The following is a 72089-nucleotide window of genomic DNA, read 5'->3' as shown; positions in this document are numbered from 1 at the left end:
TTTCACCGGATGTCCAAATTTACTTGCTATAGTCCACGCCTCGGGATGGGCCCGGGCACCGGACCCAGATCGCTTAAAATTTTGTCAGCCATAAAAATGACCTAAGGAACAATAGTCACCGACTCGCCATGACCGTTACTCGTTTTTTGGTGTTTTGGGCCATAAAACTGGAATGGAGACTGATTCCCACATTTTTATATGCTATGGACCACACCTCTTGCATGGGCCCGAGCGTTCAGACCTGAATTGCCTACAATTTTTGCCGGCCCATCAAAAAAGACCTAAGGAACAATAGTCACCTCCTCGCCTTGACCGTTACTTTTTTTGTTTTGTGTTTTAGGGTAATAAGACAGGAATAGCAACCAATTCCCTGATTTTCGTATCCCATGCCCACGCCTCTTGCATAGGCCCAGACTCCCGAACCCGGATTGCCTAAAATTTTGCCATTTCGTCAAAAACAACCTAAGGAATAATAGTCATTGCCTCACCATGATCGTTACTCATTTTTGACGTATTAGGGCCATGGGGACGGGTGGCCAGATTTTTGTGTGATATAGCCTACGCCTCCTGCATGGGCTCGGGCGCCCAGACTATCACCTAAAATTTTGTCGGCCTATCAAAAATGACTTAAGAAAAAATTATCATCACCTCGTTGTGACCGTTACTCATTTTATGCATTTTAGGGCCATAAAATAGAAATTCCGCCCTATTCTCAAATTTTCGTGCGATACGCCTCCTGCTTATGCTTAGGCGCCCGGACCCGGATTACTTAAAATTTTGCAGGACCATAAAAAATGATCTAAGGATTAATAGTCACCACCTCGCCATGACTATTACTCGAGTTTTGGCATTTTAGGGCCATAAACGGGAATTCCGCCCGGTGGCTAGATTTATGTGTGCTATAGCCCACGTCTCCTCCATGGGCCCGTGCGCCAGGACCCGGATCCCCTAAAATTTTGTCAGTCCATCAAAAATGACATAAGAAACAATACTCACCGCCTTTCCATGACCGTTACTCTATTTTGGCATTTTAGGACCATAAAACTGGATTTCCGACGAATGGCCAAATTTACGTGTGCTATAGACCACGCCTCCTGGATAGGCCCGAGCGCCCTGACTTGGATCGCCTAAAATATTTTTAGCCATAAAAAATGACCTAAGGAACAATAGTAACTGCCTCGCCATGACCGTTACTAGTTTTTTGGTGTTTTAAGGCCATAAACTTGAATTCAGAGCACCAAGGTTTAATGACCAATACTATGGATGGTGGAAGACAAGGATGCATGATTTCATCATGGATGAAGATTCTAAGCTTTGGGACGTTATATGCGATGGACTCTTCGTCCCTACAAAGACCATTGGTGACCCAGCAGTAACAGTTCCCAAAATAAGAAAAGAATTCAATGATGATGATCGCAAGGCCATAGAGAAGAACTTTTGAGCAAAAAACATTCTCGTATGTTGTATTGGACCAGATGAATACAACATGATATCAGCATGTTAATCTGCTAAGGAGATCTGGGAAGCTCTCCAAACAGCTCATGAAGGGACAACTCAAGTCAAGCAGTCGAAGATCGGCATGCTTACCACAGAGTACAAGCTCTTCTAGATGAAGGACGATGAGTCCATCTAGGACATGCACACTCGCTTCACCTCCATCATCAATGAGCTCCATCTCTAGGAGAAATTATTCCAAGGAACAAACTAGTTAGGAAAATACTTAGTGTATTACCAGTTCCCGGGAAAGCAAAGTAAACACTATCATGGAGGCAAAGGATCTACAGAAGCTGACCATCGATGAGCTCATTGGAAATCTAAAGACGTACGAAATGATGAAGAAGAAGGATAACGAGAGAAGAGAGCCCAAGAGGGAGAAGAACCTGGTCCTCAAGACAGACAACAATGAATCAAGTAGTGAGGATGTTGATATGGCTTGACAAAGAGATTTCAGAAAATGGTTTGCAAAAATGGAGGTATTCCAAAGCGGGGCAGCTCCAGCAAGCCAAGAGGCTATGACTTATGTCATAAGTGTAGGAAGGCAGGACACCTCATCAAAGATTGTCCCCTCCTCAAGCAAGATCAGTATAAACACAACTCAGACAAAGCAGTTAAGAGGAACCAGGTTCCTGACAAACGATTCAAAAGAAAAGATGCCGCCGACAACGTTGTGAAACAAGCTCTTATTGCATGGGGAGACTCCTCCAGTGAATCCGGCGAAGATGATGACAAGGGTGATAACTCCATGATGGCAGTAAAAAGTGAAGCAACTGAATATGACTCTATATTTGCCCTGATGGCACAATCTGATGATGATGAAGATGATGGCGATGAGGTAAACTTTCTAGATGTTCAAAGAAATCTGAAGTCTTACTCTCCAAAAAAAAAACTTATGTCCTTGGAAAATGTTTTAATTGATGTTTACCATAATCTTATAAATGATAAAAATGCCTTAAGTATGGAACTAGGAGAAGTAGAACATGAGAGAAATGATCTAGTAGTTGTTGTGGTGGACTTAAAAGAAACCATTGAGAGTTTGAAAAAGGAAAAAGATGCCCTAACTGAAATAATTGCAAACATAGAACATGAGAGAGATGACCTAATGGTTGTAGTGATTGATCTAAAAGAGACTATCAAGAGCCTCAAAAAGGAGAAAGAAGCCTTGACCGAGAAAGTAGCTAACGTAGAGCATGAGAGAGATGACCTATTAGTGGTAGTAGTAGACCTAAAGGAAACAATTGATGAGAAAAAAAGAAGAAGGCAGTCATGGGAGTACTCGAAAGGGAAACGAAGTTGCAAGTGAGGAACATCTTAGGATTGGAAATGAGTTAAAATCAGTGAAATCTAGTCTGTATGCTGAGCTTGAGAAAATGACCTAAGGAACAATAGTCACCGCATCACCATGGCTGTTATTCGTTCTTTGGATTATTAAAACTAGAATTCTGCCCCATTCCCATATTTTTCTGTGCTATAACTCACACCTCTTGCATGGGCCCGGGCGCTAGGACCCGAATCACCTAAAATTTTGCCGACCCATAAAAAATGACATAAGGAACAATAGTCACCATCATGCCATAACTGTTACTCATTATTTTCCTTTTTTGTGGCCATAAAACTAGAATTTCGACGGATGGCCAGATTTACGTGTGATTTAGCCACGCCTCCTGGATGGACCCGGGCGCCCGGACCCCGATTGCCTAAAATTTTGCCAGCCATAAAAAATGACCTAAGGAATAATAGTCACCGCCTCACTGATAGGTTATATGTATCCTTGTTATGTTTTGATGATCTAACAAACTTAATGATAAGAACCAGATAAGGAACCTGTTACATATCCTCAAGTACTTAATGAACAACAAGTCTCAGTCTGGGGACGTGGTTCAACTCTTCAGAGTCAAAGGAACAACAGAGGGAATAGATGGCCACCAGTTCCCTTGGTAACTGTACAAGTCAACTCCCCACAGCTGTAAAGTTGCTGCCTGCACACGCAATAGTGCAAAAATAATGCAGCAGTCAACTTTATGGGGAATGCCCTTTACCTAACTTGCTTGCATCATTCAAGTGATGTCACAAATGAGTTATTAACATCAAACAAAGGTAAAACAAAACACTTGCACATTCAAGAATTCATTAAGCATTCTCTCAAGTTTGTGTCAATCTTACAAGTGATTCTCAAGGGCATTAAGAATAAAGAACAACATAACGAAGGATCAGTTTCCTGTATTGAGTCATTACATGTCCTCAGTTGTGTTGCACTTTTGTTAAAGCACTTTACTTGTAATTTCTACTTAGCTTAGTTAGAAGCATTGTGTAGGAAATCTTTGTAAAATCATAAGCCTTGTGTTTGTGTCTTGGCTAGAGTTAGTCGAGTTTTAAGTCTTTATAATAGAACAAAGTGGCTTGTAAAAGAGTTGTTACAAGTTAGTGCGGTATTAAGAGGTTAATTCCTAGGTTACAATAGGTTGTAATCTAAAGTTTGCTCAGTAGTGAAGTTGAAATCCTACAAGAGTAGGTCGTGGTTTTTATTCCCGTGAGCTGGGAGTTTTTCACGTAAAATTCCATTGTGTCATTTATTTACTGCCGTGTGCATGCATTCTGTGGGAACTTATAGAGAACCTGGTTCTCTACATAGTTTGGTGGACCCTTAGTTTTTATCACTCACCATGACCGTTACTCATTTTTTGGCGTTTAGGGCCATAAAACTGGAATAACGACCGATTCCCAGATTTTTGTGTGCTATGGACCACACCTCCTGCATGGGCCCGAGCACTCGAACCCGGATCACCTACAATTTTTCCGGCCCATCAAAAGACCTAAGGAACAATAGTCATCGCCTTGCCTTGACCGTTACTTCTTTTTTTTGCGTTTTAGGGCCATAAGACAGGAATTCCGACAAATGGCCAGATTTACGTTTACCATAAGGAACAATAGTAACCGCCTCACCATGATCGTTACTAGTTTTTTGGTGTTTTAGGGCCATAAACTTGAATTCCGTCCATTGGCTAGATTTTTGTGTGCTATAACCCACGCCTCCTGCATGGGCCCTGACGCCCGGACCCGGATCGCCTAAAATTTTTGCCGATCCATCAAAAATGACATAAGGAATAATAGTCACTATCACGTCAAGTCCGTTACTTATTTTTTGGTATTTTAGGGTCATAAAACTGGAATAGCGACCGATGGCCAAATTTTCGTGTGCTATATAGCCCACGCCACATACATGGCCCCGGGCGCCAGGACCCATATCGCCTAAAATTTTGCCGACCCATCAAAAATGACATATGAAATAATAGTCACCACCACGCCATGACCGTTACTCATTTTTTGGCGTTTTAGGGCCATAAAACTGGAATTCTGCCCGATTCCCAAATTTTCATGTGATATAGCCCACGTCTCTTGCATGGACCCGGGCACCAGGACCTGGATCACCTAAAGCTTTGCCGGTCCATCAATAATGACGTAAGGAACAATAGTCACCCCTTCGCCATGACCGATACTCGTATTTTGGTTTTTGAGGGCCACAAAATTTGAGTTCTACCCAATTTTTAGTTTTTCGTATGCTATTGCCCATGCCTCCTACATGGTCCCGGGACCCGGATCACCTAAACTTTTGTCGGCCCATCAAAAACGACCTTAGGAACAATAGTCACCGCCTTTCCATGACTGTCACTCATTTTTTGGCATTTTAGAGCCATAAAACTGGAATTCCACTTGATTTCTAGATTTTCGTGTGCTATAGCCCACGCCTCCTGCATGGGCCCGCGCGCCGGACTGTGATCACCTAAAAAAATTTCGGCCCATAAAAATGACGAAAGGAACAACAATCACTGCCTCGCCATGACTGTTACTCGTGTTTTGGCATTTTAGGGCCATAAACTGGAATGGCGACCGATTCTTAGATTTTCGTATGTTATAGCCCACACCTCCTAGATGGGTGGGGCGCTAGGACCCGGATCCCCTAAACTTTTATCGGCCCTTCAAAAATGACCTAAGTAACAATAGTCATCGTCTCGCCATGAACGTTACTCGTTGTTTAGCATTTTAAGGCAACAAAACTGGAACGACAACCGATTCCCAGATTTTCACGTGCTATAACACATGCCTCCTGCATGGGACCGGGCGCCCGAACCCGTATCTCCTAAAATTTTACTGGTCCGTCAAATATGACCTAAGGAACAATAGTCACTGCCTCGCCATGATCGTTACTCGCTTTTTTGCATTTTAGGGCCATAAAAGTTGAATGGCGATCGGTGGCCAGATTCTCGTATGCTATAGCTCACGCCTCCTACATGGACCCGGGCGCCCGGACCCAGATCACCTAAAATTTTTCCGGCCCATCAAAAAACAACATAAGGAACATTAATCTCTGCCTCGCCATGACCATTATTCCTTTTTTGGCGTTTTAGGCCATAAAACTTGAATGGCAACCGATTCACAGATTTTCGTGTTCTATATGGGCCTGGACGCCCAGACCCGGATCGCATTAAATTTTGCCGGCCCAAATGACCTAAGGAATAATAGTCACCGCCTCGATATGACTGTTACTCATTTTTGGCGTTTTAGGGCCATAAAACTAGAATGACGACCGATTATTCTATTTTCGTGTGCTATAGCCCAAGTCTCCACCATAAGCCCGGGCGCCCGGACCTAGATCACCTAAAATTTTACTGGTCTATCAAAAACTTCCTAAAGAACAACAATCACCGCCATACCACTACCGTTACTCGTATTTTGGCGTTTTAGGGTCGTAAAACTAGAATTTACCTGATTTCTACATTTTCGTATGATACAGCCCATGACTCATGCATGGGCTTGGGCGCCAGAACCCGGATCACCTAAAATTTTGCTGGCCCATAAAAAATGACCTAAGGAATAATAGTCACCGTCTCACCATGACCGTTACTCGTTTTTTGATGTTTTAGGGCCTTAAAACTAGAATTCCGCTTGGTCTCAGATTTTCGTGTGCTATAGCCCACGCCTCATGTATGGGCCCGGATGCCCGGACTTGAATTGTCTAAGATTATACTAGACAATCAAAACTGACCTAAGGATCAATAGTTATCGACTCACCTTGACCGTTTCTCGACTTTTGGCGTTTTAGGGCCATAAAATTAGAATTTCGCCCGATTCTTAGATTTTCGTGTACTATAGCCCACACCTCCGGCCCATAAAAAATGACCTAAGGAACAATAGACATCACCTTGCCGTGACCGTTACTCGTGTTTTGGCGTTTTAGGGTCATAAAATTAAAAATTTTCTCAATTCCTAGATTTTCGTGTGCCCACACCTCCTGCATAGGCCCGCGTGCTTGGACTCGGATCGCCTGAAATTTTGTCGGCCCATAAAAAATGACCTAAGGAACAATAGTCACCTCCCTGCCATGACTGTTGCTCGATTTTTGGCATTTTAGGGCCATAAAACTAGAATTTTATCTGATTCCCACATTTTCGTGTGCCCACGCCTCCCACATGGGCCCGGGCGCTTAGACCTGTATCGCCTAAAATTTTGCCGACCCATAAAAAATGACCTAAGGAACAATAGTCATCGACTCTCTATGACTGTTACTCATTTTTTGACGTTTTAAGGCCATAAAACTGAAATTTTGCCCAATTCCTAGATTTTTGTGTGTTATAGGCCACGTCTCCTACATTAGCCCGAGCGCCTGGATCCGGATCGTATAAAATTTTTTCAGCCTATCACAAATAACATAAAGAACAATAGTCACCGCCTTGCTATGATCGTTACTCATTTTTTGGTATTTTAGGGCCATAAAATTAGAATTCCGCCTGATTACTAGATTTTCGTTTGCTATAGCTCACGCCTCTTGCACGGGCCCGGGCACCTAGATCCGCATCGCCTTAAATTTTGTCATTCCATAAAAAATAACCTATAGAACAATAGTCGCCGCCTCGCCATGACCGTTACTCATTTTTTGGTATTTTAGGGCCATAAAATTGGAATGGCGACCGGTAGCTAGATTTTCGTGTGCTATATCCCACGCTTCCTGTACAAGCCCGGCGCCCGGACCCGGATCGCCTAAAAAAACCTAAGGAACAATAGTCATCGTCTCTCCATGACCGTTACTCGTTTTTGGCGTTTTAGGGCCATAAAACTGGATTCCCGCCCGATTGGTTTGCCATGACCGTTTCTTGTTATTTGGCACTTTAGGGCCATAAAATAGGAATTCAGGACGATTTTCGATTTTTCGTGTGATAATATCCACGTAATCTTCATGAAGTCAGGCGATCGGCTCCGAATCACCTAAAATTGTTTGGGCCCATAAAAAATGACCTAATGAACAATAGTCATTTGCTTTACCATAACCGTTCCTTTTCTTTGTGTTTTAGGGCCATAAAACAGAAATTCAGGAAGATTTCTAATTTTAGTCTGCTAATGTCCACGCCATGGTTGGCCTGTAATTACGTTGGGTCATAAGAAACAGCTTAGTGACCAATACTCATTGCTTCTCTATGATTTTCGGGTTTATATTTTATGTTTCGGGGTCATGCAACATGAATATATGATGATATTAACTTTTTCATGTGTATTAATACATGTTGTTTTTGTAAAAACATTTACGGACTCTGATTGGCCTGGAATTTTGCATGCCCATAGAAAACGGCTTAGTGACCAATACTCACTACTTTGTCATGACTTCCGAGTTTATTTTCTGGCGTTTTGAGGTCTTGCAACACGAACTTATTCTTATATCTACTTTTCGTGTGTATTAATACATGCTGATTTTGTTATAAAAAAAAATATGGACTCTGATTAGCCTGAAGTTTCGTAGGTCCATAGGAAATGACCTAGTGACCAATACTCATTGCTTCGCCATGTCTAATGTTGCTTTTTGGCCACTTTTTCGTATTTATTAGTACATGTTGATTTTGTAAAAAATATTATCGTACTCTGATTGGCCAAAACTTTTATAGGTTCATAGGAAACGACCTCATTGGTTCACCATGACTTTTGGGTTTATTTTTTGGTATTTTACTGCAACATGAATTTATGACTATATCTACTTTTTTATGTGTATTAGTACATAGTGATTTTGTAGAATTTTTTTCGGCAAACTTTGATTGGCCTGAAATTTTGTAGGTCATTAGAAACAACCTAGTGATCAATACTCATTGCTTTGTCATGACTTTCGAGTTTATTTTCTGGCGTTTCAAGGTCATGCAACACGAATATATGATTATATTCACTTTTTCGTGTATATAAATACATGCTAATTTTGTAGAATTTATTTGACGGACTCTTATTGGCCTGAAATTTTGTAAGTCCACAAGAAACGTGCTAGTGACTGATACTCATTGCTTTTCTATGACTAGTGTTGCTTTTGGATTTGGGTCATGCAACACAAATTTATGACTATGTCTATTTTCGTGTATATTATGTATATTGAACATTCAATATACATAACCCCCATTGTGCCATTATTATGATACTACCATTCAAAAGAAATCATTGAGCTCAAGTACCAGAGATTACTTCAATCTTTATTGCAAGTCAAGCACTTCTGAAAATTCACAAAGATGAAATGCTGTAGGTTTCCACTTAAGGAAACTAATCTGACAAAAGGCAAATAAGGTTCTTCATACTGTTTCTTGTTCACTTACTATACCTGAAATATTTGGAAGATTAAGTGGTGGAGCTCCTTTTAGGATCGATTCTAGCCAACTTAACAAATTTCATTAGATGCTAATATTAGGATTTGGTTTCACAGAAATAGTAGCTTGATATTATGGGTGTATTCCTTTCTAAGTATCCAGGTGAATAGTCATGACGAGGGCACCCAGGGATGTAGCCTAACAATAAATAAAGCGAATTCAAACTTGGAAAATCGAGGTTCATGTCCGATGGAATAGTTATAGTGCGTACAAACCGGCTAGGAGTTATCACCAAAAAGTGTGAGTCGTGACATAGTTCATGAGGGAAACAATTTACTCTTTGTTCAGCATGTATGTTGCAAAATATTATAGAATCCAATGCACTTTTGAAACACTATCAAAACTTACAAATATTTACTTCATTCAAAACTAATCGTTCAAAAAGAAACTTTGAACTACTGCAATGGATCTGAATGGTTCATTACCCGTATACACCTTCGGCTATATGCACCTTCAGCTAAGTCAGTGAGATGTAAATTTTGTCCTTGTTAACCCAACGTATCTAATCTGTACGAAGCAAATCAGTTTGCGGCTTGAATGTCCCGAGCAGCAAGACCTGGATCGCCTAAAGTTTTGTCGGTCCATCAATAATGACCTAAGGAACAATAGTTATCCCTTCGCCATGACCGATACTCGTATTTTGATTTTTGAGGTCCACAAAATTTGAGTTCTGCACGATTTTCAGATTTTCTTGTGCTATTGCCCACGCCTCCTATATGGTCCCGGGACTCGGATCGTCTAAAATTTTGCCGGCCCATCAAAAACGACCTTAGGAACAATAGTCACCGCCTCGCCATGGCCGTCACTCATATTTTGGTGTTAGAGCCATAAAACTGGAATTCTACCTGATTCCTAGATTTTCGTGTGATAGGCCCGCGTGCGGGACTCTGATCACCAAAATTTTTCCCGACCCATAAAAAACGACGTAAGGAATAACAGTTACTGCCTCGCGATGACTGTTACTCATTTTTTGGCATTTTAGGGCTATAAACTGGAATGGCGACCGATTCCTAGATTTTCGTACGCTATAGTCCACACCTCCTAGATGGGCTGGGGCGCTCGGACCCGGATCGCCTAAAATTTTATCAGCCCTTCAAAAATGACCTAAGGAACAATAGTCACCGCCTCGCCATGAACGTTACTCGTTGTTTGGCGTTTTAGGGCAACAAAACTGGAACGACGACCGATTCCAAGATTTTCACGTGCTATAGCCCATGCCTCCTGCATGGGCCTGGGTGCCCGGACCTGTATCTCCTAAAATTATGTTGGCCCATCAAATATGACCTAAGGAACAATAGTCACTGCCTCGCCATGATCGTTACTCGCTTTTTTGTATTTTAGGGCCATAAAACTTGAATGGCTATCGGTGGCCAGATTCTCGTATGCAATAGCTCACGCCTCCTATATTGAGACGGGCGTCCAGACCCGGATCGCCTAAAAAAAATTCGGCCCATCAAAAACGACCTAAGGAACATTAGTCACTACCTCGCCATGACCATTTCTATAGCCCACACCTCCTGCATGGGCCCGGACGCCCAAACCCGGATCGCATTAAATTTTGTCAGCCCAAACGACCTAAGGAACAATAGTCACCGCCTCGACATGATCGTTACTCGTTTTTGGCGTTTTAGGGCTATAAAACTAGAATGACGCCCGATTATTCGATTTTCGTGTGCTATAGCCCAAGTCTACTGCATAGGCCCGGACGCCCAGACCTAGATCACCTAAAATTCACCAGTCTATCAAAAATGTCCTAAAGAACAATATTCACCGCCACACCATTACTGTTACTCATTTTTTTGGCGTTTTAGGGTCATAAAACTAGAATTTGACCGATTTCTAAATTTTCGTATGATATAGAACACGACTCTTGCATGGGCTCGGGCGCCAGAACCCGGATCACCTAAAATTTTGCTGGCCCATAAAAAAATGGCCTAAGGAATAATAGTCACCGTCTCACCATGACCGTTACTCATTTTTTGACGTTTTAGGGTCATAAAATTAGAATTCCGCTTGGTCTCAAATTTTCGTGTGCGATAACCCACGCCTCATGTATGGGCTTGGGCGCTTGTACTTGAATTGTCTAAGATTTTACTAGACCATCAAAACTGACCTAAGGAACAATAATCATCGACTCACCTTGACCATTTCTCGATTTTGGCGTTTTAGGGCCATAAAGCTAGAATTCCTTTAGTGTGCTATAACCCACACCTCCAGCCTATAAAAAAAAAAAACCTAAGGAACAATAGACACTTCCTCGCCATGATCTTTACTCGTTTTTTGGCGATTTAGAGCTATAAAATTAAAATTTTGCTCGATTCCCAGATTTTCGTGTGCCCACGCCTCCTGCATAGGCCCGGGCGTCTAGACTCGGATCGCCTAAAATTTTGCCGGCCCATAAAAAATGACCTAAGGAACAATAGTCACCGCCTTGCCATGACAGTTGCTCGATTTTTGGCATTTTAGGGCCATAAAACTATAATTTTGTCTGATTCCCATATTTTCGTGTGCTATAACCCACGCCTCCTGCATGGGCCCGAGCGCTTAGACCTGTATCGCCTAAAACTTTGCCGACCCATCAAAAATGACCTAAGAAACAATAGTCATCGCCTCTCTATGACTGTTACTCATTCTTTGACGTTTTAAGGCCATAAAACTGAAATTCCGTCCGATTCCTAGATGTTTGTGTGTTATAACCCACGCCTCCTACATTGGCCCGAGCGCTGGACCCGGATCGTCTTAAATTTTACCGGCCTATAACAAATGACATAAGGAACAATAGTTACCGCCTTGCTATGATCGTTACTCGTTTTTTGGCGTTTTAGGGCCATAAAATTAGAATTCCGCGTGATTACTAGATTTTCGTTTGCTATAGCTCACGCCTCCTGCACGGGCCCGGGCGCCTGGATCTGCATCGCCTAAAATTTTGTCGTTCCATCAAAAATGACCTATAGAACAATAGTCGCTGCCTCGCCATGACCGTTACTCATATTTTGGCATTTTAGGGCCACAAAATTGGAATGGCGACCGATAGCTAGATTTTCGTGTGCTATATCCCACGCCTCCTGCATAAGCCCGGGCGCCCGGACTCGGATCGCCTAAAATTTTTCCGACTCATCAAAAATGACCTAAGGAACAATAGTCACCGCCTCTCCATGACCGTTACTCGTTTTTGGCATTTTAGGGCCATAAAACTGGATTCCCGTCCGATTGGTTTGCCATGACCGTTTCTTGTTATTTGGCACTTTAGAGCCATAAAATAGGAATTCGGGACGATGGGCTCCGAATCCCCTAAAATTGTTTGGGCCCATAAAAAATGACCTAATGAACAATAGTCATTTGCTTTGCCATAACCGTTCCTCTTCTTTGCGTTTTAGGGCCATAAAACAGAAATTCAGGAAAATTTCTAATTTTAGTCTGCTAATGTCCACGCCATGGTTGGCCTGTAATTACGTTGGGTCATAAGAAATGGCCTAGTGACTAATACTCATTGTTCTCCATGCTTTTCGGGTTTATATTTTATGTTTCGGGGTCATGCAACATGAATTTATGATGATATTAACGTTTTCGTGTGTATTAATACATGTTGGTTTTGTAAAAATATTTACAGACTCTGATTGGCCTGAAATTTTGCATGTCCATAGAAAACGGCCTAGTGACCAATACTCATTACTTTGTCATGACTTCCGAGTTTATTTTCTGGCGTTTTGAGGTCTTGCAACACGAACTTATTCTTATATCCACTTTTCGTGTGTATTAGTACATGCTGATTTTGTTATAAAAAATATGGACTCTGATTAGCCTGAAATTTCGTAGGTCCGTAGGAAATGACCTAGTGACCAATACTCATCGATTCGCCATGCCTAATGTTGCTTTTTAGCCACTTTTTCGTATGTATTAGCACATGTTGATTTTGTAAAAAAAAATTATCGTACTCTGATTGGCCTAAACTTTTATAGGTTCATAGGAAACGACCTCATTGCTTCGCCATGACTTTCGGGTTCCTTTTCTGGCGTTTCGTGGTCATGCAACACGAATTTATGACTATATCCACTTTTTCGTGTGTATTAGTACTTGTTGATTTTGTAGAATTTTTTTGACGGATTCTAATTAGCCTGAAATTTTTTAGGTGCATAGGAAACGATCTAGTGACCAATATTCATTGCTTTGGCATGACTCCCCAGTTCATTTTTGGTATTTTGGCTTCATTTTTTGGTGCTTTGATACAAATTTATGAGCATATCTACTTTTTCATGTGTTATATACATGTTGATTTTGAAGATTTTTTTACGAACTCCGATTGGCATAAAATTTCGTAGGTCCATAGGAAACGGCCTAGTGACCAATACTCATTGCTTCGCCATGACTTTCGAGTTCATTTTATGACGGTTCGAGGTCACGCAACACGGATTTATGACTATCCACTTTTTCGTGTGTTAGTACATGTTGATTTTGTAAAAAAATTAAAATTTAACACTCTGATTGGCATGAAATTTTGCGGGTCCATTAGAAACGGCCTAGTGACCAATACGCATTGTTTCCTCATGACTTTCGAGTTCAATTTCTGGCATTTCGGGGTCATGCAACACGAATTTATAGTTATATCCACTTTTTCGTGTGTATTAGTACATGTTGATTATGTAGATTTTTTTGACGAACTCTGATTGGTCTGAAATTTCGTAAGTCCATAAGAAACGGCCTAGTGACAAAAACTCTTGCTTCGCCATGACTTTCGTGTTCAATTTTTAGTGTTTCGGGGGTCATGCAACACGAATTTATGACTATATTTACTTTTTCATTTGTATTAATATATGTTGATTTTGTGGAATTTTTTTGATAAACTCTGATTGCGTTATATTGATATATGAATGAGAGCATTCAATCCAAAATTTAAAGGCATAATGCATTAGTTCAAAATTTCTATTAACCAGTTTGAACATTCAATATATATAACCCCATTGTGCCATTATTATGATACTACCATTCAAAAGAAATCATTGAGCTCAAGGTACCAGAGATTGCTTCTATCTTTATTGCAAGTCAAGCACTTCTGAAAATTCACAAAGATTTAAGTGGTGGAGCTCCTTTTAGGATCGATTCTAGCCAACTTAACAAACTTCATTAGAATAAGAGCAAATGCTAATATTAGGATTTGGTTTCACAGAAATAGTAGCTTGATATTATGGGTGTACTCCTTTCCAAGTATCCAAGTGAATAGTCATGACGAGGGCACCAGGGATGTGGCCTAACAGTAAATAAAGCGAATTCAAACTTGGAAAATCGAGGTTCAAATCTCGACAGAGATAAGTGATTTTTCCCATCTGCCTAAGTATTGGTGGATAGAGTTACTGGTACTTGTGCTTGGTGGGAGGTAGCATGTCCGATGGAATAGTTGTGTGTGCAAACCAGCTAGGACACCATTTGTTATCACCAAAAAGTGAGAGTCATGACATAGTTCATGAGGGAAACAATTTACTCTTTGTTCAGCATGTATGTTGCAAAATATTATAGAATCCAATGCACTTTTGAAACACTATCAAAACTTACAAATATTTACTTCATTCAAAACTAATCGTTCAAAAAGAAACTTTGAACTACTGCAATGGATCTGAATGGTTCATTACCGTATACACCTTCCGCTATATGCACCTTCAGCTAAGTCAGTGAGATGTAAAATTCTGTCCTTGTTAACCCAACGTATCTAATCTGTACGAAGCAAATCCGTTTGCGGCTTGAATGTCCCCAGAACCAAATATGGAAGTATAACCATGCAAGCCATGAATAGAGTGAACTGCAAAACATAGAAGTCAAGGCAATAATGTTCAATCAGATGTGAGAAACTGCTAAGACAGACAAGAAACGGAAAGGAAGAGGTAATACTCTAAAATGCAATGATTTTAAAAGTGAAAAGTGCAAAAATGCAACAAGGTCCAGGGGCCTTAAAGCGAGAAGTGAAGCGCGCAATTTACGGAATTAAAAAATATCAAACAACGTTAAATTTAGTACAATAAAAGTTGAATTGCAATTAAAATAACTAATTTTAGCATCTAATATACAATAATGCCAAGATTAATCCAACTCCTTAAAACCGAAATCCAAAGAAGTATCTGATTCTTGTTGAATGTGAACCATTATTTGAAGCACAAACTTCTCTAAAGTACATGGCTTCACCTATGAAGCCATAATCTCTCGCTTTGCAACGCTTCGTCGCCTTAAGTAACGAAGCAATGGCTTTTAATAACATTGCTTGAAAGATATGTTGAATAAACATTTTTAGTTTCTGCCTTTGGTAGGCAATCATTATTTGATTCTCTTACATGATTCATTGAAAACTATTAGTTATTTGAAGTTGGTCAACTGTATACTGGTTAAACATAAAATAAAGGGACAATAATAATCAAAGGAAATAAATAACGTTTAGTTAAGTTCAGGTCATACCACAAGAGGAAGGGTCAACAAGCTCCAAATAGGCCACAGAGCATAACAGAACCTAAAACAAACAACTCGTAAATCTCATTTGATCTAGAAGTTTGAAACTATATCTGTGTATTACTATTTGGATGCACAAATAATTCATTATATCTCTTACAATAGGAAAGATAGGAGCCCAAGCACAGTGATGAAGGGAAGGGCAGCTGTACTGGAAATCTCCCACTTCTCATATGACTTCCGGACACCCAAAGCCAACATACTTGTATATAAGAAAAACATAACATTCAAACCAACACCAAACATCCCAATGTATAGTGGTATTCTGCAACAAAAATGTGAAGAATCGATGAATAAAGCTCCCAATTTATGGCCAAAATGTGCAAGTTTCCTCAAAGCATTATCGGTGAAAAAGTCAAGCAGCTTTAGTAATTCATAGATATCTCATGCATCTTTCTAACAGGCAAACAGCTGCAGTTTGTCAAGTTATAAAAGGATGCTTACATGAAAGAACAGCGTGGATATCTGTATATTTTGGTATCCATTAGTCCAAAAATGATCCTTAAATGGAAGCGAAAATTACATGGTCCAATAGCATTAGCGGTTGAAGAAACTAATTAGGCATTTGGTGAGCTCTATATATGAATCCAAAAAGTTTCCAAACAACAAATATGCTATATTTTTCCTTGTATTCCAACACACATGCTATATTATTTCTTCGATCTAGAGACTAGAGTGAAATAGAAGTTGGAGGAAGAGAGCTTATATATTCATTACCATGGTATATTTCAAATTATCTTACCGTTGCATGCATACTCTTGCTAATAACGACACACCTAATGCAGTGTTTCTCCATCTCTGAATGTAATGAAGCAAAAGAAGAGGTTTCGAAGGTCACCACCTAAATGTCATTATTCAACGCAAGGAGAAAATTGGTACTTAAGACAGGTGCATTTTCAACTCGGTAAAATAGTCTAATGGAGCCAATCCAAAGGACCCATTATCAAGAGAAAAGAAGATGCAAAACAAATGAAAAGATGACTAAAAATTAAAAGTGTACCTAGACATTTCTGACATCTAATAATTGGAGTGTCTCTAACATAAAAGTAAGTTACTTAAAGCACTTGAATTTGCTAATCATTTTCGCTATGCTACAGGATAAAAGCATTATAAACAAGCATATCGTTCCAACCAAAGAAAAAGGTTGTTTGGAAATCTTTCAACTAATAATTCGAAACAATATTTGACATGGTTTACATATGCAAGTGTAAAAACAACCAATCCAATTCAAGAAGCACAGTAGCCAAAACATTAGCTACATCTATTCACATCATGTGAGTTAGCTAAAACATCAAAGATGAGCAATATGCGAACAATTGAGGCAGTAGTATATACTATGTAGACAGCAATTAAACTACACCATTTTTACTAATGCTTGTTTGGAATTGAGATTAGATGTTTTTTTTCTCTTCAAAATTAACCTATCATTCTCTTTTTGCCCTCTTTCCCTTTTAGGAGAGCAAAACATTTATGCTACACCGTCAAACTTCTCTATAACAGTCATCTTTTATAACAACACTTCACTATAACGATCAAGTTTTCTTTGGAACCAATTCTCATGTTATGTTATAATACATGTTCTCTATAATAGCACTTCGCTATAGCAGCCAAAAAATGTCCAGAACTAACGAGTCTGTTATTAAGAGGATTGACTATATATGGAATAGCAAATAGGACTCTAAAGTAATCTAAGTCAAAGGAGAAATTGAACTTGTAGGCTTACCTCCTAATTCGACCATCATGCCACAAAAGGAAAATCAAATTATGATGCCAATCACCATAGTATACAATGAATAATGCAGAAGCAATCCAAAGAAAATTCTCTAAGATCTCAGTCCATGTCCTTGTCCTGGGAACTGGAATTGTCTGTGATTGCGAAACGAACCTAGAACAAGCATCATCCTCAAGATCATCGCCACTCGAACCATACCCTTGACTTAGCCTCTGCCTCACATATCCACCACCACCAACTGGTGTTCCACCAGACATATTAACACAAAATTGTTCTATACCAAAAAAAATCAACAAATTTCCCTTTTTTGTAACTCCTTCAAGTTATCTCATAAGTCAATTTAGCTGAAAAAAGCAATCAAACAAACCAGCTCCCAGCAAAAAAAATCTCTAAATTCTCTATAATACCTAACAAAAATCCAACCCCAATTCACTTGTAAAGAATCAAAAAATGCCAACTATATAACAATAAAAAGTAACTGTATCTCCCACCAGTTACCAAATTGCAGCTCATTCAACTGAACCCTACATGCCCCCACTTGAATCAAGATTCACACAAGACTTAACTAAATGGTCTAATCTCTAAAACCCATATCAAGAATACAAAATTCTCACAAACCCAAATCAAAGATCAAAACTTTTTGACAACCCAATTCATGAAATAGCAAGATTATTACTATAAATCAAGAAACCCCATCAGTACCAGAAAAAAGAGAACTCTTTAGGTCAATTATCGAATACCCAAAACGTAAAAACCCAAAGGTTTTTTCACATTAGAGTAATCAATGAACAATTAATGCATATAAGCACAACAAGTGCTGTTACTAATGACAAGAAAAGAAGACAATAAATGGTTTTTAAGAGACTTCGGTTGGGCTTTTTTGTTTTGTATAGAGAGAGAAAGAGATCTGCGCATGTAAGTTGAGAGTAGTGAAGAGATTGACAGTTGGGGTAATGCCAGATTCGTTTCTTGTACCTTAGGTAGAATGTTTTTGATTGAAACCTTTTTAAATATATACTTCCTTTATTTGATTCACTTTTGGAAAATTTAAGATGTTTAGTTTAAGTTTATTGGCAGTAAATATTAGTAGAAGTTACTTTTCCATATCTAAGTTTTTTCTTTGTTTTGTTTTTTCGCATTATGTTTCGTGACGGGCAACAAATTGTCCTTAATATGAGAAATATATAATTTTTAACCGCTCTCGACAAAATCTATAAGTTTTAAATATACCATATAGGCCCGTTAAATTGTTATTTATTACGATAGGCTTTTCTCTTCTTTTATTTTACAAAATAATCTTATCTATCAACATATGGTAAAAGGGGTAGAGATTATCTTTACATAGTTAGCAAGAAATTAAGAAAGGTCTAATTGGATTGTAGTCACTTTTTTATTATTAAATTTGAACTCGTGACATTATAATTTGAGTTGTAATATCTAGAGATGAATTGTTTCCATCATGACAAAAGAAAAATGAAGTTAAAACTAGCAAATTAATCTCGTGTATGGTAGTTTTATTTCGATAAAAAATTTATTCGTAATATTGTTTGCTCACAATATCAATTATCCGTCGTTGAAAATGTTGATGATTAATCTCACTAGTAAAAAGGGAGTCTCATTGTGAGACATATAAAACTTTATAAGTATTATGCCTATTTATGCATCTTAATAGAGATAACTCCATTATACAAAAGAAAAGTTTAATAAAAATTAACACCTTGGGATTAGCTTAAAATTCAATATAATATGTGACTGCTCCTAACGGAAACTAACTTTATGGTATAAATAAAATAAAGTGGTTTTATGACACTACATCAGAGATGTTTTGAGATATAGTAATATATTTTGGTGGAGACAAGAATTAAAATTTTAAAATAGTAGGACCATATTGCCTTTTGTGCCATGGCAAGAGTAATGTTCAAAGTAAGCATGCTTTGCTTGCCCACAACTCCACTCCTTTATAAAAGTTTATTTTTTAAAAATGTCCACTTTGAGTCCAGAAAACCACATCCCTTATCTAATTTAAAATATTATTGCTAAACAAAGCTTAAATATATGGACTTTTTGAGGACCTACATATGGTAAATAATTATTTGAAAAAAATTAAAGTGAGAATACGTATTACTGAACTATAACTAAATGATATATATATATATATATATATATATATATATGAGAAATATATTTCTTGTATTCTAGTTTGGTATAAATATAGAGTTTGCTTAAAGTCTAACTGGCTATGTAACTTTCTAGAATGAAACTTGGAAGTCAGCTTTTCTCCATATATGGCATTACCTCTTTGGATAATATAATATAATATAATAAAATAATAAAAAGAAAAAAAAACAACTCGATACACAAAATATTCCTCATTCATGCAAGATCCGGGGAAGTATCGCATCCCAAGGGGTGTAATGTAGATAGCGTACCCCTAATGCTACTTCCACGACTCGAATCTATGACCTATAGGTTACACGGAGATAATTTTACCGTTGCTCCAAAAATCTCCTTTAATAATATAATAACAGGTTGAAAAGAAAAAAAAAAAAGATAATATAATAATAGTAACAACTGCAAATGGCTATACTAAATATTGGTTTTAAGATAGATTTGAGTGGAGTTCATGTTGATGAAGCTTCTCTTCTTAGTGGTTTAGAAGTCTTGTCAGAAATTGTTATCTTATTTATTGTGATGAAGTGTTTGGTTTATCTCTAATAAGTATTGATGAATGACGATAAATTGGATATAGACAAATGAAAGAGACCCAATTAAAATGCAAACTCCACTCTTTACAGCCACAAAAGGGAAGGTTTCTTGATTAAGCTTCTCTCTGTATGTTTTGATGACTGAAAACTGCCAAAACTTGACTTGAAAATAGAAACTTGAAAATTTCCTTCTCACCAAATCAGACTAAAAATTGTTTTTAGCTGCAAAATGATGCATGCATTAAGTGGTTTTTGCAAGAATTGTAGGCAGGAGAAAACAATGTATTTACACAAAGGAGAACAAGAAAACACTATATTATATACTAAAGTACCCAAAGTTTCTCCAACCGATGGAAACAACCCAACAAACAATTTACTAGGCAAAATTGAATGCACAATGATTTAGCTATGAGCTATTGGATGAATGATATTGTCAGCTACACAATTTGAACAGTTTATTCTTTTCGCTAAACAGTAGAGCTCTAGTTGCAAAAACACTATATAAAAGGAGACAGTTTTTGGACGCGGGAATTTGAAAATCTGCTAGTCAATTACAAGTACAAAATGTTTCAGACAACTCAATGGCCTGCAGTACTACTTAGGCTAACCATATCCATTAAGGTCGAGTATAACACTTCCAAAGATAAGTAACCTAGAAATTTCCTTGTTTCTGATTCACCATTGTTGATGTCCATATTAAGTTTGCTTTCTTCACAGAATCCGTCGTTCATTACCAACCACCATGAAATACATCCTTGAAGATCTTCAGGGTCCACATGTGCCACCAGACAAAGTGTTTCGCCTTGCTCTAGCTCAAATGACAAGGATAAAAAGTCCCGGTTTGCTTTGATACCAACCATAAGGGCTTCCTCGTGAAGCCACCGTATCACCTGGCTGGCAACCTGTAGCAGAAATTAATAGCTTGAATTAAGGACATGTTGATGACTGCGTTTTTAGGCATTGCCTTCTAATGTAGATCGTATATCGATTTGTTAATAGAAAAGGAAGGGTACAATGTTGGTCTTTTTAGTTTTCATTTTGTCATAACCAAGAGATCTCCGAGCGCCAACTAGGGCACGGTTCCGAACTTGATGGATAATGGGCACCCCTCTATCCTTCTCCAATTAAATACCATTAAATACCAGATTTTTGTCAGAAATAGAGTTCAAACTCGTGATGTGCGCCTAACCCACACATCATGAGCTACGGTTACCAGTTGACCAAAGCTCAAGGACGGAGAGGGGGGGGGAGGGGGGGTAATTGTGGTGTTTTTATGGTTAAAAAAAAACAATATTCCCCCTCTCCCTTATGACCATAGCAATCCACCATAAGTTTGGCCATCAACCACTACATAGCAAATTATCCTAGGCAGGGAGACAAACAATTTGAGAACCTTTTTTGCTATCACCCTCTCGTTGATCCTCGTGTCTCATAAATCTTCCCAAGAAATACAACAGAAAAAGATTCAGAAAACTTGGGTGGTTCAACAGAATCACAGGAAAAGTAAGAGGAGCAAGTTCTAGGAAGAACAGAAGTTTATCAGGCCAGAAAATGAACTCTTTTTCATAGTATGTTACACTTTCAGATATTAAAACACAATAGTAAGAGGAGGACACAGACCTGCTGCAACAGTATCATTGGAAGATCTGACAAGTCACAGTCATATCTGTTCATGGGGCAAGTACTATCAGGCTTTCCTTTGAAGAGGCCAACAAGATTAGGAGCACCTTCCCCTTCCAGACTGATGCAATCGTCACGTACCATGACTTTTGTACGAAAGTGAGATTTCACATTCTTTACATAGTCAGATGAGTGAGACAGGCTTCCTGCATGGAGAATCGAATCAGGTACTATCATGGAAAGCGTCCATGATGATCTTCGAGAATGCCAACTGGGATGCGATATCAACTGGACATATGGTATCCTGCTAACCTACAGATAGAGCAAGAAATTCTTGAGATACATAATGATTACATTGCCTGGCAGCTTATAAGCCCAAAGAGGTAAGATCATACCAGACTTTCAAGCTCTGCAAGGACTTTGTTTGAGAAGATCCTATGAGCTAGAGAGACGCAGAAATGTCCCAAAAGATTAGGGCCATCTTTCGTGGGCGGAGCAGACGTTTGAGTTTTACCCAAAGATGATAATCTCTTTTTGGCTTTTATAAACACATGTTCATGAAAAATTTGTTGCAAATAAATTTCAAAACTAATTCGATTGGGAAACCCCAACTTCTTAAAGTTAAGTTTCCCTTCATCAAGCTTTGAAGCATCAACTGATTCAAGAGGCACAATAGCAGTTTCAGAATGTTCATCACCCACAGCATCAGCAGTCTGATCATCTTCAGTAGATGGCACAAGTGAAATTGACAGAGAAGCTCCTTGACCTATGCTTAAACGTAACAAGTTTTCTTGTATTCCTGTCACGTCAACACCCAAAGCTGGATTAAATGCTTCACGATTAACCAAATCAAACACCTGCAATGAGGGCCATTAAAATAATCAGACATCGAATTAGGTCACAAAAAAATGAAAAAGAAAACTAAAAGAGTACGAGAAAGCAAAAGGAGGGAACCTAGAAGTATACCTGCTCATCAAATATTGCTCGATGAACTTCACGGAGGGTTGAGTGAGTTTCTCTCACATGCTCATCATCACTTTTTTCTCTCTTAGTTTCTCCAGAAGAAACCTCAAAAGAGCCATTTGGTTTTGTTCTGCTTTCTTTTATGATGCCACTAGGTGCGCTTGCACCGAGAAACTCAAATTGAAGAGTGCGGCAGGAATTTGACGGCAAATTCACAGCCAGCATCCCAGCTGGATCATGCTCAACACGCACCACAGATGCAGAAGATGGGCGAAATGCAACTGCCGGATCATATAATGAATTGTCAAATAAATCAATGTAAAACCCTTCATTTCCAGAAGCAGCAGCAACCATCCGATGCCATTTAACCTTCCAATTTTGCTGCAATCTATCCGCTCATCAGGAAATACAAAGACAAAATTTTGAGGAAAGGCATAAAGACACGGTAGTCCAAATGATTGACTAGGTCTGTTCCCCAATGTACTAATACCATTAGTAGCCAAAAAGAACAAACCTGATAAGAGCACCATAGAATCTTGCTTCTCTAGCAACTTGTTGTTCCAATGCTTTGGCAGACTGCTTAAAATATTTCCCCAAATGCTGCAAAAGAAAAACAAAATTATGATACGCATACAGCTTTAATGCTGAAGTGCATAATTCAAATAAGAAAAAAACCACGAATGCTGTCTACCAACCATAAGATTAAAAAATAATTCAGTGGATTATTTGTTTAACTCAATCCTAGAACTATAGATCAACCAAAACACCCTGTAGAAGGGACAAAGAAAAATACACGGAAGCATTGCAGCTTGGTAGCCATGGAGACAGCAAGGTCCGACAGATGCTCGTTAGGCAATTGCTTTGGCCTGGTCATGCCAGCCACTGTCACTGCATCGTTTGCCTCCACCTGTATGCAGAACATCAGAGTCAGTAATGCAATAAATACTCCACACTTTCCCTTTGCACTAATCTATTCAGCTTATTCTGCCTAGAAAAGGTGGGCAGGAAGGGACTGAAGGAGGCAAATGGACTGAACAATCTCATGCCACCTTAAAACTAAGCCAAAAGCTTAAGTCGAATTCTCTAATACTTAGTTGTCTCTATCATTCTGACAATGAAGTGTAAATTGAGATGCCATCCTATCCCTGTTTCTTCTACAAATATTATCTATGAAACTGTATCACATAATTACTAATAAAATCAATGGGGCAGAGTAACCAGGAAATCAAATTCACGGAACTTGGATAAATCAAAAGTTAGTCATGGCTTGTTCTGCTTCTTTTTCTTATATAATACCCAATTTAATTTTTTTAAGAACAGAGTTAAAACCTGTGATTTGGTCAGTGCTTCGTCACAACATAATAATACACTTAAATACTATTTATGTGAAAGGATCACAAAAGAGCCCAAATGACAATTGCTAGTTCAGTAACACATTCAATAAGTTGACTATAAGCAAATTTATGCAAACATAACCTCACTGGACCATAAAGAAATGGAAACCTTCTCAAGACTTATACTCCGAGGCACGTGCACTATCTAGAACCAGTTACCCAAGTAGGTTAATTGACAATGAGGCTTAAAAGGACACTGAGGAGGTGATTTCTTTTGATAAGTACGTCTTATGAACAAAGAGAGGCACTGAGGTGATGCACAACTTTATGAATATCATCAGACGAAGCAAAACAAAGAAATAAATGGAAGAGAAGAAAATAATACATCATTGACTCCCTCAAGTAGCTCGTTTTATAGGAAAAGTTACAATATCCTAGGGAACCCACATTAGCAATATCTCCCTTCAATACAAGTGACTGCTTCAGCTAGATATTTCTGCATTGCATATCTCAATTGGATTTCTGGAGCTTAAATCCACATGGCAATCCTTATTGAATGAGGCATCACCACATTTCAGAAATATAGTTAAGCATATGCTCTACAAACTGAGCTAACTCATTCTGAAGCAAAACTCTTAACAGATAAGTTAGCAGCACTTCGCCAAAGCCTCACTCTCTTTCTGGAAATTCAGAACACAACTTTTCCAATAATTTACATGAGGGTCTAGAGATTAATGACCAGAATTTATGGTTTCCTAATACTTGTTCTGGAAATAATAGTGGTCATGCAAAACAGGAAGGAAATAGCTCAAGCGCTGCCTTGCTGATTTAATTCAAAAAGCCAAAACATCCTTGCTAACGAGTCCCAGAAATGTGGTATATCCAACATTAGACCTTCCCCGAAGGTTTTTATCACGCAGACATGAAATTTCCTATTGAAGCAACTTAGAGGTGGCTTCTCTTTTGAATAAAATAACTACTCCTTTGTTAATACTTAATAGGATGTCTTGAATTTCCTTTCTCTAACCACTTTTTCAAGTACAAACACAATGATATATGCGTGTAGTGTACAGTTTTCTATCTAATATATATCTCAATAATTGTATGTTCTGAACTAGATTCCTACCTTACTAGTATTACAACAACAACAACAGACCCAATATATTCCCAACAGGTGGTGTCTGGGGAGGGTAGTTGATGATAGACTATAATAGCGTATTTTAGTCGCTTATTACACTCTAATTTACTGCACTTTAATTGAGTTTGAGCTTTAATCGCTAGTGTTTTGCACTAAATGTGTGTTTTATGCCTTGTAGGAGTGATTCCGATCTATGTAGATGTTATGGAATGAATTCAAGCTATTCTGGAGCTTTGAAGTCCGAGTAAAAGCCCAAGGATTAAGTTGGGATCGTGTTCGGGGATCAACGGATGATAGTGCACTTTAAGAACGAAACGAAGAATCGAGCAGGCATACTGAGCATTGTCCAGTAAAATGCACATAACTTTTCCCTCAGAAGTCCGTTTGGGCTCCACAATATATCATTGGAAAGTTATTTAAAAAGGCTACAACTTTCATGTTTTACATTTTTCCAAACTGGTGCCCTCAAATTGCATGCTCTCTGAAGTTCCCCACAAGCACACCGCGTGGCGCGTCTCTCCATGCGGCGCGCCTGTTCAAATTTTAGAGAGCCAGAGTCCTATTTCGCGCGGGAGAAGGTATTTTCGTATGGGCCTGAGCCTACTTGGTATAAATACATCTAAAAACGTTATTTTTGTAACTTTTGACAGACTTTTGACCTAGGGAGAGCACAGAGCTGCCGTGGAGACCGGGTTTCATCTTTTCTTCCACCAAACTTAGTATTTTTTATGTTTCTTTGTATGATTTTTTGTTTGGCTACCATGTCTATATGGAGCTAAAAGCCTAAAACTTCACGTTCTAGGGTTGTGGTTCTTTCATGACTATTGTTATTCGAATATTGATTTTGATTTCTTGATTTATCGTATTGGTTTATTTATTCAAATTTTGTACTTAATTATTTGATTGCTTGATCACCAATTGAATACTATCTACGAATCTAGAGTTGAACTCGAAAGTGGGAATTCTAGATTGCATATAGGATTGAGTAGAGCAAGTCCTTGAACCTGGGCATCGGGGAATGGATTCGCGGTTTGGATAGACATATACCTAATTGCTTTGCTTGGTTGATTTACAGGAATTATAAATGCGTTTTTGTTAGTTCTAATTCTATAGACATATAGGCGTTAGGTTAGCTTGAATAGGCGAATAAGAACTCGACAGATTCTTATGAGTAATATTAACCATGTCAACCAATAAACCAGATAAATTAATCAGTCAATTCAATTGAAGAATACAATATGATTGTTAGATAGCTCATAACCCTAGATCGTTTTTCTCGCATTGATAACATAAAAATCTGCTATCCTTTTGTTCAGAGTTCACTATTTGTTTTTCTTTATTTTAATTAGTTTAGAATCAAATACTTCTAGGTTTAATTCTTGTTTAGATAGTTAGGATAGCCTAATTTAGTTAATAGTTAATCACAAGTCCTCGTGGGTTCGACATCCGACTTTTAGTCACTTTATTACTTGACGACCGCGTATACTTGCGTGTGCGTTTGGCCGCAACAGTAGTTTGTACGCAGACCTTACCCCTACCTAATGAAGGTAGAGAGGTTGTTTCCAATAGACCTTTGGCTCGGAAAGAAGAAGGGCAAGAAAAGGAAGAGAGAAGAAAAAGAGGGAGATCAAGGATAAGTGGTACCAAATAATAACAAGGAATACAATACCTGGGGCGAACAAAACCACATGATGCAAAAAAGATCTAAGAATGTGAAGGGGCATGCGTGCTACTAAGACTATTGGTGAGCAAATAAGAAACTTTCAACTACTTACTAACCTTCTACCCTAATCCTCTTCCTTCACACCCTCCTATCAAGGGTCATGTCCTGAGTGAGTTGAAGCAGCTTCATGTCCTGCCTAATCACCTCTCCCCAATACTTCTTAAACCTACCTCGACCTCTTCTCAAACCCGCCATGGCCAACCTCTCACACCTCCTAACGGGAGCATCAATGCTTCAACTCTTAACGTGTCCGAACCATCTCAACCTCGACTCCCGCATCTTGTCCTCCACGAGGCCAGTCCCACTTTGTCCCGGATATGGGTGGGCATAATACCGACCGAACCGGAAAAACCGAAAACCGATAATTTCGATTTTTTCGGTTCGGTTTTTTCGATTTTTCGGTCGGTTTGCGCTTTATATTTTAAAAAAGTTCGGTGATCGGTTCGGTTTTTGGTTTTGGTGCCCCAATTTCCGGTTAAACCGAAAAACCGAAATTTTAGTGTATAGGTTTTGGTGGGCTCTTCTTCACATATTAATCTCTAGCCCAATTTGCTTACCCACACTCTAAAGGCTGAAGTCCAAAAACCCATTTTTCAAAACCAAGCCCTTTTGTTAATATCTATATACATATAGTTTAGACTACGATTTCAGTTTACCAAATCCCTTTTCTATTTTCTCATTCAAGATTAGTTCCAGTTTAGAGGGTTCCTATTTAAGTGAAAGGCAAAAGATAACAGCTATAAAGACTAAGTTGTGCCTTTTGTTTTCTACTGTAGTATTCCTTGCTATTCATATTTTATGATACGTATTTAGTTTCTAATTTTTATTTTGGCGAAATGAAAATAATTTATATTTGAAATAATATATATAGTTACAAATGTACTGAAGTTGCTCCAAGGAGCTTCATAGGAAAGTTGAACGTATGGCCTCATTCTTTTTTCATCTTTGTGAGTTTGTGGTGTATTAGTATTTAACTAGTTAACTGGAGAAAATGTCCGATTAACTTTTAGAAAAAGCTAATTGTAAAAAACTTAATTTAAAGGCCTTTTTTTGGTAGAAAAAGCTCAATCAAAAATCCCTCAAACCGACCGAACCAAACCGAATATCGACCGAACCGAACTAAGGAAAATCGATAAAACCAAACTAATATTGGTTCGGTTATTGGTGCACCAAATGAAAAACCGAAAACCGATTAAACCGAGCCGAACCGACCGACGCCCACCCCTAGTCCCGGATAGCTTCATTCCTAATTTTATCTCTCCTGGTACACCCACACATCCATCTCAACATCTTCATTTCTACTACTTTTATCTTCTGCTACTTTCATTCCTACCTTACTAGTATTGATAACTAAAAAAATGTTTCAACCCACTTTCATGATTAACCTCAAATTTGCATTTAAACGAGTATGCTATACTCTCATAATAAAATTACATTACATTTGTCCGTGATGCAAACCCTATATCATCTGCCCCTATACATCTATTCAGCCTAAAACTGCAACAGACAAACAATCATTGGACGAACAATGAGTATAGATAAAGACGAATATCTTCCACTTTCAAACACATCATCAAGCTACAACACACAGTTTCTCCTCTTATGGTAACTGCACAACACACGACCAGCTAGGCACAATACACTTAACATGTACAAACAAACAATCAATCAACTAACACCTCAATCCCATACTAGATGGCATTGACTAATTCTAACTATTCATTTGCTTTATTCAAGCTCAATTCATTGAAAAATAAATTACTCGTCTTTTAAAGCATATTAGAGGCTCTTTAAATTAAGAGTTCCCTAAATCTCACATTTATCCCTATACTAACACATGAATCTTAAACCACACTCCACACAAACACCGCACCGAATGTAAGTATAACTACAATTGAACCTTAATCTCAACTAATTGGTTTTTTTAATTAACGACAGTGTCTAGGCTAGATTTCGCGCAAGTTGATTATTCCACTAGCAGGTAAGCTCAGACAAATGGAAAGAAATCACCTAGTGATTTTTTTTTTTACGATTTGAACCTTGATCTTCATTGACCACTAGGTTACACCCTTGGGGTGCTAAAATCAACTGATGCTATCAAGCGGTATTATGGAAATGAAGCTCAATCATTAAGATAATAATGTCACAAAATCCTGTACGGCGAGCGATAATGCTATTGTTAAACTTACAGTGTGAATCAGATCGATAATGACTTGAAGCTCTTGATGAGCCAACCGCAAATTCTCCACCAAACTCTGCCATTGCCATGGCTGCTGATTGCTACTTGTCTCCTTCGAAGAAGACGTAGAACTAGTACTGCTGCTTTTCTTCTTCTGCTTCTTGCTTGGCTCTTCTCTCTCCACCGCCCATGCAAAATCAATTCTCCTTATCAAATTCACTGTTTTCTCATCGTATCCTATATCACTGCAACAAACAATTAAGCAAAAGCTAAATCAAATTCAACATCGACATGTGTGTGTATTTAGAGAGAGAGATAGGGAGAGAGAGAGAATACGAAGGGAAGCGTTCGGCGCCTTTTTCTTCAATAAACTCTAGACGCTTGATTGGAAGCTTGTCGACGGAGATTTCGAGATCGCCGTTCATTTTCTGGCAGATTTTCCGGTCAGGGAATTTGTGAATTGTGCCCTAATGGGGAAGATACCCGTCGAAAAGAATTGGGCTTTCGGTTTGCTTAATCCATGGCCCTGGTAAAATCTGGGCTTACTGATTATTGGATGTGAGCTTTCTTGAAACATTTTGGGTAGAAATGACAGCAGGTAATCATTGTAAAGGGTTGTTATTTAAAAATTAGACAGTGTATCCTAAATTTTAATTTTTTAATTTAATTTTTTAGGGTAAAAATCCTAAAATTAAAATTTTTAGTTAAAATTTTTAGGACAAAATAAGTACCGGCTAATCCCGTCGCTATTTGTGTACTTTCCCCACTTTTGGTTGCATGGCAGGTTGCGTAAAAATGGCATGAGGTAGCCACTAAATAAGGTGGTGTTTATTTTTTATCCACCAATTCTAATATTGAGCAAAAATAGCCACTACTCTATTAAAATTAATATGAAAAGATATTTTTATCCTTTCTTCTATTTCTTTTATTCCCAAACCCTTCCCTTATACGCTTCTCTCATTTAAGTTCAGAGCCAAAATTTCATAGGCAAAATTCTGCTCCCTCAATATCATTCCTGCATGCAACTCTCTTCTCTCGATTGAAATTAAGAGCCAAAATTTCATAAGCAAAATTGCGTTCCCTCAATATCGCTCCTGCCCAGCCCACAATAATTTTCTGCGTATACTTTGTCCAACTTAATGTCTTTTTCTTTGTCATCTTCTCTGCAGCGAACCGGCGTACTGGTATGTTTTCGATTTTGCTTTTATGCATTTTTCTTTTCGTATATCTCTAATCGTGATCAATGTTGTATTTGTCATCAAGTATGTGTGAAATGTCCAAAATAATGATTATAACTTGATTCGCTGAGGAATAAGGTGCATATTTTTGTGAGAAAGTTATTGAGAACCTTTTGGTATTGAAATGTGTTTGTGGTTCAATCAATATATTAATTATGTAAGGACATTTCAGAAAAATAGTCCTAAGAATTTGTAAGCTAACTGTGTTTAGGAATTTTTGTTAACTGTGCTTCTATTAAAGATGCATCTAATTAGGTCCTGGATTTTAGTTTTTTAGTTTAAATATTAAGGACATTTCAGAAAAATAGTCCTACGAATTTGTAAGCTAATTTTAGTTAATTGTGCTTCTATTAAAGATGCATCTAATTAGGTCCTGAATTTTAGTTTTTTTGTTTAAATATTAAGAACATTTTAGAAAAATAGTCCTAAGAATTTGTAAGCTAATTTTAGTTAATTGTGCTTCTATTAAAGATGCATCTAATTAGGTCCTAGATTTTAGTTTTTTAGTTTAAATATTAAGTATATTTCAGAAAAATAGTCCTAAGAATTAGTAAGCTAAGTTTAGTTAATTGTGCTTCTATTAAAGATGCATCTAATTAGGTCCTGGATTTTAGTTTTTTAGTTTAAATATTAAGAATATTTTAGAAAAATAGTCCTAAGAATTTGTAAGCTAATTTTAGTTAATTGTTCTTCTATTAAAGATGCATCTAATTAGGTCCTGGATTTTAGTTTTTTAGTTTAAATATTAAGGACATTTCAGAAAAATAGTCCTAAGAATTTGTAAGCTAATTTTAGTTTATTGTTCTTCTATTAAAGATGCATCTACTTAGGTCCTGGATTTTAGTTTTGTAGTTTAATTATTAAGGATATTTCAGAAAAATAGTCCTAAGAATTTGTAAGCTAATTTTAGTTTACTGTTCTTCTATTAAAGATGCATCTACTTAGGTCCTGAATTTTAGTTTTGTAGTTTAAATATTAAGGACATTTCAGAAAAATAGTCCTAATGTTTACGTTTTATTTTCTTCTTTGTAGTGTGCTAATGGAAGGAGATCGTGTTTTCGAGTTTGATGATTGGCGTAATTCGATAAGCTATTGGAAAGGAGATTTTCAGTATAAGGAAACAATAAAAAGTTTCTTGTCGAACACGCAATGGAAGAAGTTGAGGGATGGTATTTTTGGAAACTTTTTCTGATTACAAGGTGCGAAGTTCTGTGGTAGACTTATTCATTGTGTGTTGCTTTCAGAAATTATAAGCAATGACTCGCATTCAATGACATTCAAGGTTTTTAATCATGAAGTGAAGTTTACACGTGAAGCGTTCCAGATAATTACTGGGTTGAAATGTTCTTCTTCAGTGGACTTCAAAGTTTTACATGAAAGAGAGAATAGGCTTTTGAAAGTCTAATTCCCTGGAAAGGATAGAATCGAGTTAGGCGATTTGTGGCATTTTATTACTAGTCACCCATATGGTACAGTGCATCATTTGTAGGCAGCCATGATGATGCGGTGAAGTTGGCAATAATTTATTTTGTTGAATCTGTGTTGATGGGGAAGCGCAAGAATCGAAATGTGTCTGAGCGGGTAATGAAAATCGTAGATGACGATGAACTCTGCTCTTCTTTCAATTGGGGCTGTCTTTATTATGAAAAGTTACTAAAATCATTGAAGAGCTGCTTGAAGCCCAAACAAAATACTTCAGACAATGAGAATGAGAATGAGAAAGAGAAAGAGAAAGAGAAAGAGAAGGACAATTATACTATACTTGGCTTCCCTTTCGCCTTCTGTGTTTGAATTATGGAAGTATTCCCAATTTTTCAGGAAAAATAATTTGTGAACTTCAGAGAATGTGGGTTCCCCCAGATGCTATGTTATTCAGATATGAAATCTCCACATTATGACACCCTATATAAAAAGTACTTCCATAATGAAAAAGTAAGTTAACAGGATTACTAGCTATTTTTTTGTTTATGTGTTTTAATTCTGAATACTTAAGTTTTTTTTCCTTATATAATAGTTGTATCAATTGCTCGAGATGGTACCATTTCTTTCTTCTGAAATAGATGTGGAGCCCACTAGTGTGCATGTGCCATTGTCTCAAGATCAAAGTTTAATGCCTTCAACACAATTTGATGAAGTCTTGCTTAAGGAAATTGTTAACGTATGTTTTCTGTCTTTGAATACCATTAGTTTTTTATTTGCTTATTTTTGCTTAAGAGACTTTTTTGTTTTTATGATTTTTGATTCAGAGATTATCGGAGAAGTTCAAAAAGGATATGGAGGTAGAATGTACTAGAATACATCAAAAAATAACTTTATCAGAAAAAAGGATTCAAAATGACATTAAGATAATATCCTTAATTTATGTGCTTGTCACTCTAAGTTAAGGACACCATGTCCTTAATTTTTGAGGTAGTAACTCTCAGTTTAGGACTTCCTATTCTTAACTTTTGAACTTGTAACTCTAAGTTCAGGACTACATGTCCTTAACTTTTTAACTTATAACTCTAAGTTCAGGACTACATGTCCTTATTTTTTAAACTTGGAACTCTAAGTTAAGCACTACATGTCCTTAATTTCTGTGCTTGTAACTCTAAGTTAAGGACCAAGTATCCTTAATTTGTGAGCTTATAACTTGAAGTTTAGGACTACCTGTCCTTAACTTTTTAACTTGTAACTCTAAGTTCAGGACTACATGTCCTTAACTTTTTAACTTGTAACTCTAAGTTCAGGACTACATGTCCTTAATTTCTGTGCTTGTAACTCTAAGTTAAGGACCAAGTGTCCTTAATTTGTGAGCTTGTAACTTGAAGTTTAGGACTACCTGTCCTTAACTTCTTAACTTGTAACTTGAAGTTTAGGACTACATGTCCTTAACTTTTTAACTTGTAGCTCTAAGTTCAGGACTACATGTCCTTAACTTTTTAGCTTGTAACTCTAAGTTCAGGACTACTTGTCCATAACTTTTTAACTTGTAACTCTAAGTTCAGGACTACATGTCCTTAACTTTATAACTTGTAACTCTAAATTCAGGACTACATGTCCTTATTTTTTTAACTTGGAACTCTAAGTTTATGACTACCTGCCCTTAATTTCTGTGGTTGTAACTTGAAGTTTAGGACTATTTGTCCTTAACTTTTTAACTTGTAACTCTAAGTTCATGACTACATGTCCTTAATTTTTGTGCTTGTAACTCTAATTTAAGTACCAAGAGTACTTAATTTGTGAGCTTGTAACTTGAAGTTTAGGACTATCTGTCCTTAACTTTTTAACTTGTAACTCTAAGTTCAGGACTATATGTCCTTAACTTTTTATCTTGTAACTCTAAGTTCAGGACTACCTGTCCTTAACTTTTTAACTTGTAACTCTAAGTTCAGGACTACATGTCCTTAACTTTATAACTTGTAACTCTAAGTTCAGGACTACATGTCCTTATTTTTTTAAAGTTGGAACTCTAAGTTCAAGACTACCTGTCCTTAATTTTTGTGCTTGTAACTTGAAGTTTAGGACTATTTGTCCTTAACTTTTTAACTTGTAACTCTAAGTTCAGGACTACATGTCCTTATTTTTTGAACTTGAAACTCTAAGTTCAGGACTAACTGTCCTTAATTTCTGTGCTTGTAACTCTAAGTTAAAGACCAAGTGTCCTTAATTTGTGAGCTTGTAACTTGAAGTTTAGGACTACCTATCCTTAACTTTTTAACTTGTAACTCTAAGTTCAGGACTACATGTCCTTAATTTCTATTCTTGTAACTCTAAGTTAAGGAACACTTGTCCTTAATTTGTGAGCTTGTACCTCTATGTTAAGGACCAATGTCCGTAACTTATAAGCAGCTAACATTCTGATTCTTATTTTAAATACTATCTCACAGGCTTTAAAGAAAACCCTATGATCAAAGATTGATACTTTATTGAAGCTTCTTGACAAACCTCATGAAAGGACTATAGAGAGAGAACCTAGTGTTCCAATTAGCAAAGATGCAGTTGATGATCAATGTGATGATACAGATGTGCATGTAGAAGATCATTATGAAAGCGATTATAGAGATGTGCATCTAGAAGATGAAACTGATATTGGCATCGAAATTGGGAAAGGTTAGATACAGGTTTTGAATTTGTTATCATTAAAATTTATATTCAATAGCATAATACATATAAACTTTTTTGTGATTACAAATGTGTGTAGAATCTTTTGATGAAGTGCAAGTTCAAGATGGAATGGAATGTCAAGACCAGAAAAATCCAAAAGAGACAAGTGTAACAGACATAATTTGTAAATCTGGAGTGCAATCTCAGGATTTAGAAAATCCATTGGCAACAAGTATAAGTGAGATTGTATGCAAATGTGTTAAAAAAATATATGATCTATCTACACCTCTCTCACTTAAAGAGAAATTTGGAAATCAAAATGATGCCAATTAAGGTTAGATAGAATTTTCATGACATGTTGAATGTTAGTTTTAGTAAACTATTAGTAACAAGTATTAATTGTAAATATTACAGAATCTTTTGAAGCTGCAAGGAAAGAAGATGGAGTGGACTATCAAGATGATGAAATTTCAAAAGAGAGAAGTGGAGGACAATCTCAAGACATAGAAAATACCCAAGGAACAAGCATAAGTAAGATTGTTTGTAAATATATAGAAGGAACGTATGATATCTCTACACCTCTCTCTCTTACAGACAATATTGGAAGCCAAAAAAATACTAGTCAAGATAATGATTTAACTGGCATGATCTTGACAGTTGCAAAAGGCTAGACGGAGTTTTTTTTCATCTTATACATGTTTGTTTTAATCAAAGATTAGTAACAAGTACTAATTGTGTTAGCTCATGTAAATATTTTGCAGAATCTTGTGAACTTGTAATCGAAGAACATTGAGAACAGTTGCAAGATAAAGAAAATGCAAGTAATATGTCAGCACTATTGTCTGTTAAAGAAATACAAGAAGGCAGTGTGGCCAACATAGGTATTGATTGTGTCCTTAATATTGTATTCATAATTCAAATTTTCGGGACATTTCAAAAATTATGTCCTTAGTATTTGTCTCTTCATTTGACAATTGATAGAATTGACGACTTGCAGCAAACTAATGTATATGTAGTGTTGCTTGTAGAGCAAAACAAAAATGAAGCTGTTAACCAATATACTAGGAAAAGAAAGAGAGATAGTATTGGTTTTGATGGTCCATCATTTGCTATTCTTACTCCTACTCCTCCGACTACACAAATGAGCATTGATGAGGGTTTGTCTATGGAGGTTGAAGGAAATATTGAAGAAGATCTTGGTCGAGGGAAAAGGAATAAGAAGCTTAGTTGGCAATTGAAATCTCCTTTTGAACAGAAAAGAAAAAGAGGAACATCGATGGCACACAATGAAAATACTCCTAAGTATACATGCTGGATAAAATCAAAATACACTCGTACATGTATTTTTCATTATGCCAAAGATGGTGAAAACTTATTGAAGAAATTCATTGGGTGGTTGGGCAAGGAGAAAAGGAAAGGTCGCAAAAAAGTGTAAGTACCTAAATGTATTCATTATTTCTTAATTGCTTACATTTGTGTCTTGAACTTGTAATTTTAAATTCAGGACTAAGTGTATTGAGCTTCCAACTCTAACTTCATGACTAAATGTCCTAAATTTTTTAGCTTGTAACTCTAAGTTAAGGATTAAGTGTTCTTAACTTTTGAGATTGTAAGTCTAAGTTCAGGACTAAGTGTCCTTAACTTTTTAACTTGTAACTGTAAGTTAAGGACTACCTGTCCTTAATTTTTGAATTTGCAACTCTAACTTCAGGCCCAAGTGTCCTTAATTTTTGAACCTCCGCTCTAAGTTCAAGACCAATTGTCCTTAACTTATGAGCTTGTTACTCTAAGTTCAGGACTTTAATTTATGAGCTTGTAAGTCTAAGTTCAGGACCAAGTGTCCTTAACTTTTGAACTTGTAACTGTAAGTTAATGCTGTCCTTAATTTTTGAATTTGCAACTAACTTCAGGACCAAGTGTCCTTAATTTTTGAACTTCCACTCTAAGTTCAGGACCAATTGTCCTTAACTTATGAGCTTGTTACTCTAAGTTCATGACTAATTGTCCTTTAATTTATGAGCTAGTAAGTCTAAGTTCAGGACCAAGTGTCCTTAACTTTTGAACTTGTAACTGTAAGTTAAGGACTACATGTCCTTAATTTTTGAATTTGCAACTCTAACTTCAAGACCAAGTGTCCTTAATTTTTGAACTTCCACTCTAAGTTTAGGACAATTTGTCCTTAACTTATGAGCTTGTTACTCTCAGTTTATGACTAATTGTCCTTTAATTTATGAGCTAGTAAGTCTAAGTTCAGGACCAAGTGTCCTTAACTTTTGAACTTGTAACTGTAAGTTAAGGACTACATGTTCTTAATTTTTGAATTTGCAACTCTAACTTCAGGACCAAGTGTCCTTAATTTTTGAACTTCCACTCTAAGTTCAGGACCAATTGTCCTTATCTTATGAACTTGTTACTCTAAGTTCATGAATAATTATCCTTTAATTTATGAGCTAGTAAGTCTAAGTTCAGGACCAAGTGTCCTTAACTTTTGAACTTGTAATTGTAAGTTAAGGACATCCTGTCCTTAAATTTTGAATTTGCAACTCTAACTTCAGAACCAAGTGTCCTAAACTTATGACCTTGTTACTGTAAGTTCAGGACCAAGTGTCCTTAATTAGAAATTGAGGACTAACTTATAAATTTTCTAACTTTGATATTTTCAAAATTTCAGGGGACAAACTGATATATATGCTGACGATAATGGTGTGAGAAAGAATTCATATAAATTATACCATCAAAAAATCAGTTGAAAAATGTTCTTCCTTGAGCTTGCAGATAGTAGCTTTGTACTTGATGATAAGGTTTGATAATTCACAAGGCATTTGTTTTCTTTCTTCTTAATTTATTGTTTTTTAATTATTTATGACTGATGGATTTTTTTCTTTTTTTGCCTTTTTATGAAGCATATTGATATTGCCCTGTATTATTTAAGAAAGAATGAATGCTACCATCCTTGCGCCCATCCTTTTCGTTGCACAACTACAGATATACTTTTTGATAACTATATGCTAATTGTGTATAAGGATTTCAATGAAGATGCTTCAGATTTATTTTGGTGTGATGATAATCAGTTGGTTCTCACACCATATGTGTGGGGTGACAATCATAGATGTGGAATTGCTTGGACAGAGGTTGACAAAATCTTTTTTCCATGTCGGCTTCCTTCAGAAGATAATGATGTTGTGACACATTTTCTTTTGGGGGTATTGAAATTGAATGAGAGAAAGATTGATGTGTACGATTCCATATATAGTGATCCATATGAGCAAGGAATGAAACACATTGAAATGTATGCACGCATGATCCCCCACTTGCTAAAGTTCTCACAGTTTGAGAAAAATCACAAGTCTTTTGGAAATGCATTCAACAAATTTGATATTCAATGGCAAAGATCACCACACCAAACTGGATCGTACGTATTGTCATTTGCTATATAATTTATATGTATTTTAGATTTATTTTATTAAAGATATTGTTTAATTGACTCCATATTTTTCTTAGGACTAATTGTGGTGCATTCCTAATCAAGTATGTGGAGTTATTGATGATGAAAAAGGATGTGGAAAAATTCCAACCTGAGGACATATCAAACTTCAGAAAAGAACTTGCAGCAAATCTTTGGGCACATGGAGAGTGGAAAAGAAATTCTGGTTATGATACACCACCAGAAAATGTCGGCGACGACTATGATAGTGAAAATGAAACTTCCTGCCCAAAGGAGCTGTAGTGTAGTTGTAAAGAAAGTCAGCTGTAGTGAAATTGGTATAAAATTATTATAAAGAATCCATATAAATTCTGAAATATCTTGTAAATTGTCACAAGGCACTTTATTTTGTTTGCATAGCATAATATTTTGGTCACAGCTATGCTAAATTACAGTTTCAGCAGTAATATGAAGGCATCGTGTTATTAATTTCTTTCTTTCTGTTAACTATTAATTTGTCCATTTTTTCACAGTTTTAAAGGGCCAATCTTTGATTAAATTGTCTTGAAGTTTTTAGAAATTCAAAGCAACACACATTGATTGTTGTAGAACTTCAGAATCTGTTAACTACATCCTTATTTGTTGAAGGATGAAAATAATATTCAAGACATATTTTTTTAAATGTGATAAACTTCTGGAATATAGACAACAAACTGAGATTTTCAGAAGTTAAGGACATTTTAGAAATTTATGTCCTATATATTAGATTCATACTTCAAATGTTCAGTACGTTTCAAAAAATTAGGTCCTGAAGTCTACTTGTACCAATCTCATTTTAAAAATAAGATGTAGCAAGCTGTGTTTAGCAAGCTGCAGATGTCAATTTTATAACTACTGATTTATCCATTTTAAATTGCCAGTTTTTTATTAAATCTGTAGAGATATAGCAAAAGATACATTGATTATTGTAGAACTTCAGGACATTATATTCATAAACGTCTTGATTTGTTGAAGGATGAAAATAATATTCAGGACATATTTTTCTGAAATGTCCTGAACTTCTGGAAATCTAGATAATAATCTAAGATTTCCAGAAGTTAAGGACATTTTAGAAATTTATGTCCTTAATATTAGATTCATACTTGAAATTTTCAGGACTTGTAAAAGATTATGTCCTTAAGTTTTACTTGTACCAATCTCATTTTAAAAATAAAGATGTAGCAAGTTGCAGGCGTCAAATTATATAAATAAAAGGACTTTCTTGTTTACTTACGGTAAGAATAAAATCCCATAAACAATAATTGGTCCGACAAAGGTAAATTGAACTCCCAGAAAAAGAAAAAGAAACAAAGAGCAAGTAAGTGCAAAGAAACTTTAAAAATTCAGGACATCTTTTATATAACCATCTGCTAATGTTTACTTGCTCAAATAAAAAAAATCTAAATGAATTCAATTTATAGCAAAAACTTAAAAGAGTAGATAAACATAAGTGGATATATCTATTATTCTCTATGCTTCCTTGAAAATGAATGGACTGCCGGAGAATATATACAAAATATTCTATTATGACCAATTCTTCTGCAACGACCACATGTGAATGTTATTTTTGATGATTCGGTAGCTGGAATATGCCTTTTCTTCTGCCTTCTACCTGGCGGGACTTTGAAATCTGGAGGTTTAATAATTTATGACTTAACACTCTCTGGTACAATCCAAGAATCCGTATGTCCTACAGGATGTATTTGTAATGACCCAACCGGTTATTTTAACTTTTAGAACCATGTTCCCTAAAATAAAAACTTCTCGTAGGTGCTTGTAATGATTTATGACTTGCGGGGATGGTTGGTTCGGGATTTGGAAGGGTTTGGGGTGATACCGGAACACTTGGTTCCTTAAGTTGGCCTTAAAGTGTTAAGTTTGACTTCGGTCAACATTTTGAGAAAATGACCCTAGAATAGAATTTTGATGATTCCAACAGCTCCGTATGGTAATTTTGGACTTAGGAGCGTGTTCGAAATTTTATTTGAAAGTCCGTAGTTAAATTAGGCTTGAAATGGCTAAAAACAAGAATTTAAGTTTGGAAGTTTGACCGATGAGTTGACTCTTTGATAGGTTCTGACATCGAACCTAGAAATTAAAAACTCTTAGTTTCATTAAGCTTGAATTGGGGTATGATTCATGGTTTTAGCGTTGTTTGATGTGATTTAGAGGTTCGACTAAGTTCGTATGATGTTTTAGAACTTGTTGGTATATTTGGTTGAGGTTCCGAGGGCCTCGGGTGAGTTTTGGATAGTTAACGGATCAAAAGTTGGACTTAAAAAGCTACTGCAATTTTCCCTTCTGCTGTATATTCTGGGCTGTGATCGAGCCCCAAATTGAACCCTAGATCGAACCCAGATATCGAGCCCACGATCGAGTCTTGAGTCGAAGCCAGGGACGAGGCTCAGTATTGAAGCCACGATCGAAGGCAAGGCTCGAGAGCCATGATCGAAGGCAAGGCTCGAGGGCCAGGATCAAGACCCAAGATCGAACTTGATCGAGGCCATGACCATGTCCCAGGCTCGAGGCCTGATCGAGGTCATGACCAGCTCCCAAGATCGAGCTCCCTGAGATCCAGCTCCCTGAGATCCAGCTCCCGAGATCGAGCTCCCCTGATCGAGCTCCTTGATCGAACTGGACAGAGCTGTAAGTTATAAAAACAGAGGACATTCGTCCCATTTGCCATTTTTAACGCACTTGAGCTTGAGCAGAGGCGACTTTTGATAGATTTTCAAGGGAAAAATATTGGGGTAAGTGATTCTAACTCGGATTTGGTCTACATATACAAGTATATCATTGTTTTCACCATAAATTAGTGTTTTGAGATTAAAATTTGGGAATTTTTTAGAAATCTCATAGAAATGAATTTTTGAGATTTCGGTATCGATTCAGAGTCGGATTTGAGTGAAACTGGTATAATTGGACTTATAATTGAATGGGTTGTCGGATTTCATAACTTTTTCGAATTCAGAGACGTGGGCCCCACGGACGAATTTTTAATTAATTTCGGGATTTTTATTAAAAATGTAGTATTTTCTTATAGAATTGATTCCTATAATTTTTAGTGATTGTATCGAATTATTTTTGGCTAGATTCGAGCAGACAGAGTTGGATAATCATGGAAAGGGCCTTATAGTGGATTAAATTGGAGCAAGACGAAGTAATCTCTTGTCTAATCTTGCGAGGGGAAAATTACTGCATAGGTGATTAAAATTAAATAATTATTGCTAATTATGGGGGCTACGTACGCACGAGGTGATGGGAGTCCGCGCGTAGCTACTATTAATGCTAAAGTCCGGGTAGTTTAGGAATCAAAGCATGCATTACTTGTGTAAATAGTATTCTTTGATTAATTAATATTAATTGATATATATGAATATATAGTGAATTGTTAGATAAAGATATTAAAGGATGAAAATCTCATAGGCTTGATTTTGTTTAAATCAATTAATTATTAAAAAAAATTGTTCTCCTCCCGAATTTATCTTATAATAAATATACTCTCCTTCCAGAGGCACATAAGAAAATATCCTCCTTTCTTGTGGAGCGGGCCGAATGCTTCGGCAAGATAGATGCATCTATGGATCGCGTCGCACGTCCCTCGACAGTGTACACGACACTCTGGATCGGGCCGTACGTCCTAAGCAGAAATCATGCCTAATAATAATAATTACACGATACTTTAATAATTTATTTTAGCTTGTGAAGCTAATTAATAAATTGAAAAATCTTTGGAATTTAATGAATTATTATTCTTGCTTGTTAAGGAATTAATTGTTACTCCTGTAAATGAGATTCAATTGATAAATTGGAAATTATTTGAATTGAAAGAATTTAATTAATATATTGAGAATTGTTACATTCGAAGGAATTTGATTATTTTTGCTGATTGAATAAATTATTGTAAATTTTGTAAATCATGCTGATTTAAATATCCTAGTTTTATCTCAGTTATTATTGACCCATAGTGAGTGTCAAAGTCGGCCATCTCGTCTCTACCACTTCGAGATTAGGCTTGATACTTACTGGGTTCACGTTGTTTACGTACTCATACTATACTTGCTGCACTTTTTGTGTAGGATCTGAGATAGGTACTAGTGGAGGACCTATCATCACCTACCCACGTCATCCCGAGGCATAGTGGTGAGCTGCCTTTCTGAGCCGTTCTGCAACTACCAGTGTCTCTTCCTATATTTACATTCTGTCTATTTCATTTCAGACAGTATTTGGAGTTTTGTATAATCTACTAGATGCCCATTCACTTGTGACACCAGGTCTTGGCACACACATTGGTAGAGTTTGGGTTTATATTTTTCTTGGTTTTAAACTTTATCAATGTATGCTAAATTTATTAGTTGGCTTGCCTAGCTGTAGTGTTGGGCGCCATCACGACCTACATGTGAAATTGGGTCGTGACAATATGGTATCAGAGCACTAGGTTTACGTAGGTCTCACAAGTTATGAGCAAACCTAATAGAGTCTTGCGGATCGGTACGGAGACGTCTGTACTTATCTTCGAGAGGCTATAGGGTGTTAGGAAATTACCTTTCGTCACATTCCATCGTGCAATTAATGTAGCACTAAAAATCCTTCTTTTATTTTCTCACAGATGGTGAGAACGCGCTCGAATGAAGTTCCAGACCAGGGAAGAGCTACTCCCCCAGTTGCTAGAGGCCGAGGTAGAGGCCGAGGAAGGGCTCCAGCCTGTGGTAGAGGGAGAGGATGTCCCAGGACTATTCCGGTTATGCCACCAGTGGATCCAGCAGAGAATCCCATTATTGAGGAGCAGGGTGAGGTGCCTGTGGCAGAGCCAGCTCCGGTGGACTTCACATCTGCACCGGGATTTCAAGATGTCATGGGTCATGTGCTGCGATTCATGGACAATATGACTCAGGCCGGTTTATTTTTGGCAGACCCAGCCATATCTCAGGCGGGCGGGGGAGCACAGACCCCTACCGCGCATGCTCATGGACAGGCAACTGCCGTATATCAGACCCAGGGTGCACTACCCGTAGGTGGAGCCCAGCCAGTGGCGGCAGCTACACCTGAGCCCAGGCCAGCTATAACCGCCGATCCTCAGAAACTATTGGACAGATGGACTAGACTACATCCTCATGTCTTCGGGGGTGAGCGACATGAGGATCCACAGGATTTCATTGATCGTTGCAAGGATAGACTATACAACATGAGGATATTGGAATCCAATGGGGTTGATTTCGCTACTTTTCACATATTCTCCTCCCATGACTTGGGACAGGTTCACCCGTATCTTCTTGGACAGGTATATTCCACCCTCCCAGAGGCAAGAGTTGCGGTTTCGGTTTGAGCAGCTCCAGCAGGGTCAGATGTCAGTGACTGATTATGAGGCGAGGTTTTCTGAATTATCTCGCCATGCACTAATGATATTCCCTACTGAGGCAGAGAGAGTGCGAAGGTTTGTAGTCGGTTTACATACAGGTATTCAGGCCACTATGGCTCGAGAGGTTGAGATGGGTACTTCTTATGAGCGAGTTGTGGAGATAGCCCGGAGGATTGAGGGTGTACGTCAGCGGAGCCGAGAGCAGATTATGAGAGATAAGCGGTTCAGGTACACTGGAGAGTTCAGAGGTGCTCCGTCCGGGGGAAAAGGTCAGTTTGTGAGGGGGCAGTCCAGCAGACCCCCATATCCAGCACCACCACCTCCTCGAGGTGCTCCAGTACGGCCTTATCTCAGTGCTATTCCAGAGAATTCTTACCGCCCACCAGCTATTCAGGGTCCTCCCAGTGGGTATTCACGTCCCCAAGGCCAGACACTTAGTCAGCAGCCCATCACACCAAAGAGTTATTACGAGTGTGGGGATCCAGTCATATGCGGAGGTTTTGCCCCAGGCTTCGGGGTAGACCAGTACAGCAGGGTCAGTAGCCTATGCTTACCGAACCAGTTTCTCCACCAGTAGACCGACCACCCAGAGGTGGAGGACAGGTGGGTAGGGGCCGTCCTAGAGGTGGAGGTCAGCCAGGCGGAGGCCAGACAGTTGGCGCTCCAGCTCGATTCTATGCTTTTCCGGCTAGACCAGATGCAGAGGCCTCAGATGCCGTGATTACAGGTATTATTTCTATTTGTGGCAAAGATGCCTCAGTATTATTTGATCCAAGATCTACGTATTCATATGTGTCATCTCTATTTGCTCTATTCCTGGGTGTTTCTCGTGAGTCCTTGAGTACTCCTGTTTATGTGTCCACTCCTGTGGGCGATTCTGTTGTTGTGAACTGGATCTACCGGTCCTGTATTATTACATTCTGTGGTTATGAAACTAGAGCAGATCTCCTATTGCTTGAGATGACCGATTTTGAAATTATTCTGGGCATGGACTGGTTATCTCCATATCATGTTATTCTAGATTGTCATGCCAAGACTGTTACCTTGGCTATTCCAGCATTGCCTAAGCTGGAGTGGAAGGGTTCGCCTGTTTAGTTCATTTAATCGAGTTATTTCTTTTATAAAGGCTCAACACATGGTTGAGAATGGTTGTTTGGCTTATCTAGCCTATGTTCGGGATACTACTACAGAGACTCCAGCTATTGATTCAGTGCCTGTAGTTCGGGAGTTCCCCGATTTATTTTCGTCAGATCTTCTAGGTATGCCACCTGATCGTTATATTGATTTCTGTATTGACTCGGCTTCAGATACCCAGCCTATATCTATCCCACCGTATCACATGGTTCCGAAAGAATTGAAAGAATTGAAAGAACAGCTTGAAGAGTTACTAGCCAAAGGGTTCATCAAACCGAGTGTATCGCCTTGGGGTGCACCAGTATTATTTGTGAAAAAGAAAGATGGAACAATGTGGATGTGTATTGATTATCGCCAATTGAAGAAAGTCACTATTAAGAATAAGTACCCGTTGCCGCGTATTGATGATCTATTTGAGCAGTTGCAGGGTGCTAGGGTATTCTCTAAGATCGACTTGAGGTCGGGGTACCATCAGTTGAAGATTCGGGATTCGGAGGTTCCGAAGACTGCTTTTCGGACTAGATATGGTCATTATGAGTTTCTGGTGATGTCCTTTGGTTTAACTAATGCCCCGGCAGAGTTTATGGATCTGATGAACAGGGTATTCATGCCATATATTGATTCGTTTGTCATTGTCTTCATTGATGACATATTAATCTATTCCCGCAGTAAGGAGGAACATGAGCAACATATGAGAGTAGTGCTTCAGACATTCTGGGAACAAAAGTTATATGCTAAGTTCTCTAAATGTGAGTTTTGGCTAGAGTTTGTAGCATTTTTGGGACATATTGTATCGGGCGAAGGTATTAAAGTTGATCCCAAAAAGATTGAGGCAGTTTAGAATTGGCATCGTCCCACTTCGGCGACTGAGATCAAGAGTTTTCTGGGTTTAGCAGGTTATTATCGTCAGTTCGTGGAAGGTTTTTCATCTATTGCGGCACCTTTGACCAAATTAACCCAGAAGGGTGTTCAGTTCCGATGGTCCGATGATTGTGAGTCAAGCTTTCAGAAGCTCAAGACAGCACTGACTACAGCACCCGTGTTAGTGTTACCATATGGTTTGGGAATATATACAGTGTATTGCGACGCGTCACGCGTTGGCTTGGGTTGTGTATTGATGCAGGAAAGGCGAGTTATTGCATATGCTTCACGTCAGCTGAAGCCCCACGAGAAGAATTATCCAGTACATGATTTGGAGTTAGCTGCGATTGTTCACGCTCTAAAGATTTGGAGGCATTATCTTTATGGGGTGTCTTGTGAAGTTTACACTGATCATCACAGTTTGCAGCATTTGTTCAAGCAGAGGGATCTAAATTTGAGGTGGCGCAGATGGCTCGAGTTACTAAAAGATTATGATATTACTATCTTGTATCATCCGGGGAAAGCAAATGTGGTTACAGATGCCTTGAGCAGGAAGGCAGAGAGTATGGGTAGTTTGGCTTTCATTTCAGCAGAGGAAAGGCCATTAGCCTCGAATATTCAGTCCTTGGCTAAAAAACTTGTGAGGCTGGATATTTCAGAGCCCAGCCGAGTTCTTGCATGTGTGGTGGCCCAATCTTCACTATTTGAGCAGATCAAGGCTCGCCAGTATGATGACCCATACTTGATGGTTCTTCATGAAACGGTACTACGAGGTGGTGCCAAGGAAGTTACTATTAGAGCGGACGGTGTTCTGCGACTCTAGGATCGTCCATGTGTTCCTAATGTGGATGGACTGAGGAAAAAGATCCTGGAAGAGGCACACAGTTCTCGGTATTCTATTCATCAAGGTGCTACTAAGATGTATCGTGACTTGAGGCAACATTATTGGTGGCGACGAATGAAAAAGGACATAGTTGAGTATGTATCCAGGTGTCTAAATTGCCAGCAAGTTAAATATGAGCACCAAAGGCCAGGTGGCCTACTTCAGCAGATGACTATACCAGAGTGGAAATGGGAACGAATTACTATGGACTTTGTAGTTGGGTTGTCGCGGACCTTGAGGAAGTTTGATGCAGTTTGGGTGATTGTTGACAGGTTGACTAAGTCGGCACATTTTATTCCTATTGTGACTACGTATACTTCAGAGAGGTTGGCCCAGATTTATATTCAGGAGATAGTTCGGTTTCGCGGTGTGACAATTTCCATCATATCAGATAGAGGCCCTCAGTTTATTTCATATTTCTGGAGAGCAGTACAGAGTGAGTTGGGGACCCATATAGATCTCAGCACAGCCTTTCATCCGTAGACCGATGGACAGTCAGAGAGGACAATTCAGATTTTGGAGGATATGCTCAGGGCATGTGTGATCGACTTTGGAGGTTAGTGGGATCGTTTCCTGCCTTTGGCCGAGTTTGCTTATAATAACAGTTACCAATCCAGCATCGAGATGGCTCCATTTGAGGCTTTATATGGTCGGCGATGTCGTTCACCTATCGGATGGTTTGAGCCAGGTGAGGCTAAGTTATATGGTACTGATTTGGTAAGTGATGCCTTGGAAAAGGTAAAGTTGATTCAGGAGCGACTTCGTACAGCACAGTTCAGACAAAAGAGTTACGCAGATCAGAAAGCGCGTGATATATCATTTATGGTAGGTGAAAATGTTCTTTTGAAGGTTTCGCCGATGAAGGGAATTATGAGATTCGGGAAGAAGGGCAAGTTGAGCCCAAGGTTTATAGGCCCATTTGAGGTGTTGAAACGAGTTGGGGAGGTTGCTTATGAGCTTGCATTACCTCCCAGCCTATCAGGAGTTCATCCGGTTTTTCACGTATCTATGCTCCGGAAGTATCATGGAGACCTATCACATGTGTTAGACTTCAGCACAGTTCAGCTAGGTAATAGCTTGGGTTATGAAGAGGAGCCAATTGCCATTGTTGATAAACAGGTTCGCCAATTGAGGTCCAAGAGGATTTCTGCAGTAAAATTCCAGTGGAGGGGCCAACCAGTCGAGGAAATGACTTGGGAGGCCGAGGAAGACATGAGGAGCAGATATCCACACTTATTCAGCACTCCAGGTACAATTCTAAACCCGTTCGAGGACGAACGTTTGTTTAAGAGGTGGAGAATGTAATGACCCAACCGGTCATTTTAACTTTTAGAACCCCGTTCCCTAAAATAAAAACTTTCCGTAGGTGCTTTTAATGATTTATGACTTGCGGGGATGGTTGGTTCGGGATTTGGAAGTGTTTGGGGTGAAACCGGAACACTTGGTTCCTTAAGTTGGCCTTAAAGTGCTAAGTTTGACTTCGGTCAATATTTTGAGAAAACGACCCCGGAATAGAATTTTGATGATTCCAACAGCTCCGTATGGTGATTTTGGACTTAGGAGCGTGTTCGAAATTTTATTTTGGAAGTTCGTAGTTAAATTAGGCTTGAAATGGCTAAAAACAAGAATTTAACTTTGGAAGTTTGACCGATGAGTTGACTTTTTGATACCGGTGTCGGAATTCAATTTCGAAAATTTTTATAGCTCCGTTATGTCATTTATGACTTGTGCGTAAAATTTAAGGTCAATCGGAGTTGATTTGATAGATTCCGATATCGAACCTAGAAGTTGAAAACTCTTAGTTTTATTAAGCTTGAATTGGGGTATGATTCATGGTTTTAGCGTTGTTTGATGTGATTTAGAGGTTTGACTAAGTTCGTATGATGTTTTAGGACTTGTTGGTATATTTGGTTGAGGTCCCGAGGGCCTCGGGTGAGTTTCGGATGGTTAATGAATCAAAAGTTGGACTTAAAAAGCTGCTGCAATTTTCCCTTTTGCTGTATATTCTGGGTTGTGATCGATCCCCAGATCGAACCCAGATATCGAGCCCATGATCGAGGCCTGAGTCGAAGCCAGGGATGAGGCTCAGTATCGAAGACACGATCGAAGGCAAGGCTCGAGGGTCAGGATCAAGACCCAAGATCGAACTTGATCGAGGCCATGACCATGTCCCAGGCTCGAGGCCTGATCGAGTCCATGACCAGCTCCCAAGATCGAGCTCCCTGAGATCGAGCTCCCCTTGATCGAGCTCCTTGATCGAACTGGACAGAGCTGTAAGTTATAAAAACAGAGGACATTCGTCCCATTTGCCTTTTTTGACGAACTTGAGCTTGAGCAGAGGCGACTTTTGACAGATTTTCAAGGGAAAAACATTGGGGTAAGTAATTCTAACTCGGATTTGGTCTACATATACAAGTATATCATTATTTTCACCATAAATTAGTGTTTTGAGATTTAAATTTGGATATCGATTCGGAGTCGGATTTGAGTGAAACTGGTATGGTTGGACTCGTAATTGAATGGATTGTCGGATTTCGTAACTTTTTCCGGATTTCGAGACGTGGGCCCCATGGACGAATTTTTAATTAATTTCGGGGTTTTTATTAAAAATATAGTATTTTCTTATAGAATTGATTCCTATAATTTTTAGTGATTGTATCGAATTATTTTTGGCTAGATTCGAGCCAGACAGAGTTGGATAATCGTGGAAAAGGTCTTATAGTGGATTAAATTGGAGCAAGACGAGGTAAGTCTCTTGTCTAATCTTGCGAGGGAGAAATTACCTCATAGGTGATTAAAATTAAATAATTTTTGCTAATTGTGGGGGCTACGTACGCATGAGGTGACGGGAGTCCGTGCGTAGCTACTATTAATGCTAAAGTCCGGGTAGTTTAGGACTCAAAGCATGCATTACTTGTGTAAATAGTATTCTTTGATTAATTAATATTAATTGATATATATGAATATATAGTGAATTGTTAGATAAAGATATTAAAGGATGAAAATCTCATAAGCTTGATTTTTTGTTTAAATCAATTAATTTTTAAAAGAAATTATTCTCCTCCCGAATTTATCTTATAATAAATATACTCTCCTTTCAGAGGCACATAAGAAAATGTCATCCTTTCTTGTGGAGCGGACCGAACGCCTCGGCAGGATAGATGCATCTATGGATCGCGTTGCACGTCCCTCGGCAGTGTACACGGCACTCTGGATTGGGTCGTACGTCCTAGGCAGAAATCGTGCCTAATAATAATAATTACACGATACTTTAATAATTTATTTCAGCTTGTGAAGCTAATTAATAATGAGATTCAATTGATAAATTGGAAATTATTTGAATTGAAGGAATTTAATTAATATATTGAGAATTGTTACATTTGAAGGAATTTGATTATTTCCGCTGATTGAATAAATTATTGTAAATTCTGTAAATCATGTTGATTTAAATATCCTAGTTTTATCTCAGTTATTATTGACCCATAGTGAGTGTCAAAGTCGGCCATCTCGTCTCTACCACTTCGAGATTAGGCTTGATACTTACTGAGTACACGTTGTTTACGTACTCATACTACACTTGCTGCACTTTTTGTGCAGGATCTGAGATAGGTACTAGTGGAGGACCTATCATCACCTACCCACGTCATCCTGAGGCATAGTGGTGAGCTGCCTTTCTGAGCCGTTCTGCAACTACCAGTGTCTCTTCCTATATTTACATTCTGTCTATATTATTTTAGACAGTATTTGGAGTTTTGTATAATCTACTAGATGCTCATTCACTTGTGACACCAGGTCTTGGCACACACATTGGTAGAGTTTGGGTTTATATTTTTCTTGGTTTTAAACTTTATCAATGTATGATAAATTTATTAGTTGGCTTGCCTAGCTGTAGTGTGGGCATCATCATGACCTATAGGTGAAATTGGGTCGTGACAGTATTTGTCTTTCATATGTTTTCAGCCAAGATTCCTTTAAGTACCAGTCCGAGCAGAAATTGGACTTCTTGATGTTTCTCTTCTCGATAGCTGCAATTGCGTGTATACATGGTAATTCATCATATTGAAACTGAAAACAATCACATGTTCTTTTGTTTATGTCCACCAAGAAAGTAATTCCTTCTTCCTTAACTCTAGAATGCCATGAATCAACAGGGAAGACCTTCAAAGTTGAAAAACTATAAGTTAGTACATTATGTTAAATTATCATTAAAATAATAGGCTAAAGTAAGAACATAATACTTACATTTAAACATAATACTTACATTTAAAGTAAAAGCTAAATCTATCTTTTTCTTCAATTCCTCTTCTACCCAACAAGAAACGTCATAAAAAGATCCTTCTGCTTTATTTCTTCTTTCATAAAACCAACGTTGTAGCTTCACTTGGATGAAATCCATCATTCTTAATATAGGCAATTCCCTTGCTTCTAATAGCACAGAATTCATTGAATTAACTATGTTTGTTGTGAGCATGTCATATATTCGCCGTGGACTACAAGAACGTGCCCACCTTTCCGGTGGTTCTTCCATCAAGTAGTGAAAAGTCTTCTTATCAACTTTTGCTATATCTGACATGTATAGATCAAATTCTTTGCGACTATATACTCTTGCAGCACTTTGAAAAAGTTTTATGACCTCACTTTTCACTTTCCTTCGCTTTAGGTTCTGCTCCAAATGATAGATACAAATCTCATGGTGGCTTTCAGGATATACCTTTGCAATGCCATGTGCAATAGATTGATGCATGTCCGATAAAAAAAATTAAATTGCCACGGCTCCCAATTGCATTGCGAAGCTCACTAAAGTACCACTCATAGGAATTGTTATTTTTAGATTCTGCAATTCCAAAGGCTAGTGGGAATATTTGGTTATTTGCATCCTTTGAAACTGAAATCATTAAAATACCACGATATTTTGACTTCAAAAAAGTTGCATCAACAGCAATCACTGGTCTACAATGATTCCAACCAGCTATTGATGATCCATATGCATAAAACATATAAAGAAACCTGAAAATACAGTTTAACAGAAGGTTAAAAATACAGGACACCAAATCCTTAACATTTACACTGCACACATCAAAGTTAAGGACATCTTATCCTTTAATATTTTCACTGCACATATCAAAGTTAAGGACACAATGTCCTTAACATTTTCAGTGCACACATCAAAGTTAAGGAGAACTTGTCCTTAACTTTTAGAATGCACACATCAAAGTTAAGGACACCATGTCCTTAACTTTTACAATGCACACATCAAAGTTAAGGACACCATGTCCTTAACTTTTATAATACACACATCAAAGTTAAGAACACCATGTCCTTAACATTTTTACTGCACACATCAAAGTTAAGGATACCATGTCCTTAATATTTTCACTACACACATCAAAGTTAAGGACACCACGTCCTTAACATTTTCACTACACACATCAAAGTTAAGGACACCATCTCGTTAACTTTTTCACTGGACACATCAAAGTTAAGGACACCATATCCTTAACATTTTCACTGCACACAGCAAAGTTAAGGATACAATATCCTTAACCTTTTCACTATACACATCAAAGTTAAGGACACCATGTCCTTAACTTTTTCACTTTAAGGACACCATCTCGTTAACTTTTTCACTGCACACATCAAAGTTAAGGACACCATGTCCTTAACATTTTCACTGCACACAGCAAAGTTAAGGACACAATGTCCTTAACTTTTTCACTGCACACATCAAAGTTAAGGACACCATGTCCTTAACTTTTACAATGCACACATCAAAGTTAAGGACACCATGTCCTTAAGTTTTTCACTACACACATCCAAGTTAAGGACACCATGTCCTTAACATTTTTACTGCACATATCAAAGTTAAGGACACCATGTCCTTAACATTTTCACTGCACACATCAAAGTTAAGGACACCATGTCCTTAACTTTTATAATGCACACATCAAAGTTAAGGACACCATATCCTTAACTTTTTCACTGCACACATCAAAGTTAAGGACACCATGTCCTTAACATTTTCACTACACATTGATGTGTGCATTGTAAAAGTTAAGGACAAGCTGTCCTTAACTTTGATGTGTGCAGTGAAAATTTTAAGGACAAGTTATCCTTAACTTTGATATCTGCAGTGTAAATGTTAAGGACAAGCTATCCTTAACTTTGATATGTGCAGTAAAAATGTTAAGTACATGGTGTCCTTCACTTTGATGTGTGCAGTGAAAATGTTAAGGACATAGTGTCCTTAATATTTAGAACAACAGTCATGAAGTTAAGGACATCGTGTCCTTAACTTTATTAATATAATTTGCAAATACAGGATACTATGTCCTTAATATTTAGAACAACAGTCATGAAGTTAAGGATATCGTGTCCTTAACTTTATTAATACAAGTTGCAAAACACAGGACACTTTATTCTTAATATTTTTTAGAACAACAGTCATGTTAAGGACGCCATATCCTTAACATTATGTCCTCAATATTTACAGAACAATCACAGAGTTAAGGACGCGGTGTCCTTAACGTTATCAATACAGAAAAGAAAAAAAAATTAAATTCCTAGCATCTTATTCTTCAGTAACGAAATAAAAATCTACACAAACACACAAAAGCATATAGAGATATCTGAAACTTTAGAACTTACTGTAATTTTATGGTGAATTTTGAACGAGAAAGTTGAATTCTGAACTTAGACAAAAAGTTTGAAATCGGAAGAGAAGATTCTGCAATTTTGGACGATCACATTAATTCTCTGCACGTAAGTTTGCACATAAGTTTGAGCTGCTGCTGATCGTGAATAAGGAGCATATGTATCAGCGAAATCCTATATAGCAGAAGGGTATTTTCGTTCGGGCGGGTAAAAGTTTATTAAAGTAGTGGCTAAAGACTAAATACATTTAAAATAGTGACTTAAAAGTAAATACATGTGTTATTACTGGCTATCTGTGCACATCGCCCGCAGGTTGCTCTATAATTTTATGGTCAAATTGTAACGGGTGAAATTAAAAAATAGCCAGATTTACAAGTGGTAATTGAAAAATAGCCACGATTTCAAAAGTAATCAAAATTTAGCCACTTTTCATGTAAAGATAAATCTGAACGAAAACATTGTTCAAAATCCGAAAAATATTCTAGCATAATATACTGGAGTTCGAATTTTTTACATGTGAACTTCCAGCATAATATACTAGAGTTCCAGCATAATATATTGGTCCACCATAATATGCTGGAAGTTCATACACATGTGCTCCAATCTCTAGTATATTATGGTAGAACTTTCCGTATGCTGGAAGTTCATACATAGGTGCACCAATTTCTAGTATATTATGCTGAAATTTTCCGTGTTGCAGCAAAATAGTGACTATTTTTCAATGACTTTGCAAACGTTAAATATTTTTTAATTACCAGTTCGAAAACTAGCTAACTCGTACTTTTTTTTACAATTGTAACTTAAATACGTAATAAACATCTTACTTTCTTTTTTTTGGCGGCTAAGGGACGATTAAGTCGGTTGCATATCCAACTACGAGTTCTCATATTCAGTAAAACTCAATCCATTGATGTTGAACCCTATAGATTACACCAACGGATGCTAACTCTTGGGCAAACATATCCATTTGAACTCAATAGTTTTTACGTGGTGCATGGACATATAGTGAAAACTCACTAAAGTTCAACCAATATCATGTTCTAAACTCATAATTTTAAATATAGAATGAGTTTCGTGCTAAAAATCTCAAAAATTAAAATCATCAAGCTTAAATTTCGATTCTTTCTCTAAACTCAAAATATATAAATAAAATTAAATATATAATTTATCCTGTCAAAATCCACAACATCTAAATTCTATCTGTCACTATTCGGAGAAGATGCACCTCCTCAATCAATCAAAAGGCATTAGTACTAGCTAGAAACTTTTAATTTTGAGTGTCCTATAGGCTAACAGAAAATTGGTAAAGACAAAATAACAAAATACTAGTCAAAATACTTTTATGTGTTTATCGTAGTGGTTGGAAATACATAACTAAGGATATACTATAGTAGCGTTTCTACTTCTACCACTACCAGCAAAACCGCCCACAGAATTAGTTTACTTGTAAAAATCATGAATTTTAAGCAAATCATATTTTATTGCTTAGAAAATAAAATAAAAAATAAACGAGAAGTACAAGGGATGAATTTCACGCATGGTTACTGAATCTTTTATTAACGATCACACTCACCAGTATTGAATTGCAAACCCTTATTAAAGACTAAAGTTAAATGGACTTTTAAAAATTTTATTATCGTTTAATATTTATCAGCTACTTTAATCACTTAAGTCGGATGGGTTCTTAATCGCACATTTTCACTTATAATACTCATATTTGGGGAAGAAGCCTCGATGAACTACGTACAAAAAGTATATTAAAAAAGAAATCTGAGTTTTAATTGCCAATAAACAGGTAAATGCTGACGTTGTTATCGAGAAATATGTCAAATTAATTAAGTAAAGAAAAAAAAAACTCTGAAAAGAGTAATAATTTCAAGTTGTGAATTTTTTTATTTTTTTTATTTTTGCTGAACTGTCGAAATGCAATGATTAAATATAAATTTGGAAGAGATTCACGTGGGATGCTGCTGCAATATTTTGAGTCATAGGGATCTGATTTTCAACGTATTAATATATTAATTTTACATATGTGACAGCGTCTAAAATGTTTTATGATTTTAGTCATATATATTTTTTCAAATACGACTGTTCTAAAATCAATTCTCACTAAACCAAATCTGAGTGAGCCCATTATTATTTTTATATAAACGAGTGGTCCTAATTCTTCAAGCTAATTAAGCATACAATTAACGAATGACATAACATAACTAGATTTATAATAAAATTATAAGAAACACATGAAATAAGACGACTTTATATTCATCATTAATTAGGTAATGATTTAGCGGGCATGATATTAGTTTAATTTAATTTAGTGATAAGCGATAACAACTACCATCTAGAGATCATGACATGTAGTTTGATACTACAAGGAAGAAGATTGATTAAGATGTGCTTATAATTAATATTCAACATATTTCCTTGTAATAATTGTACTATATTTTTCTGTTCATAATCGCATCAAGTGCCGGAGGCAGGATACAGCCGGGAGTTTTCACTTAAGAGAGTTAAAATAAATTAAATATTCAAAAAAATTAAGGGATTCAACACATAGTATATATTCATTAAAAAAAAAAAAATTTACCTAACTATACAATATAATTTTTAACGAAAGAGTATCAATAGACACTAGCTAAAAGCTAACTTATGAGTTATTGATCCAATAGAACTCGTTGATTTCTATTTGATTATGCATACATATGAAAATTTTAAAAAATAAAATATATACATATAATATAATCATAACACTTATTCCTGAATTGACTTTAGATTATGAAATCTTTGTGCTGCCATTACTAGCTCTAAAAATGGCAGTCTGGTGCACTAAGCTCCTGCTATGCACGGGGTCTGACGAAGAGCCGAATCATAAAAGTCTATCGCACACAGTCTTACCCTGCATTATAACTCTAGGAGCATATAATATTAATTTCTAATTAATTTGGTTTCATAGTGTTTAGTAGGAGGAGGTAGCGTAACATGCATTGATGACCAAGTTAATGATTATTGATTTGATTGACGACAAGTTAGTATTAAAATTTTAACATTTTGGAAACTTGCGTGGTGACACCTCTACACAAATAGAATAATGAACTCAACTAAGATCACAACAAGATGTTGTCTATTGATGCATATTAAGAAAAAAAAAAAAGTAACAATTAAAGGTTATGGTAGAATGATAAATACTCTTTTTAAAGATATCGGTTCGATCCCTATGTATATAATCGTCCTTCGTAGGACATGCTTTAATTCCAAGACTTATTTAACTACACTACCCCAGATTAATCAAGCCCAAAAATACTTATCGAACCCCGAATAAAAATCTAAAAAAATAACAGTTGCCAAAATGAACATGTTACATGTCTATAATAAGATATTGTAATAAGTTCAGTATGAAGTTGAAGATTGTAACTGAGATGACTTGTAAATACATCAGTCACAATAACTTGTATATGTAATTTAGAGAACTCATTTAACTGAGCTTTCCATACAGAAGACGTCCACATTGATATGACTTCTCACCTAAAGATATATCAAATTCAATAAAATATACAAAATCAACTAGTATGTAAGAACATATAAAAAATTTAATTAAGCTTGTTTGGTTTTACTTGACGTTTTGTATGTTCGATATTTGTATTGAAGTTTCACTAATTTGAATTCGTATCGCATAAGATTCATTAAAAAAGAAAATACTTTATACTAAAAATTTTAAAATTTTCAGGACTCATCAAACCCAAAATATGATTCAGGGTAAAACAATCCTATGCATAAAAGAAAGTGAATAATCTCTATGTAAGGAAAACAAGAGGGGGGATAAAGAGAGGGAGGAATATGAATTTAATTAAGCCGTATTGAAAAATAATAATGACACATGATTGATAGGACAAGGAGAATAAAAGATAAGATGATTCTAGAACTACTACACAAAAATTAAGTATAGGTTTACTTTGCTATACTTACGCTCATCAAATGATAACTCAGAATTACATCAAATTTAGGGTGTGTTTGGTACGAAGAAAAATATTTTTCTTGGAAAATGTTTACTGGAAAATATTTTCTTGAAAAATAAATGGTGTTATCACTTATTTTTCTATGTTTGGTTGGTGAATGGAAAACTCTTTTCGAAAAATATTTTTTAGTGTCTAGTTAGAAAGTAGAATATCTTTTTAGGAAAATAATTTCCTATGCTACTCTGCTCACCCCACCCTATGCCTGTCAAACGTGTCAGGTTGACCCGTTTTCGGACCGGCCCAGACCGGTAGTTAGAGGGCTGGGTGGGCTGGATCTGGGGTATTAGGGGATTGCTCCGTTTATAAAATAAAATTTGGTTAACCGGACCGGTCAAACCCGATCAACAAAACTTACTGTTGAACCGGTTAACCGGCCCGGACCGGACCGGTTCAACGGCTATAATTATATTTTTTTTATAATTGAAATGACTATTGGCAACAGTCAGCTTCAATTTGGTCGTTGCCCAACGGTTGGATTGCAAAAATAGCCTTTTTTGGGCAATTTTATTTAAACAATAACACTTCTAGTAGTTACTAATTTAACCCTTTGAAAAACTATAAATATCCCTCCCCCCCCGGCCCCACTCTTCTTCATTTCTTCACTCATATCTCATTTCTCAAACTCATATTCTCAATTATCATTCTCTCATTCTTCACCTAAAGTTCAATCAACTATTTGGCTCTCATTATTTTTGGAATCTAATTTATCGTATTATTTGAAGTTTGAACAATTGAAATTCAAACTTTGAACAAATGACATTTCTTCGTGGTAACATTGGAGTTGCAAAATCATCAAGTGTTCAATTTATTTTCGAATTCGGTGCATTCCCTCCAACTCTTTCTCTTGTTTACTACTTTATTTGTATATTTAATTTTTGCTAGTAGTTAAATTTTCACAATATGTTTAATGCTGCAAAAAGAGTTTATAATAAGGTTGCTAATTGGGGCAAACAGAGAAATAGAAAAGGAGGTACTACTTCAACATATGGTAGTAATTTAAATGAATCTACACATATTTTTGAAATATTATCTGATAATAATATAGATTATGAACAATTAAAGAAAGATTTCGGTATAGAAGATAATGAATTAGAAATTGAAGATAAGACACCACTTACACCTAGTAGTGTTGGAGTTGGTAGCATGGGTGGTGGTCGTGGTGCTAGTAGTAGACTACCTGTGGCCCCGACTACTAATCGGAGAACAAGAAGTAAGGTTTGGAATTTTTTTGACGAAATAGAGAATACTGATAGAGTTAGATGCAGACTTTGTAAAGATGATTTTAAACATAAAACTGGAGGACAATTAGGGGGGACTGGGACACTTAGTAGACATATGAGAATTGAGCATCCTAAAGATGATTTCAATATTAAGACTGCATTTGCAACCACCACTTGACGAAATTTTTCATGTTAGGTGTGCATGTCATGTTTATAATTTAATTGTTAAAAGTGGCCTTGATTTATTTTCAACTGAGATTACTCATGTTAGAAGAGCAGTTGGTGTTATTCAAGGAAATAATAGACAATCTAGAATTAGGGAATTTAAGAATAAGTATACCAAGCATAACTTTAACCCTAGATTCATGCCAGACGAAATTGTTACTAGATGGAATTATAAATACTTATTTTTAAAATATTGCTACAAATATAGATTACCAATAACTGAAGTTGCTAATGCGCATTGTACTGATCCAAACTTTATGTTAACAACTACTATTTGGAAGGCCATTAATGATGTTGTTAAATTTTTACATAAATTTTATAAAGCTACTGTTGAGTTTTTTGGAGTATATTACCCTACTGTTACTATGGTTTTAGTACATATAGCTGAAATTTCTTTTCTACTCTCTGAATTTAAGAAGAAAGTAAAATATAAGGATGCTGTTGAAAAAATGCAAGCAAAATTCAAAAAATATTTCTTTCCAATTTCTCCGATTTACTTAATTGATGTTGTTTTAAATCCTTCTATTAAGATGTCTGATTGTCATCAATTAATCAATGCTTTATATACTTATATGGAGATTGGACCAACTGAAACCACGGATATATATTATTGTATGAACAAGCTAAATGATTATGTACAATAATTATATAATTATTTGCAAATATAATTGATGATGATGCTCTTAATGTAGGCAATATTAATCCCACTATGCATTGTACCGCTTCTACTACTATGGATGATGATGATGAAGGCCTTGATGGTTTTAATATTTGGTCTACATTTTCTACCACTCAAACTAGTAGCAGGAACATTAATGAACTTCAATTCTACTTGCAAAAGCAAAAAGAGCCTCGTATAAAGGAATTTTCACCGTTGGGATGGTGGCATGAGAATGAAAAGCAATTTCTTATTCTTTCCGCTATGGCTATGGACATGCTGAATGTGCTAATTTCAACTGTTGCATTAGAGAGTGCATTTAGTCAAGCAAGACAACAACTTGGAGACACCCGTCACTCATTGGGAAGCAATGCTTTGGAAGTTTTAGTATGTTTCAGAGGTTGGATTAGATCGGAACGAAAAAATCAGGGACGTGAAGATGTTGATAGAGCAGAAGATGAGGAACTTGAAAATATATTAACACATGGTAACCCATCTGAATTTAACACTCCAGAAGATATCCAAGAAGTTCATACACTACAAAAAAGCAGCATTTAACGACGGACAAAATCCGTCGCTAAGCCGTATTAGCGACAGAAATGCGACCGATTTCCCTTTGTTGCTAATTTGCTCGTTGCTAAGCTCTTAGCGATAGAAAAATGGAATCCATTGCAAAATTAGCGACGTTTTAGCGACCAATACTAGCCGTTGCTACATTTAGCGACAAAATTTTTGTCGCCATATTAGCAAGTTGTGTCGCTAAATTCATAATGCATTTTGTCGTTGGTATACTTTTGCGACGGAAAGTCGGTCGCTAATCCGTCGCCAAATATTTTTAGTCATTTCATCTTTGCTTTTGGAGACAAAAATCGCATGTTGCAATCTGTCGCTATATTATTTTATATATTTATTTCTGTTACGAAAAATATCCATCGCAATCTGTCACAATATTTTTCCCTTTTAGATCTTTTTTATTTATTATTTTAAATTTTCTATGCTCGTGCATTTTGAATGTAAATTATTAGATATCCTTAATAATAGCTAAATTTCATATAAATTAACATACTTCAAGGTCCAAAATAATATCAAAATGCATATAGCTATTACAATTAAGTTCGAATTATCCCTAACACCAACAATAAAGTTCAAACAAAAAAGCTACAAAATACGAGGCTTAGGGATTGAGGTCATCATCTAAAACCGATGGATGAACCCCATGAACATTAGCAGTAGTAGGAGCATGAACTGTTGGTACCACATCTGATGGGTGGTCAGTAGAAGTAGGCTGATGTGAGGGTGAAGAAATTATTTCACGCACCCGCTCAGTCAATACCGGAAGCATGTGATCAGTTAGCACATAAACTATATGCTCTGTTAGTGCAGGAATCAAACGCATTACTAAATCATCCAGATTCCCTATTGATGTTGATTGAGAACTCGAAGGTGGTATTGACGATGAAGCATCTGATCCAGAAGAGCCACGAAGATTCGGCACATAGTAGCATTTTGCTTGAGATCCAAGACCATATTACTCTTCTCTTCTTTTCCCTTCTCGCGGCTTTATAATATGCTTTACATTGATCAATATCAGACTGAGTTTGTATTTGTTCCCGTAATATTTCCTGATATCTTTTCTGTAAAAGAGGTGTAATAAGTAGTGAAATTAAAACAATCAAGAATGTTAAGTATTTAATTAACCAACGGAGAGTATGCAACTTTTCATATTTGCTGCTATATGCAAGGACAAAATTATGGGAGGACAAAAGTCCCAACAAAATATTATATGATACTATAATTATAATCTAATCTTTATCTACAATATCCTAATAATGGAAAATTAAGCTAGAACCTTCCAAGTTCCTGTTTTCTTCCTATTTGCAGGCTTATTCCGATTATCCACACTCCCATCCTTGGTATAGATATCTTCTTCTGCCATGGCATAACAAAGAAGAAAAATAATGCTTTCTTGATTTGGTTTTTTTCACTCCAATAATTATCAGAAAGCATACGACCCATGACATCCTGAAATTCCGGTGTAGATGTGAAGTCCACCAGAGCTGGCTCTGCCACAGGCACCTCACCCTGCTCCTCAATAATGGGATTCTCTGCTGGATCCACTGGCGGCATAACTGGAATAGTCCTGGGACGTCCTCGCCCTCTACCACGGGCTGGAGCCCTCCCTCGGCCTCTGCCTCGGCCTCTAGCAACTGGGGGAGTAGCTCTTCCCTGGTCTGGAACTTCATTCGAGCGTGTTCTCACCATCTGTGAGAAAATAAGAGAAGGATTTTTAGTGCTACATTAATTGCACGATGGAATGTGAAGAAATGTAATTTCCTAATACCCTATAGCCTCTCAAAGATAAGTACAGACGTCTCCGTACCGATCCGCAAGACTCTATTAGGTCTGCTCATAACTTGTGAGATCTACGTAAACCTAGTGCTCTGATACCATGTTGTCACGACCAAATTTCACCTGTAGGTCGTGATGGCACCCAACACTACAGCTAGGCAAGCCAACTAATAAATTAAGCTTATATTGATAAAATTTAAAACCAAGAAAATATAAACCCAAACTCTACCAATGTGTGTGTCAAGACCTGGTGTCACAAGTGAAATAGCATCTAGTAGATTATACAAAACTCCAAATACTGTTTGAAATGAAATAGACAGAATGTAAATATAAGAAGAGACACTGGTAACTGCAGAACGGCTCAGAAAGGCAGCTCACCACTATGCCTTGGGATGACGTGGGTATGTGATGATAGGTCCTCCACTAGTACCTGTCTCAGATCCTGCACAAAAAGTACAGCAAGTGTAGTATGAGTACGTAAACAACGTGTACCCAGTAAGTATCAAGCCTAATCTCGAAGTGGTAGAGACGAAATGACCGACTTTGACACTCACTATGGGTCAATAATAATAACTGAAATAAAACTAGAATTTTTAAATCATCATAATTTACAGAATTTACAATAATTTATTTAATCAGCGGAAATAATCAAATTCCTTCAAATGTAACAATTCTCAATATATTAATTAAATTCCTTCAATTCAAATAATTTCTAATTTATCAATTAAATCTCATTTACAGGAGTAACACTTAATTCCTTAACAAGCAAGAATAATAATTCATTAAATTCCAAGGATTTTTCAATTTATTAATTAGCTTCACAAGCTGAAATAAATTATTAAAGTATCGTGTAATTATTATTATTAAGCATGATTTCTGCCGAGGACATACGACCCAATCCAGAGTATCGTGTACACTGCCGAGGGACGTGCGACGCGATCCATAGATGCATCTATCCTGCCGAGGCGTTCGGCCCGCTCCACAAGAAAGGAGGATATTTTCTTATGTGCCTCCGGAAGGAGAGTATATTTATTATAAGATAAATTCGGAGGAGAATAATTTCTTTTAACAATTAATTGATTTAAACAGAAAATCAAGCCAATGAGATTTCTATCCTTTAATATCTTTATCTAACAATTCACAATATATTCATATATATCAATTAATATTAATTAATCAAAAAATATAATTTACACAAGTAATGCATGCTTTGAGTCCTAAACTACCCAGACTTTAGCATTAATAGTAGCTATGCACGGACTCTCGTCACCTCGTGCGTACGTAGCCCCCATAATTAGCAACAATTATTTAATTTTAATCACCTATAAGGTAATTTCCCCCTCACAAGATTAGACAAGAGACTTATCTCGTCTTGCTCCAATTTAATCCACTATAAGGCCTTTTCCATGATTATCCAACTCTGTATGGCTCGAATCTAGCCAAAATAATTCGATACAATCACTAAAAATTATAGGAATCAATTATATAAGAAAATACTACATTTTTAAAAAAAATTCCGAAATTAATTAAAAACTTCATCCGTGGGGCCCACGTCTCAGAATCCGATGAAAGTTATGAAATTCGACGACCCATTCAATTATGAGTCCAACCATACCAGTTTCACTCAAATCTAACTCCGAATCGATACCGAAATCTCGAAAATTCGTTTCTATGAAATTTTTAAAATTTTTCAAATTTCAATCTCAAAACACTAATTAAATGATGAGAACAATGATATATTTATATTTATAGACCAAATCCAAGCTCCAATTTGTTAAAAATGGCGAATGGGACGAATGCCCTCTGGTTTTATAACTTACAGCTCTGTCCAGTTCGATCAAGGAGCTCGATCAGGGGACCTCGATCTCAGGGAGCTCGATCTTGGGAGCTCGATCTTGGGAGCTCGATTTTTGGGAGCTCGATCTTGGGAGCTCGATCATGAGAGCTCGATTTTTGGGCCTCGATCTTGGGCTCGATCTCAGCTCAAAATTTCCAGCAGAAGAGAAAAATTGCAGCAACTGTTTAAGTCCAATTGTTGATCCGTTAATCATCTGAAACTCACCCGAGGCCCTCGGGATCTCAACCAAATATACTAACAAGTCCTAAAACATCATACGAACTTAGTCGAACCTCTAAATCATATCAAACAATGCTAAAACCATGAATCATACCCCAATTCAAGCTTAATGAAACTAAGAGTTTTCAACTTCTACATTCGATGTCGGAACCTATCAAATCAACTCCGATTGACCTCAAATTTTACACACAAGTCATAAATGACATAACACAGCTATAAAAATTTTCGGAACTGGATTCCGACTCTGGTATCAAAAAGTCAACTCATCGGTCAAACTTCCAAACTTAAATTCTTGTTTTTAGCTATTTCAAGCCTAATTTAACTACGGACTTCCAAATAAAATTCCGAATACGCTCCTAAGTCCAAAATCATCATACGGAGCTGTTGGAATCATCAAAATTCTATTCCGGGGTCGTTTTCTCAAAATATTGACCGAAGTCAAACTTAGCACTTTAAGGCCAACTTAAGGAACCAAGTGTTCCGGTTTCACCCCAAACACTTTCAAATCCGAACCAACCATCCCCGCAAGTCATAAATCATTACAAGCACATACGGGAAGTTTTATTTTAGGGAACGGGATTCTAAAAGTTAAAATTACCGGTTGGGTCATTACAAGCTTGTGACTTAGTGATATTCCGGGTCTTGAAAAATTATTTTGTATATGCCGAGTGGTACTACTCTTGGCTATTTATAATATGATGTTTATCCTTAAAATGTTGCGTTTCCTTTATATTTTTCGCAATAGTAGGCTTACCTAGTCGTAAAAACTAGGTGTCATCACGACACCTTATGGAGGGTTAATTTGAGGTCGTGACAATATAGAGAAACATACATAGAGAGAGTGAGGGAGAGATAGAAGTATAGAGATTTTACCTAAACTTGATTTAACTACTCGTACAAGCGGCGACGATGTTAATTAACAAGAAACAAAGCTTCACATATCATCACAAGCGGTGAAAGCAACCTATGAAACAAAAAACATAAATTGAATTTCTAATACAAAATTTATCTAAAGCTATGTGAAGAAAATTTTTGTAGATGTGGACAAAAAATTAAGAAGACAAGCAAGAGAAGATTAATTAGGCCACCAAAAGAATCTGTTAGTTTCATATATTAAACAAAACATCTCTTAGGCAAACATACTTGATAATATACACAAATCGGTGGCTTATCTATTTTGGTACCCAAAATTAGTACTAAGCATAAGAAAGAGAAGAAGAAACAAAGTCATCTACGAACCTTAGATTCACGTTGGCTACTAATTTTTGCTCTTGTTCTTGAAATCCCTTACCCAGTTTATCTCCCAACTGATTTTGCTCTCTTGTGTGTGTTCTATAATTTTAGAAGAGACTAGGTATTTTACCACATATGTGCCCTAGGGAAAATACTTAAGTGGTCATCAGCGACGGATTAGCTACACATACAGTTCCGTCGCTAAATGTAACTTTATTTTTCTTTTCTTTTTGAAAAAACTAACGATGGAAATTTCCGTAGCAAGGAGTTTTAAAATATTTTGATAAATAAATTAAGTCAAGAGACGGATTTTCAGTTGCTAAATCCGTCGCTGTAGTTAAATAAATTTTGTCGCTAAATCCGTAGGTAAATTGAGGGCACCAATATTTAGCGCCAACAATTAGCGACAAATTTTCGCTTTCGTCGCTATATTAGATACTAACTATTTTTTGGTTTTTTTGCAACGAAACTATTATTCCGTAGCTTAACCGTCATTAATCAGTGACGGAATAAATGTTATTGCTAAAATCCGTCGCTAATTGCTATTTTTTTGTAGTGATATTGATTATGAAGAACTTACTAAGGCAATGCAAAACCTTTGAATTTACTCTTTTTTCGTTAATTTACTTGTTGTTAAATGTAAACTTCAATTTGTAAGTTTGAAATAAAAAAAGCACTTGCAAATTATAAGTGTAATTTTTTTTCCATCTTCATTGTATTCTATTATCTTAAATTCTTAATGAAATATTCAAAATTTCAAATATAAAGATTTTAAAACCTTTGCATCCTTTTATTCAAACACTCTTTTTATAAGATTATTTTTTTGTTTTATATTAGTACTTTATATTAATATAAATTATGATAGTTATACAAAATACAAAAAAAATAAAAAAGTAACACTAACCCGGCCCGGCCCGGCCCCTTGGACCCGTAACCCTTCCGGTTTATTTTTTACCCGGATAAACCCGGACCCGTTAAGCCCGGTATTGAAAAATTCGTAACTAGCCCGGAATGAAAACCGGCCGGTCACCTTTTTTCCCAACCCGGCCCGGCCCACCCGTTAAACACCCTTACCCCAATTCCCATATTTCATGTGCTCCCTTCACCCTCCCTGCAACAAGTACTCAACGTTTCCACAACTCTATTTTCCTTCAAGAATTTTTCTACAATTTTTACATAAAATTCAAAGGAACTAATATGTTGATATACTTTTTTACTTAAGAACGTTGAAATTTGAGCTCCTGGACTAAAAAGAAAAAACTCTTTCTTGTTGAAATAAAATAAAAATACTCTTTCTACAATATGAAAAGTACTCATTTGTTGAAAAGAAAGAATATACTTTTTCCATATCATGAAAAGAAAACACTCATTTTGTTAAAATAAGAAAAAAAAATTTACTACATTTTGTTTAAATGAAAGAAAATACTTTTTCTACATTATAAAAAGAAAATATTCATTTTGTTGAAATGAAAGAAAATATTTTTTTATCATCATGAAAAGAAAGTGCTTTTTTGTTGGGTAGGGGGAGGATGGGGGTAAGGGTAGGGAGTGGGAGTGGGTGGGGTGGTGGGATGGGGTAGTGGGTTGGTGGGGGTTGGTAAGGATCGATGGGGAATAGAGTGAGGAAGATTGAAAAGAGTTTTGGAAAATGTTTTTTACTTCTGTTGATAGGGAAAATATTTTTCTCCAATTAAAGAAAAATATTTTTCAAAGCATTTAAACCAACCAAACACGAGAAAATTAAAAAAATATTTTTCTTCCGTACCAAACACACCCAAAGGTACTTGATGAACATTTGATTGAGTACTAAATTTGAGTAGTACTCCGTCAAACTAATACACGCATGTCTAAAAATCTATGTATTCTTTGTTTTTAACAGAATCATAAGAATATAAACATTATGGCAATATCTAGATAAAAATATTATGATAAGATAAAAATACTCTCACAAGTAGACACTTCAAGCCGGAATTTTCACTAAGAGGATAAAAATATAGAAAAGTAAACTAACAAACCAACCAATGGGTGTTAATATATAGTATCTATACATTAAAAAAAATTACCTAGCTACACAGTGTAATTTTTCGATGAAGGAATATCGGTACCCCTTAAATACATGTAGCTCCGCCACTTTTTAAATTTATCATAATTTTCGTATTATTAAAGATTTAAAATTTATGGGTTCTGAATTTGTTACGGAACTCATAGCTCGTCTTAGTTATTGGGTCCGCAATTAAATATTTATTCAATATTTAATAATTTTCTAATATAAATACAATATTTAAGCAAAAATAACTAGGTTTGACTGAACCCGCACCTAATAAACTAGCTCCGCCTCTACTTATTGATGTAACATTTTGTAGATTATTATCTACAAAATATTCATATGATACAGGACATATATAGATAAGATCAGTACAAAATTATAGATGCCAACTTATCAAGTACTTGTCAATTGAACTTTGTCTAGTTCATCACTCAATTAGTCAAGTAATTAATTGTCAAAAAAGCTTTTGCATGGCTTTTTTGAATATTAAAACCAACGTGTCACCACGTGGTATCTACTTGTTTTACCTTCAACAGTTGTCACCAATTTTTGTTTTTAATATCATTTCAAGAATTGTTTTTCTATATATAGCCCCTATAATCTTTTTACTCAATTCCTACTTTACTCTCTAAATCTTAGGTTCTTTAATAATTTTTTTCGAGCTTGTTCTTCATTTGTGCTTGCCTTATTTTGTAGAAGGATAATATGGAGAATCCTTTGCATTTAAAGTCATTGAATCACATATCAGTAGTATGCAGATCTGTTGAAAAATCTCTTGATTTTTACCAAAACATTCTTGGATTCTTTCCAATTAGAAGGCCCGGTTCTTTTAATTTTGATGGAGCTTGGTGAGTACTAGATTAAACTTTATATATGTAAATCTTTATTTTTAAGCTGGTTAAAATCTTAATTAAGGTACTAATTAACCACATATAGTGATGATATTAACTACAGGTGACTTGAATTTGCAGGTTGTTTAATTATGGGATTGGGATACATCTTTTGCAATCTGAGGATCCAGAGAACATGCCCAAGATTAGCACCATTAATCCAAAGGACAATCACATTTCTTTCCAGGTATACACAACTTTCTGTCTCTCTTCTCCATTTATTTTCAATTTGAGATATGAACATATATATAAGATTTATGATTTTCATTTATCCATTTAATTAGAAATTAATAAAGTTGCATCTCCAACCATAGGTTAAACAAGATAAGATTAACAGCCACCCCCCTTCATATCTATGCATGAAAAATATATCAAAGCTATCTTTTTGCCTGGAGATCAAGGAAGGTTTAATATATTATTATTTAATACACTTTTACTCGAATTCTTTTAATTTTGGTTATATATATATATATATATATATATATATATATATATATATATATATATGGTCCTATATAAACAAGAAAGGTATTAGATGGTGTTTGGTATACTTATAAGTCGGGCAAATTAGTTTAAAAGCATTTTTTGATTTTTTTGATTTATTTACGCGTTTTTTAAACATTAAAAAGTATTTATACAACATACATTAAAAGTGTTTATACGCCAACTACTTAATGATCAGTACTAATTTAGCCAACCAATTGCAAATAGGGGCTCTACCTCAGTTAGTTTATTTGGACATGAGTGTCTTTGTTTCCTAATTTGTTATCAAATCTTTATGTAACAATTATTTAATCAAAACATATAGGTGAATATAAAATGACTCTTCAAATTAATCAAACTAACTAGTTTTTGTCTCTTGAATGTCATTATTTATAACGTACTCTATTTTCTTCTACTAATAAGCCAACAGCCGTTGATAACAACAACAACGTAATCCCACAAGTGGGCCGGGAGGATAGTGTATTTGGAAACCTTACCCTTATCTTGTGAAGGTAGATAAAGTGTTTTCAATAGACATTTGGCAGCCATAGGCCTATCCAAGCCATAGGACATGAGTTCACATGAACCCATACTCCGATCCTCTCCGTAAACTATGTATAACAATGTTATATTTCTTCAAAATCACTTAAATATATGTATGTGAACCCATGTTCAAAGACTCTTATGGTGCAGTTATTATAGGGTGCACCTGTACAAATGAAACTGACAGTTCAAATCTCGCTCTTAACGGTCTTATTTTCGGCACGGAATATAGATATATATATATATATATATATGTGAAGATTACTAAAATTTTCAAAAGAATATATTTTTAAACCTATAATTTTAAAAGTGTAGTGGGTTCATGGTAAAAAACTAAAGTTAAACTCGTCAAATCTAAATTCTAAATCTACTTCTTCATAATAGTGCACTCATCCTTTTAAAATCCTGGATCCGTCTGTGAGGACAACATTAAAAAGCAGCCGTTGATGTTTTCCCAAAATTTCCCTATAGGTTCAAATATAATCCAAGACTACAAAATAATATTTAATTTATGATTAAGTATGTGAAAATGCATATAACATCATCAAATTAATGGGTGGAAATTTGAACTAAAATTGTTTATTAATTATTGGTTGCAGTGTGAGAGCATGGTAACAGTAGAGAAAAGGCTAAAAGAGATGGAAATAGAGTATATAAAGAGCAGAGTTGAAGAAGGTGGAATTTACGTTGATCAACTATTTTTCCATGATCCAGATGGTATGATGATCGAAATCTGCAACTGCGATAACTTGCCGGTGATTCCACTTTCCGGCGAAACTCTCCGGCCGTGCTCAACTCTCCATTGCGGCATGCAACAGCAGAAAATTCAACAGCTTGTCTAATTATTTTTAAAAAAAAAAGTTAAAAGAAGTATTACTATGAACATTTTGCAAGAGCATGCATTTACCATTTGGTGTTCAAAATATGTTGAACCCATTATTTTGTATTTTTGTGTATCATGCATATTCAGATATTATTCCCAAGTTTTAACTTGGGATGTCTGCTTTTTAATTTCTCTTGTTTGTTTATTTCAAAGTGTTAAGGTTTTATCGATAATTTTGGGCAAAGTTGCATATTTGGTTTGGTCGGTTAAAATAATTATATTTACTAGCTAAATATATAAAAATATGTATATTATATCCTCTTCTCCATCTCCACCAATCCACCCCATACCCCCTACACCTACTGTAACGACCCGACTTGTCGTTTTCTCCATCTCCACCAATCCACCCCATACCCCCTACACCTACTGTAACGACCCGACTTGTCGTTTTAAGAATTTAAGTCCCGCCTAGCTGTATAAGGCCCTGAGCAGCTTCTTATTATGTGTATTGACTTGCGTGCGTGGTTGAATTCAGTTACCGGATGATTCAGAGTGATTTGGGACACTTGGTCCCCAAAACGGAAGCTTAAGTCTTAGGATTTTTACCGTAGTCGGAACTGTGTGAAGACGACTCCGGAATGGAATTTTGATGATGTCAATAGCTCCGTATGATGATTATGGACTTAGGAGCATGTCCGAAAAATTATTTGGAGGTCTGTAGAGGAATTTGGCTTGAAATGGTGAAAGATATAGAATTTGAAATTTCAAAGTTCATTAGGCTTGAATTGGGGTATGATTCGTGGCTTTGATGTTGTTTGATGTGATTTGAGGCCTCGAGCAGATTCGCGTTATGTATTGAGATTGGTTGGTACGATTGGACGGGGTCTCGGGGGCCTCGGGTTTGATTCGGGGTAGTTCCGGACCAAGTTTGGGTGTCTTGATGCTGCTGGTAGCTGGTTCTGGTGTTGTTCTTCGCGTTCGCGAGGAGCTTCTCGTGTTCGCGAAGAAAGATTTGCTGTTGGGACTTTGTTCTTCGCATTCGCGAAGAAGGAATTTTATTATTCGTCGTTTGATTTTAGAGGCTTATATTTCGCAATCTATAAGGAATTTGGAGATGATCAAAAAATAAAAGTTGTAGCTCTTTGTATCTAATTTTCAGAAAGGTAAATCATTTAGCATTTGGAGTTGTATAACAAAAGTTATGGTGGATATACTATAAGCTGTGTGGGAAGAGTTTGGAAATCTCTGTTGCACAGGAATAACTTTAGAAGCTTATATTTTGCAATTTATAAGGAATGAGGAGATAAGCAACAAATGAAAGTTATATCCCTTTGAGTCTAGTTTCCGAAAAGTTAAATCATTTATCATTTGGAGATTTGTACAAAGAGTTATGACCATTATACTAGAGGTTGTCTGAGAAGAGTTTGAAAATGGTTGTTGGAGAATTTGTTCACCGCAAACGCGAGGGAAGGGTCGCGAACGCGAAGAACAAATCCCTGGGCAGCAGAATAAAATCCAAATTCGTTTCATTCTTCCATTTTTGGACCAAAGAAGCTCGGGTGAGGCGATATTTCGAGAGTTTTTCAAGGGAAACATTGGGGGTAAGAATTCCTAACTTGATTTTGGTTAAATTACATGAATCTATTGTTGTTTTTATCACTAAATTAGTGAATTGGGTTGAAAATGGTAGAAATCCTCTAGACTTTAAATTTAAGATTTGAAGAGCGATCCGTTATCAAAATTTTATAATTTTGGTATGGTTGAACTCGTATCGGAATGGGTGTTCGAATTTCGTAAAAATTTTGTCGGGTTCCGAGGGGCGGGCCCCGCGCTGACTTTTTAGAATAAAATTTTAAGTTGGTGTTTTATTATCCGAAATTATTTCCGATGAATTTTAATGAAGTGATACAATTAATTTGGATAGATTTGAGCTGTCCGGAGGTCAATTCAAGCAAGAAGGCGATTGTGGAATATCGGCACAACTTCAATAAGATAAGTGTCTTGCTTAACCTCGAGTGGGGGAAATACCCCATAGGCATTGAGTATTATGTGTAAATTGTGTAATTGAAAACCATGTACGCGAGGTGACGAGTACGTACTTGGTTTATTTGTGCAAATTTCGTTGATTAAAATCCTTAGACGCCCTTATGTATTAAGTTGGAAATTATTGGTACTTATTAAATTCTCTATTTGTCATGCCTAGATCTCTGTTTGTTGAAATTATTTTTATATGATGATTTAGTGTGATTTTCACCTTGAATTTATGTGAAATATTATTTTGTTGAATTGTTCACTCTCGGATATTTTTGTTAAGATTTTTGTGCATATTATGGTCGAGTCATGGGCTCCTTATTGTGGAAAATGATGTATTGTTGGTTTCCGTAGCAAGTTGAAATATTTGAGCACTTGATGTGCAGTTGTTGAAATCATATTTACTTTGGGACTACAGAACGGTATTTCGGGAGATCCCCCTGCCTTGCATATTTACTTTGGGACTACGGAACGGTGTTTCGGGAGATCCAACTGCCCTGCATATTTACTTTGGGACTACGGAACAGTATTCCGTGAGATCCTCCTGTCTTGCATATTTTCTTTTGGGACTACGAGGCGGTACCTCGGGAGTGCCCTTTGTTGATATTTTTCTATGGATGCACTTGCCTTTGGTTATTTTGTTTTTCCGTGATATGTAAATTTTTGTGTTCTTCCGTGATATATTATTTAATTTTATTATGTGTTTTGCATTCCTTGTTGTATTATATTGGCTTTGGCTCCTTGTACAAGACTCTACTGATTTGTGTTTATG

At 36.6% G+C, this 72089-nt stretch overlaps 5 protein-coding genes and 1 long non-coding RNA gene across 6 annotated transcripts; 2 read left to right on the top strand and 4 right to left on the bottom strand.

Annotated features, from left to right (window-relative positions):
* Window positions 1-14626: 14626 nt before the first annotated feature.
* Window positions 14627-18376, bottom strand: LOC104096915 (uncharacterized). The gene is made up of 4 exons (XM_009603371.4): window positions 17380-18376; window positions 15757-15921; window positions 15606-15657; window positions 14627-14958 (listed from the first exon to the last, which is right to left on the bottom strand). The coding sequence occupies exons 1-4, from the start codon at window positions 17643-17645 to the stop codon at window positions 14869-14871; spliced, it is 573 nt and encodes a 190-aa protein (XP_009601666.1). The 5' UTR covers window positions 17646-18376; the 3' UTR covers window positions 14627-14868.
* Window positions 18377-20479: 2103 nt separating this feature from the next.
* LOC104096914 (mediator of RNA polymerase II transcription subunit 17) lies at window positions 20480-29597 on the bottom strand. Its single transcript, XM_009603370.4, has 8 exons — window positions 29387-29597; window positions 29061-29295; window positions 23470-23583; window positions 23191-23276; window positions 22680-23064; window positions 22109-22570; window positions 21714-22025; window positions 20480-20995 (listed from the first exon to the last, which is right to left on the bottom strand). Exons 1-8 carry the CDS (start codon window positions 29473-29475, stop codon window positions 20672-20674), a joined length of 2007 nt encoding a protein of 668 aa, XP_009601665.1. The 5' UTR covers window positions 29476-29597; the 3' UTR covers window positions 20480-20671.
* A 20380-nt stretch (window positions 29598-49977) lies between these two features.
* On the bottom strand, window positions 49978-50818 carry LOC104099011 (uncharacterized). The gene is made up of 2 exons (XM_009605873.2): window positions 50336-50818; window positions 49978-50232 (listed from the first exon to the last, which is right to left on the bottom strand). Exons 1-2 carry the CDS (start codon window positions 50816-50818, stop codon window positions 49978-49980), a joined length of 738 nt encoding a protein of 245 aa, XP_009604168.2.
* An 8098-nt stretch (window positions 50819-58916) lies between these two features.
* Window positions 58917-59399, top strand: LOC138893521 (zinc finger BED domain-containing protein DAYSLEEPER-like). The gene has a single exon (XM_070178134.1). The coding sequence runs from the start codon at window positions 58917-58919 to the stop codon at window positions 59397-59399; it is 483 nt and encodes a 160-aa protein (XP_070034235.1).
* Window positions 59400-59859: 460 nt separating this feature from the next.
* LOC117277413 (uncharacterized) lies at window positions 59860-64593 on the bottom strand. Its single transcript, XR_004507707.2, has 3 exons — window positions 64507-64593; window positions 64141-64231; window positions 59860-60475 (listed from the first exon to the last, which is right to left on the bottom strand). It is a non-coding gene; the product is annotated as an uncharacterized lncRNA (long non-coding RNA).
* Window positions 64594-67162: 2569 nt separating this feature from the next.
* Window positions 67163-69474, top strand: LOC104099009 (glyoxylase I 4-like). Its single transcript, XM_009605872.4, has 3 exons — window positions 67163-67395; window positions 67519-67624; window positions 69063-69474. The coding sequence occupies exons 1-3, from the start codon at window positions 67253-67255 to the stop codon at window positions 69303-69305; spliced, it is 492 nt and encodes a 163-aa protein (XP_009604167.1). The 5' UTR covers window positions 67163-67252; the 3' UTR covers window positions 69306-69474.
* Window positions 69475-72089: the final 2615 nt, after the last annotated feature.

This window comes from Nicotiana tomentosiformis, chromosome 6 (genome assembly GCF_000390325.3).
Source record: "Nicotiana tomentosiformis chromosome 6, ASM39032v3, whole genome shotgun sequence".
In the NCBI taxonomy this organism is placed as follows: domain Eukaryota; kingdom Viridiplantae; phylum Streptophyta; class Magnoliopsida; order Solanales; family Solanaceae; genus Nicotiana; species Nicotiana tomentosiformis.
The sequence above is the reverse complement of the archived record's forward strand: the minus strand, read 5'-3'. Positions and strand labels throughout refer to the sequence as shown.

Coding starts and splice junctions, on each gene's coding strand:
- LOC104096915 (XM_009603371.4), bottom strand. CDS start 17,645: ATGTCTGGTGGAACACCAGTTGGTGGTGGTGGATATGTGAGGCAGAGG. Junction 15,658..15,756: donor GGGCTCCTATCTTTCCTATT/GTAAGAGATATA, acceptor TGTTTGTTTTAG/GTTCTGTTATGCTCTGTGGC. Junction 14,959..15,605: donor TGTTGACCCTTCCTCTTGTG/GTATGACCTGAA, acceptor TATGTTTTGCAG/TTCACTCTATTCATGGCTTG.
- LOC104096914 (XM_009603370.4), bottom strand. CDS start 29,475: ATGAACGGCGATCTCGAAATCTCCGTCGACAAGCTTCCAATCAAGCGT. Junction 23,277..23,469: donor CCAAGCTGCAATGCTTCCGT/GTATTTTTCTTT, acceptor TTTCTTTTGCAG/CATTTGGGGAAATATTTTAA. Junction 23,065..23,190: donor TTCTATGGTGCTCTTATCAG/GTTTGTTCTTTT, acceptor ATGAGCGGATAG/ATTGCAGCAAAATTGGAAGG.
- LOC104099011 (XM_009605873.2), bottom strand. CDS start 50,818: ATGCATCAATCTATTGCACATGGCATTGCAAAGGTATATCCTGAAAGC. Junction 50,233..50,335: donor ATTTAGCTTTTACTTTAAAT/GTAAGTATTATG, acceptor TCAACTTTGAAG/GTCTTCCCTGTTGATTCATG.
- LOC138893521 (XM_070178134.1), top strand. CDS start 58,917: ATGGATGATGATGATGAAGGCCTTGATGGTTTTAATATTTGGTCTACA.
- LOC104099009 (XM_009605872.4), top strand. CDS start 67,253: ATGGAGAATCCTTTGCATTTAAAGTCATTGAATCACATATCAGTAGTA. Junction 67,396..67,518: donor TTTAATTTTGATGGAGCTTG/GTGAGTACTAGA, acceptor TTGAATTTGCAG/GTTGTTTAATTATGGGATTG. Junction 67,625..69,062: donor ACAATCACATTTCTTTCCAG/GTATACACAACT, acceptor TATTGGTTGCAG/TGTGAGAGCATGGTAACAGT.